The sequence below is a fragment of the Clytia hemisphaerica genome, unplaced genomic scaffold (genome assembly GCF_902728285.1).
Source record: "Clytia hemisphaerica strain Z4C2 unplaced genomic scaffold, Clytia hemisphaerica genome assembly, whole genome shotgun sequence".
In the NCBI taxonomy this organism is placed as follows: domain Eukaryota; kingdom Metazoa; phylum Cnidaria; class Hydrozoa; order Leptothecata; family Clytiidae; genus Clytia; species Clytia hemisphaerica.
The window spans coordinates 468266-529751 of record NW_027103336.1 but is presented as its reverse complement, the minus strand read 5'-3'; the positions used below and the strand labels follow the sequence as shown (position 1 = coordinate 529751).

At 35.0% G+C, this 61486-nt stretch overlaps 4 protein-coding genes across 6 annotated transcripts; 3 read left to right on the top strand and 1 right to left on the bottom strand.

Moving 5' to 3' along the window:
* Nucleotides 1-14487: 14487 nt before the first annotated feature.
* LOC136817894 (uncharacterized) lies at nt 14488-22477 on the top strand. The gene is made up of 12 exons (XM_067074230.1): nt 14488-14587; nt 15080-15172; nt 15357-15437; nt 15924-15992; nt 16853-16978; nt 17942-18007; nt 18407-18479; nt 18749-18830; nt 19269-19359; nt 19846-19940; nt 20470-20699; nt 21358-22477. Exons 1-12 carry the CDS (start codon nt 14498-14500, stop codon nt 21510-21512), a joined length of 1251 nt encoding a protein of 416 aa, XP_066930331.1. The 5' UTR covers nt 14488-14497; the 3' UTR covers nt 21513-22477.
* Nucleotides 22478-24863: 2386 nt separating this feature from the next.
* On the top strand, nt 24864-46692 carry LOC136817905 (uncharacterized). Of its 3 annotated transcripts, none has more exons than XM_067074250.1 (12): nt 24864-24999; nt 36719-36858; nt 38334-38426; nt 39125-39205; nt 40020-40088; nt 41418-41543; nt 42111-42176; nt 42591-42669; nt 43436-43602; nt 44310-44404; nt 45654-45883; nt 46206-46692. In XM_067074250.1, the coding sequence occupies exons 2-12, from the start codon at nt 36763-36765 to the stop codon at nt 46349-46351; spliced, it is 1248 nt and encodes a 415-aa protein (XP_066930351.1). In that variant the 5' UTR covers nt 24864-24999; nt 36719-36762; the 3' UTR covers nt 46352-46692. The 3 variants fall into 3 exon arrangements, with proteins under 3 accessions (XP_066930351.1, XP_066930343.1, XP_066930359.1); XM_067074242.1 differs by lacking the exon at nt 24864-24999 and adding an exon at nt 26703-26806; XM_067074258.1 differs by lacking the exon at nt 24864-24999 and adding an exon at nt 30917-31558.
* A 1681-nt stretch (nt 46693-48373) lies between these two features.
* Nucleotides 48374-49093, bottom strand: LOC136818145 (uncharacterized). Its single transcript, XM_067074506.1, has one exon. It carries the CDS (start codon nt 49091-49093, stop codon nt 48374-48376), a length of 720 nt encoding a protein of 239 aa, XP_066930607.1.
* An 8264-nt stretch (nt 49094-57357) lies between these two features.
* On the top strand, nt 57358-57816 carry LOC136818135 (riboflavin kinase-like). The gene has a single exon (XM_067074496.1). It carries the CDS (start codon nt 57358-57360, stop codon nt 57814-57816), a length of 459 nt encoding a protein of 152 aa, XP_066930597.1.
* Nucleotides 57817-61486: the final 3670 nt, after the last annotated feature.

Sequence of the window (61486 nt, the reverse complement as noted above, 5' to 3'; positions counted from 1 at the left end):
TTTTAACTATCTGCGCAGATAGTTAAACTTATAGAGTTTTATTGATATTTTGACCTTTTCCGCATCGATTTGTTTTATCAATAAATTATTGATGTTTTAACCTCTTCTTCATCGAGTTGTTTTATCAAAAAATTGTCGATATTTTGACTTTTTCCACATCGACTTGTTTTATCGATAATTTATTGATGTTTTAACCTCTTCTTCATCGAGTTGTTTTATCGATAAATTATCGATATTTTAACCTTTTCCTCATCGACTTGTTTTATCGATAAATTATCGATATTTTAACTTTTTCCGCATCGACTTGTTTTATTGATAATTTTTCGATATTTTAACCTTTTCCTCATCGACTTGTTTTATCGATAAATTATCGATATTTTAACTTTTTCCGCATCGACTTGTTTTATCAATAAATTGACAATATTTTAACCTTTTCCTCATCGACTTGTTTTATCGACAAATTATCAAAATTTTAACCTTCTCCCCATCGACTTGTTTTATCGATAAATTATCGATATTTTAACCTTTTCCTCATCGACTTGTTTTATCGATAAATTATTGATATTTTAACTTTTTCCGCATCGACTTGTTTTATTGATAATTTTTCGATATTTTAACCTTTTTCCTCATCGACTTGTTTTATCGATAAATTATTGATATTTTAACCTTCTCCCCATCGACTTGTTTTATCAATAAATTGACAATATTTTAACCTTTTCCTCATCGACTTGTTTTATCGACAAATTATCGATATTTTAACCTTCTCCCCATCGACTTGTTTTATCGATAAATTATTGATTAAAAATCGCTCCTTTTCAATGTGCCAGGTCGGTCCAAAACATATCTCTAGAGCAATTAGAAGATTTTGTGCATCCTCTAGGGTAGAGCTGATAAGTGCTATGTCGTCAGCAAAGTCTGTATCTGTTAAATGAACGGCAGGATTACGTGGACCAAGCCTACGTTGAAGAAGAAAACCGCAGCTAGATATTTTATCAACAGAAACGCGCATAAGGTAATCGACAACTAGAATAAAGAGAAATGGTGCAAGGGTATCACCCTGGAGAATACCAGCTAAAATAGAAATAGTTGAAGTCTCACCATCAGGCGTTTGTACTGAAGACTTTGTATTAGTGTACAGAAGTTTTATGGCATCAATGATCTTTTGAGGGATGCCGTAAAGAGAGAGAATATCAAACATTAAGTCGCGATCAACCGAATCAAAGGCTTTCTTGAAATCAACAAAAATCAAAATTGCTTCAAGATTGAAGTTTCTAGCTTCCTCTAAGATTCGTCGAAGAGCAAGAACTTGGCTCAAAGTAGAACGACCACTTCGAAAACCGTTTTGATTTTTACGAAGAATGGGTTCAACATGAAGCCGTATTCTATTTAGAAGAAGCTTATTATAGATTTTTGCTGCGATTGGGAGTAGAGAGATACCACGATAGTTTGTGGCAAGACTAAGGTCTCCCTTTTTTGGTACTGGAACGATGGTCGATTTTAACCAGTGTGTTGTACAAACTTTGTCTTCAAACGCGAGGTTGCAAAGCTTTAAAAGGATATCATGAAAATTTCTGTCCTTCCAGATAATAGGTGGTATGTTATCTGGACCGAGGGCCTTGCATGATTTTGTTGTGGAAAGAACCTTTGTCAACTCATCCATGGAAAAAGAAAAAGTAGATATATCTAGAGGGGGAGAAATTTGCTCTCGTGGAAGAAAGTTATTTGTTGCTAACACCGGTTTTTTACCTAAAAGATTTTTGAAATGCTGTAACCAATTATCTAAGCGTTTTTTATCCGAGCCACCTTTCAGCTGGATGGACGGTTTTGAGTTCTTGCCACTTAGTTTTTGTACTACTTTCCAAGCATCGCGATGAGAATTTTTGGAAAATTGCTCAGACATGTTCTTCAGCTGAGTATCAATAAAAGAAACTTGAGCCTCTAGGTAGGTCTCGTCAAGTTTAATCTTGGCAGAGTTAAGTTGCTCCTTGCGTCTCCGCGTTGGTGCTGCATTATACAAAGAGGAAGCTCTTGTTAGATTTTCTCTTGCTTTCTTGACTAAGGGACATTCTCTTGGGTCTGATTTAGCTCGTTTTTGTTTTCTTGGAAGTTGCTCTAGGGCAACTTTTTCTGTGGAATCTTTAAGACAAGAATACGCTAGCTCAACATTATCTTTGGTCAATTCTTCGTTGAAAAGAGTAGAGAAACGGTTAAAGACCTCAATTCCAAACATGCTACAGACTTCAGGATTTGTAGAGGCTCTTTTCCAATCTATTTGTTTTAAAGGATTAGGTTTTGAAGGTTTGGAAGAGCGAAGACTAAGTTTGACCTTAGAAGATACGATGCGATGATCAGTACTCACAGTAGCAAAGGAAGAATATGCTCTTGAGTCCTGTATGCTATTACGCCATTTTTTCCGGAAAATGATATAGTCGATCTGTGCTTTATCGCCGTTTGGATATTTGAAGGTCCAGAGATGATTAGCACATTTCATGAAGGAGTTATTTGAGGAAAAAAGGTCAAATTCTTGTAGAAGATCTAAAAGGCGTTCACCGTTACGATTTGTAGCCTTGTCAAATGAAAAAGGAACATCAGGGTAGGCAAGTTTGGCATTAAAATCACCGGCTATGGAGAGAAAATTATGCCTTGGAATATGGCTAAGCAAGTTTTTAAGTGACGAATAAAACTCCTCGACATCTTCCTCGGGAGCACTATTGTGGGGGCTATAGGCACACACTACTGTTAAAACTGGGTTGCTGGAAAATTCAGCAATCACGATTCTAGGTGTAATTTTTTCAATTCTTATTAAGTTGCTGGCTGCTCTAGATGAAAGAAGAAAACCAATCCCTCCAACAGAAGCGTTAACCGTGTTTTTTGTTGCAGATGAGGTGATAAGTTGGGAGGAAGAAATAGAATCGTAAATTAAATCATCGTCAGGGTGAAATATTCGACGTTCTTGAAGAGCAATGATGTCTATAGAGTTATTAGACATGGAGAGTACAAGTTCATTAAGTTGTGTTGGTCCGTTTAGTGTGCGAACGTTAAAAGTACTGATTTTTAAGAAGTTAGAACATCTTAAAAGTTTTGATTTTGATTTTGATTGATCAGGTTCCATCTTATCTGGAGAGACCCTCCCATTGGGGTTTAAGATCTCACCTTCATTGAATCCCAAGGTGGAATCAAAGAGAGAAGAATGATCGAGAAAAGCAGGGGCTTGACCGGTAATCAAAGGCTTATCCCTGCTAGGGACTACCAATTGATCCCGGACCCTGGAGCTGTATGAGAAATCCATTGTCTTTTCAAATTGCTAATATAGTATGTGTTGCGCAACGACTACATACCCATTTTCCCATAGGTGGGGCAGTTCTCAACTAACTTGTGACTCTCACTTGTTCTTGAGNCCCCCCGGGGGGATGCGTAGAAAGCGTGAAACGATCAAGACTTGCTTGGAGGTTAACTCTCTAAATGATATAGACCTTCGATTCACAATACGCGGGTACACGAGGTAGACTCTTTGATGGCATAATTTCGCGAGGCGCCTGAAAGAAAAAATAAAATAAGTTAATAATTATCCTTCGCTACCTTCGACCATCCTTACGCGTCCAACGTAACCAGTCGGGTGTTTAAGATGAAAACTACAATTATTGCTCTTTTCGGAAATTATTGCCGAAAACGGCAATTTTTTTAACGATGAAATGCTGAATCAGCAGAAAAATAAAAAAGTAACTAAATGAAAATTGCCGTTTTCGGCAATTATTGCCGTTTTTGCACATAGAAGTTGATTTTATTATTTAACACGTGGTATTTGACACCCTCGCGATAAGTAGGTCCACTACTACTGTGCCTCGTTTAATTTTGTTTTCAACTGGTTTTTGTTGGAAATACAGATAGCAATGATAGCAAAATCGAGTTATATGTAAACAAATTTACAACGGGGGTTTTTCTGGCTGTGTTTCGGCATCGATGCAGGATCTTTTAACTTATTATTTTAGAACTTTTTCATGTTATTGAGCAACGAAAAATTGAAAAAATCACTTTTAAAAATCCGAAAGACGCAAAAGACCTTTTTCTCGATGCAATTTTACTATTTTCAAACACCTCTGACATCTTTGCCCTTAAAAAAGGACAACACGTTTTGCTGATTCAGCATTTCATCGTTAAAAAAATTGCCGTTTTCGGCAATAATTTCTGAAAAGAGCAATAATTGCAGTTTTTATCTTTAAAACACCCGACTGGTAACGTAACGTTGAGGAAATGTAAAGGTAAAGGATGTAACCATTGATTTGATTTTAATGAGAGAATTGGCAATTCTCAATGGTTTGGCATAAGAGTCATCTGCAGATATTGTAAGTAAATATTGGAACCTGTTGGATGATGAAAACGATCTTGACTTGCACCTTGAGTGAGGCTGTCTGGCTATGTTTATTTTGATTTTTTTTTCTCGTTTTACAGTTAGCTATGTAAACCATGTAAAAAGATATCCTTCATCTCAAGATTTAACCTACCGTAACTTGGCCTAATGCCGACATCCCTCTTCTAATTTCGACACCCTTTTTATCGGCTGAAATTGATAGAATGATCAAACAGTATAGACAGTGTAGACCTAAAAGCTCTAAGGGGCGACGTCCATATTCAAAGTCGCCACGCGTAACGGGAAAAGACTGTTAGTGGGTAGGTATATCGGAATGTTGAGAGTTAGCTGTGGCATTGATGACCAAAATGAAACTCCACTAAAAATTCCAAGGAAAAAATCAAAGATCGCTTATCGTAGCGCTCACTTCTTCGCTTTTTCCTTTAGCATGCTATCCAAAATCCTTTCCCTGAGCAATTTAGGGGTGGTTTCAGAGTATAACATTCTTGCCTTGGGAGTTTTAAAAACAAAGGCCGTTTAAAAATTGTAATGGAATTCGGCCGTTGTAAACCTCTGAAAATGGCGACCTTTGTAGCGGGCCGTTTGTTTTGATTTTAGCGGGAATGAAAGCTTCGGTAAAATTTTGATCAAATCATGAAGACCGTTAAGGTGGTGGGTAGGTATGTTTTGAAAGTAACGGTCTTTTCCCGTTACGCGTGGCAAGATTGAATATGGACGTCGCCCCTAAAACAGCATCTAATAACATGAAAACCAGAATATGATATGATTCTTCAATGGGAATCAAAACTATAAAATCAATTTGTTAGATCTAACAAAATTAATAACCGCACTCTCATCATTGACAATAAAACAAACGATTTTCTGTCAAGACCAAGAGCCTTGTGAACATTCCAACAGCTTCCATCGAAATGATCTATCACAGCTCAGTCTAGCATTTTTAGCGCGGTCCAAGGATTGAGCCGAAAACGCTCTGCGAACTCCTGCGCGGGTGAAAAACTTCAATCTGTCAATCATTTTCTCAAGCGAAGAGTATGCGAAGCGATTCTAGCTTTACGATAGTGCCGCGGTCATCAATGGATAGTATTCAATTATCATTATCCCTTTATTTTCATTCCTAGAACTTTTGCAAAGAAAAGGAAAAATAGAAAAGTTATATTTTTTACTGCTCTATTCACATACTGAATTTGAAAGAACGACCCTCGACATGGCCCGAGAATTCTCAGGCCTCTTCGGGCCATGTTCGGGCCGAGAGACCCTATCAATTCTTTTGGCCCGAACATGACCTGAGTCATTCGGGCCATGTTCGGGCCATGTTAAATGTTAAATTGATTCAGCATGTCTAGTCAAACAAAATAGTACAAAATAAGATTTGTCTGTTTTATTTATATCGCTCAAAAAAACTTTACGAGCTTCCCGTGGACACGCTTCAGTTTAAAACCAGGACCAGTTTACTAGCAAATATTTCCACCCTAAGTGCTAAGTATATTTATAACTATGTTTCCATACCAAATAAGACATTTAATATTTATATGAATTTACAACATTCATATATTTAATATAATTAAGAGAAACTAAGTTTTTCTCAAAGAAAATGTTAAAAAAATTCAGTCCTGAAATTACACGCCTGTTTAAATCATGTTTTCAAAAATTGGCCCGAGTGTGGCCCGTGCGTGGCCCGCGTGTGGCCCGAACACGGCCCGAATTCTCGTGCCAGCTCAGGCCATACTCGGGCTTTACTCGAATTACAATAAAAGTTTTGGCCCGAGAATTCTCGGGCCATGTCGAGGGTTGTTTGAAAGATCTTCTATGTGGCGTTTTTTTGCAAACTTCAAAAAACTGAATTTTGTCCCGCCGGACTTTGCCTTTAGTGCTTGAGTGCAGCATAGGGCAGCTAGGGAAACCATCCAGGATCCTGCCATTCTATAAGCCAGCAAAAACTAAATGCCATTTGTAAACTTAAGTTTCTTACCATTTCCATCAAAAACAACCAAAAACATTGCTACTTCCCAAAGCTGGAGACCAAAACAAATTATCTTCCAAGATTATGGCGCTCTTTTGGATCTATTGTTATGGCCATCTAAAATGGTGGAAAGAGTTGCGGAAAGACAGGGGCGCCCGCTAGCTTCGAGGGTAGTAACGCCAAAACGCCCAATATGATCTTCCAACAAAAAGCGAGTTAGTTACCGCGCGAGTTACGTCATACACTCCACCGCAGCGCACAACGAACGGTGTTTTAGTGAATATCAATAATTATAAGAATATCTTATGTGCTTAAATTCAGTAAACTTTGAGTGCTTCATTGAATATTAAGAAGATAAGAAGATAAAAAATAAAAAAATGCGCTGGATAATTTTCATTGTAACAGTTTGGTCAATCATTTCTAAAAGTTTGAAAAAAATTTTCTGACGCAAAAAAAAACTTCAGCCAATTAAAAGCACAGTGTGCTTATATTTACTATGTTTGCTACATCGTCTAGGCTAAAAAAAGTGCAAAAAGACACGAACGTCATTTTTTAATGAGTGTTGTTATGATTTTTTAGATCGCGGTCGCGTACAGGAACTCGCCAAATGTTCCTAACTGTAGGGTACAAAGTTCAAACATGCGTTTCCTTGTACCCTACAGTTAGGAAAACCATCCAGGATCCTGCCATCCATAAGCCAGCAAAAACTAAATGCTACTTGTAAACTTAAGTTTCTTACTATTTTCCATCAAAAACAACCAAAAACAATGCTACTTCCCAAAGCTGGAGACCAAAACAAATTATCTTCCAAGATTATGGCGCCCTTTTGGATCTATTGTTATGGCCATCTAAAATGGTGGAAAGAGTTGCGGACAGACAGGGGCGCCCGCTAGTTTTGAGGGTGGTAACGCCAAAACGCCCAATATGATCTTCAAACAAAAGGCGAGTTAGTTACCGCGTGAGTTACGTCATACACTCCACCGCAGCGCACAACCAATGGTGTTTTAGTAAATATCAATAATTATAAGAACATCTTATGTGCTTAAATTCAGTAAACTTTGAGTGCTTCATTGAAGATTAAGAAGATAAGAAGATAAAAAATGCGCTGGATAAATTTCATTGTAACAGTTTGGTCAATCATTGCTGAAAGTTTGAAAAAGTTTTTCCAACACAAAAAAAAATTTCAGCCAATTAAAAGCACAGTGTGTTTATATTTACTATGTTTGCTACATCGTCTGAGGCTAAAAAAAGTGTGAAAAGACACGAACGTAATTTTTTAATGAGTGTAGTTATGATTTTTTAGATCACGGTCGCGTACAGGAACTCGCCAAATGTTCCTAACTGCACGCAAGCACTTAAGCCAAAGTCCCGTTGTGTTGCGGGACAAAAATCAGTTTTTTGAAGTTTACATAGAAGATCTTTCTACTTCAGTATATACCGTGAGTGGTCCTAAAAATCCGACAGCCCTGCCTAATTCCGACACCCCAAATAACTGTTATGAAAAACTTCTATGTTTACAAACATTCCCTCTCCAAGTTGATGATAAACTATTGCGAGAACTCTCGAAACAAAACATCCAACAAGATTAATGTCCAGATGTGATTAAAATAATGTGAGTTGTAAAAATAATTATTAGTAGTTAAATAATTACCTTTTATTAAATATGCTGATGAAGTCACGAAAGATGACGAAAATTTCTACTTAAGCAGTCGCTTCATTTTTTTGTTCCTTTTATTCTGAATATGTCATCTGTTGTTTGTGTTTAAAACGTTAACAAATGTTATATGATTTAATGGTTTCAATCAATGTATCAAATATCTCAGTTTAGTTGACACTTTGGTATCTTTGTTGTGTCACAGCAAAAGGTTTGTTTTTATTTTAGTTTGTATCTTTCAAAGACCCCATCGGAATTAGGCAGGGCTGTCGGATTTAAGACCACTCATGGTATGTGAATAAAGCAGTAAAAAATACAAGTTTTCTAAGGGTGTCAGAATTGGAATTAGACGAGGGATGTCAACATTAGACCAACCTACGGAAACTGAAAGGCTTTGCCCTCTTGATTTTCTGTTTTCCGCTTCAATTTGCAGCTCAGCTAATCATGGCGCCTTCTCGCTCGAAACCGATTTGTTTGTTCGATTTTTACTTGATGACTTTCCGGATTTATTGGGGATGACTTTATTGATCAGTCCATCACAAACTGCCATATAAACAAAACTCAACATTCTCACAAAAGTTGTATTTTTGATTTCCCAAACATTCGTCTAAAGGGTTCACTTCCACAATAATTTATGTAATTGCAATTTCGGTCAGTCCACAGTCAGCTTCAACATATATACGTGCTTTTATTTACGTGACCGAAGTGCCTAGTAAAACAATCTGGGGGTAAGTGGCGAAGGAACACAGCAGATTATTAAAATATCTTTTGGCATTGACAATCAAATAATATAATATATTATATTATATTTCCCTAATTCAAAAATCAAAAATTCATTTTTCATTCGCAAAAAATAAAAATAAGAAAATGTGTCCCTGCAAGCGATTTAGAGCACATTCAAGATCGGCCAGGATCGGCCAAGTAATTCTACCGCCCTAATCGGCCTAGATTGGCCAGGTCCGGTTCGGATTGGCCAAGTCCTGTCTAAATCGGCCAGTAGCGGCCAGGTCCGGTTTTGTCAAGTTACAAACCTGATAAAACAAAAACAATGATTTTCGGCCAATGTAAGACCAGTCTAGGCCAACATGGATCGGTCCAGGCCAATACGAACCGGTCCAGAACGTTTTACAAAAGCCAAAATACTAATTATAAGCAAAATTGTTTTCAAACAGTCGCCGTTTTCGTTGTAAATGACATACTCCCCTGTATTTCATAACCTTGACTCACTTGCTCTTATAAATCCATTTAGAAAAGATTGTTAGAAATCCTACTTAGAATAGAATTGCACTGTGTCCCTTTGTTAGTTTATTTATAATAGACATTCCTGTATCATTTACATATCTCCCCTGTTAAAACTTGCATGTCAATATTTTTTTCATGTTTCATACTCAGCTAGTAAAGTAATAGCAAAACTAAAAGGAATACCAATTGGCAATTGCTTCAACCTTTTACTAATGACAGCACAATCTCTGAAAAAGAAACTGTTACTTGTCTTTTCCTTTACTGATAGTGATATTCCAATAATACAGTAATCTTGATACTTTATAATCTTATCTATTAGCTAATAAAAAATTATTCTTGTGATGGTTTTCATTCTAGTGAAAACATAAAAATGAAAATACTTCTTCCTTTTTGCTTCTTTTGTAGTTCTTTTCCTTTTTCTTTTGTTTTGATTTTAAAGTCAGAGACTTTTCAAAACATTCGGAAAACTTTCTTTATAATTTGATTGAACAATTTTCAAAACATTCAAACGTTCTCTGGAGTTCATTCGAACACTTCACAAAAAGATTCAAAAGTTTTTAGGCACTCGATATTGTAAACAAAAAATACAGTCATACGAAAAAGATTGCTTGCTTGTTTTCAGACCGGACTTGGCCGACTTTGGCCAATTTGGACCGGTCTAGATTGGCCTTTGTTTAGAGAAAAGATTTAGAAACATGGCTCAGCTAAGATCGACCTAGATTGGGCAAGATCGGTCAACATCGGCTAAATTCGGCCAGGAGCAGTCCAAACCGGTCTATATCAGCAAAAAGTTTGGTTTTTTAACTAAGGATGGGCCTATGTATATCTGTCATCTTTTTTCTTTAAAGAATCTACAAGCCATCAACGTCGATAAATTCAACACATTCAACACTCATCAGAAACTTTTAAAATTATTTGCCATTATGACTTTCTTGAAGCCGTTCCAAAATTAACCAATAGAGTTATGTATCGGAATTCCTATGGGAGTTCTTTTACAAGTTTTGTAAAATAGCTAAGTCAGCAAAAAAACTTTTCCTGGGGTTTGAGGAAAAAAACAGAACTGCCATCATTTGTTTTTTATTTAACCATACATAATATATTTAAATTTACGCTTAAAATAAATAAGTAAATAATATTAAATATACTATTTGTATATTTCTGAAAATAAACACTTACAAATTGAGTTTATCATTATAACACCCCGTATTTGGATCATTCTATAGTGGGTACAAAATAAGGCAAGCACCGTCCTCGGCTATGATTGCTGCCTCATATCTAATCGTTTGCGCGAGAGCATGAGCTAATCATTTTTTTCTCGCACACTAAAGTGGAACTCAACTCAACTGGAAAAATAAACGAACGAAAATCTGAGGAAATTGGTTCTTGTACCCCATCAAGCTGCCTCATCCATGCAAGCACAAATAAAAGCGACCATTTACAATGCAAGAAATGCAAACGTCAAGTTCATTTGGCTTGCTCTGAGCTTCCTCCTTATCAAATCCAGCTTTATCTTCAATATAAATCTAGAAGCTATCAATGCATGAGCTGTGTGATCATAACACCAGAATTGAAGAAGAAATTGAACTTAAAGTCTGTTGGAGATTTACAAAAAGATATCAATGCATGTGAGAACATAATAAAAGCACAACGGGAGTATGTACTCTTTCAAATTTGAAGGCTGAGGTGTCAACTAACAATGTGAAAGCAGTCGCAGAAATTGAAAACACCTTCAATAAAAGAATTGACATGCTGGAAGGCGAAATAAATAAAGTCGCAAACAAGAAATCTTCGTCTGTGAATGAAATTGCTTGTGAAAAATCAAGTTATTCAGAAATAACGAAGAAGAAAATAAGGATAAAAAATCGATTGAAGCGCCTTCATGTAATCTCATGATACATCACTTATATGAAACTACGGAAGATACGAAAGAGATAGTGGATAAGAAAGGTATCAACTACATAGAATAACATGTATATAATTTCAAAACTGAGGAGAAATCAAGGTAAAAAAATCAGAAAGAATCGGTACCCTAGCACTTGAAAACAAAGAGAAAGAACATTACCGTCCATTGAAACTTACATTTCAAAGTGAGGAAGATAAAGAAAAGTTGCTAAAGGGGATGTGTAATTCAAGACGCCGTTACGAATTTAAAGCAACAGACGATCTGTCAAAAAACGAACGAAACCTCGTTAAGGAATGGTGCCAAAAGGCAAAAGAAATATGAAGAAGAACGATGACAGCTTCCAGTGGAAAGGCCGTGGAAGCCCAAGAACTCGACTTTATATAAAAAAAGTACTTGTACAATAAGAATAATCACAACCAGTTCCAGAGGCCTTTGTTACATTATAAAGATAAACTGTAAATTTAAATAAAATTGTTTCATAGAGGTCAATAGACCTGCAAAATATACTTCTATAAATAAGAAGGAAAACAATAGTGATCAATATTCTTTGAAGAAAAAACGTCAGAAAAAAACCCATCGACTAAAAGATGTATTTTGTGGTTGAGAATCGATCTTATGAAAAAATTTTGGCAATGCGTTTTTTTCAGAACCCTGAAAAACTCTAATTTCGATCAATCCTTACGCTAAAGAGGTAAGGCAAAAATTGCTAAAAAGCTGGTAAAATCGTAATCCTACCGGGTGTCCCAGAAAAAAGTTCCGCTCTTTGAAGTGAATTTTCTCCAGTTCTATGAATTTCCAAACAATCAATCCTTTTGCATTGGAAAGAGGAAGGATAAAATTAAATTTTGAGGGGTCATTTGTCAAATTTAGTCAACTGGATCAAAAGTTAAGCCAAAATGAATAAAAAATTCTTTTTTTTGTAATTGCTCAAAAACGTTGAAAAGCGACCTATTAAATTGTTATAGAAGCATAATTGCATGATGGATCATGATTTTCATTGTTGAAGCAATAAAAACCTAATGGAAGTATCTTTTTATGAAAAACAAAGTAAGATTTTAAAACAAAGAAATTTATCTGAAAAACTGAAAAATTTGATAATTCCAACCGATATTTGACTTCAATAGCTACACTGATAAAATCAGCCCTACTTTTGACTTTAGGGGTCCTTAAGCCAAACATTTGAAGCTGAATTCCATAGAAAATAATTTGAAATGACCCAAATGAAATTTTTTAGTCCTTTAGAGAATTATTTCAAGTATTTTTTGTTTTCATGTCCACTTTAAACTCTTTATTCCTGCAAAAAAGTAATAACTAGGTTATAAAATTTGATAGGTCGATTTTCAACGTTTTTGAGCCTTTTCAAAATGTGAAATTTTTATTCATTTCAGCATAATTTTTTATCTAGTTGACCAAATTTGATAAATGACCCCTCAAAATTCAAGTTTATTTTTCCTCTTTCCAATGCAAAAGGATTGATCTTTTAAAAATTCATAGAACTCAATAAAATTCACTTCAAAGAGCGGAACTTTTTTCTGGGACACCCGGTAAAATATCAAAGTTCCAGCCTCACTGTCTCGATCTGGCTGGAATTTTAATTTCCTTTTTGCTGCTGCCTTTTGCTGACCGAATGTATGACATAACGATACGAATAGGTGAGTACAACCTACAAGATGACATGCTACTTTAAATTAGTATTTTACTGTTATACTGCTAACGCAGTAGCGAGGAATATATATGCGGACCATATATTTCAGGGACGCTAAAACAAATGTACAAAAATAGAGGTTAGAAAACTTGCCAATAAATAGTTACAAGAAACTAAAAATATCCTAAGTTAGACCCAAAAGAGACGAAAAGCTGGCAAACAGAAAAGATGCAAACCCCCAAACTAAACCTAAACGAACCACTGGAAGACAACAAGCAGACGCGCACAAAACATTGAGAAATATAAAATACATTACACGAAGGAGAACCATTATACATACTCCTGCGTAGAGTGGAGGCCTACTTCCACTCAATGCAGAAACATTTACCTCTATTTGACTTCAATCGATACTTCAATTTAAATTTGATGAATATTATGAAATTTTGAGACACTGAAATGGGTGAAAAATACTAAAAAATATACTAAAAAGTTGCGATTATTCACATATTAACCGTAGATTTGTCTAACCTCAACATGCGTCTTGTTATCTCGACATGGCTGTGCGCTGGTCTTTAAAACAAAAAATCAAACATAAACTAATATATAGGTGCCGTAGTATAGTGGTAGTCGACCTTGGCTTCTGTGCAGGCGGCCAGGGTTCGATTCCCACTCACGGCAGTTCACTTGGCAAGTGAACGTTCCTTCGCCCGGGTCAACCCATGCCATGTGAGGGGAATTGGGTAGTCAGTTCAAGGTGCTGACGGGGCGCTCATTAGTAAGCGTCTATAGTTGCGAGAATAGGCCTCTAAAGCCTCCTGCAACTCAACCAAATAGAAAATAGAAAATATACCAAAGTAACCAATCATATCAATCAGTAAATTGTACTCTTGTTGATATATGTGAAGTGTTGAAAAGAAAACTTTAACGATGTAGTCATCACTAAAAAACTTTGTCAATAAGGAACTTCAAAAGTTGACTTTTAAGGTCTCTTGACCTTACCTTCTTCAATGTTCCTTAGAAACTTTCTCCAGCTTCGCCAGCTTGGCAAAACCTGTTTTCAATTCCCAAGGGACCATATAATGAGAAAAGGAAATAAGAACAAAATATAATATACAACTCGAGGAACTCGAAAACTTCGGATTCAAAACACGCAGATGTCCACATAAACAAAAGAACCGAACTAATCTCCACGTGCCGTCATATGAGCTAATTCTTTTTAAAAAACTTTAAAGACGTCCCTCCGGACACATTTGATGTCCTTCGTGACAATTCATAGTTTTATGATTTTATCACTTTTTTATGAATTTTTAATCAGCATTTTACCAACTTTGTAACATATGTTTTCACACAGCTTTTTAATTTTTTAGTTACATCTGATGATTGCTTAGAGCATGAAACTCCGAGTTATGGATTTTTAAATTTTTTGGTTTTGAAATATATTTTTGATTAAAGAAGCTCTACTCCTGGTTGGTTTTATCGAGCACTCTTTGAATATGATTTCACCTTATTTGATTGATTAATATACAACTTGAAAACATTGAAACAAAAATGGTCATTTCACCACCAGGCTACTTTTGATTTGAACTACTGCAACCAAACTCACAAGTGAATAAATCTACTATACTAGACTATAAATCATTTTTCTCAAAGTGAAGAGTATAAAGAGAAATTATACTGTATTATTAATTTATGAATTTTTCACAATGCTAGAATTATTAAAAAATATGGCTTTAAATAGAGGACAAATAATTGTGTTTGGAATGACATGGGTTATCTATGCATCGTCATATCTGCTGCGTAAACCTTTAGGAGTGGTAAGTATTTTCTTTTGCTTCAGATCTTATAATGATAACTTCTTTATATAAAAAGACTTAATTGAAAACTTAATGAATTATGAATATCTTTTTTTCATAGAGTAATATCATACCGTGGCAAATTTAAAAATAGACTGAAACTCAATCCTAAATTCAATCCCATCACCCTTTGCGTTTAATACGCTTGCAAGTAAATTACACTCAATTGCAAAGAAAAAGTAATAACTTTCACAACTTTTGAATCAAGACGAGAAGGATTGTGGGATTGAATTTTGGTCAAATGAGAGCAGATGAGAGAAGTAATAATCATGACTATGTTTGCATAACGAAGTGCTATCAAGCAAGTGGTAGAAAGTGACTAATTTTTAAATGATCTCATCATTTCCTATTCTTAATATCTTCTCAATGTTGGAAAATTGAAGCTGAAAATATGAGATATTTTTTTATATTGATTTTATTTATAATAATTTTATTATTATTTTTCCATTTTAGATCAAAACAGACCTGGAAGCATATTATGGGCTAACTCCAACTGAATTAGGATGGCTGGATACTGCATTTTTATTACCCTATGCTTTTGTAGCTGTAAGTTCAGTGATTTAATTTGTTTTTCATATTTTATCTTTCTAGTATTACTGGCCACTTAGAAATGATAACTTATAATCTTTGAGAAAAATAAATATTTGTGTTGGATAAATTTAAAAATGTTATTATTAAACGTTTTCTTCCACCCTGCTTGGTTGACTAATTCTTTTTTATTTCATTTCAGATAATGTTTGGTAATTTAGGTGATAAATATGGCAATCGTAATATTTTAGTTGTCAGTTTGTTAGCAATGTCATTCTCCATGGTGAGTACATAAAGAAGATTCTCTTCAATTTACTTTCCTTTCCTCTCACTCAACCACTGAAAATAATTTGTGAATTTTATTCAAAAACATCTTTAAGCAGGAGTTTTTTTATAGTTTTTTAAAAAATTCCAAGAAAACTCAAAAGATCTCACATCGACCACAGACAAAATATGTTTTTGTACAGGCTTTTTTTTTGATTTTTTGAATATTTTATCAGCCATTTTTTAAATATCAGGTTAATGGTTCTTATTTGAATTACAGTCTTGTTCTATGTTGCTGAGTACCAACTAACGACTAAGACGAGTTCTTATTGAGATTCAGAGGAGTTTATCAGTTTGAAGACTGTTGAAGGATTTATATTACACATTAGAAAATGTTTTTCTAAAGCAAATGACTGCTAATTGGCATAATGACATTATGATGGATACATTACTCGCCCTTTACGTATGGTATGGCTATATATAGTTTCTTTAATAATATTTTTAGGGAAGTTTTGGATTTTGGGATTCACCCAAAGTGTTTGCGGTTTTACTTTTCATAAATGGAGGTGCTCAGGTAAGAGATGAAATTTCTTTTCCTTTAAATTGATTCAAATGATTCGTCATGTTTGGGGCAGTGTATGATGCAATGATATACCACTATTTGTTGTACCCTTGATCCCTTGGAATTTTTTATATGCTCAGGCATCACAGAATCTGGTTAAAATGGTGAAGAACTTTTAGGGGCATGAAAAAGCAATACATCTGTTGATGAAGCCCAAAATCCACTTTCCCAATACAAAATGTATGACAACAACTATGTGCAGTTAAATTGCCAGCTTTTTGTTTTTATTAAGTTGTGCATCACTACAATGTCTTCTTAAGTATTTCTCCCAGTCAAACAATGTAAAAGTGATATTTTTTATCTCTGGGGCTTTAGTAGACCTAAATGGTATCATATATGTTAGGCTTTGTGTTTATTATAAATCAAATAGAGTAGAGTTTTAACTCTTAGTTTTAACGCTAGACTTAAGACTTAGGACCTTAGCATCTGAGGATCCAAAAGTTCAAAAATGGTCCAGTAAGGCTCAGAATATAGCCTGGAAGTCTGCCAACCCCTCCCAAATTGAAATATTCGATTAAGTGAAAGAGATAGCCCAAAATCTTTTTCGCCTGAACTTTAAATCTCGAAAAACGTCAAAATAACCGGAATTCTCAATATATTTCTTGAAAGATTGTAGGTGCAAAATGGGGTGGTGTCAACCTGCAAGTAGTTAAATGCACTTAGCACTTCGGGGTACTAACTGCTAAGGGGTGGCGGGTGTGCTCTCAAATTTTTGAATTTGCATTTAGTCATCATGATGTCTAGTACCAACTGCATGACCCCCCCCTGTTTCCCAGGTTGATTGTGGTCACATAAATCTCTTGTTTGTTTAGGCGCAACTTTATTGCAATATAGCACGGTTTTTGACATCCTGGTTTGATTCATCACAGAAGACTACCATGTTCGGCATGTGGGGCACGGCACCCTTTGCTGGTGGCATCATTGGAACAGCGGTAGCAGTAAGTAATTTATTGTTTTGTAACCTGGGAATATTCTTAACTTTTGGAGCTAGAATAACGTTCTCATTTTACATTGACCAGTGGGAAGTCGTTTTTTAAAGTGCAGTCGGTCTTGATTACCTATGACCATGAAATGATGTATTAATGTATAACCTGGGAATTTTCTTAACTTCTCAGTACTTTAGGCGTACAAACTTTCGCAAGCAGAAACTTTCGCGAGGATGAAATTCGCGAAATTCACAACATTTACTTTCGCGAATTTAACGGAAAAACATTTTTCGCGAGCATAAACTTTTGCAAATCAAGACGTAAAATTGAGAATTTTCACATGAAAAAATGGCTTAGATTGACGAATACCTCTTGGATTGGCTTGCAATATTTGTCCTTTGACTTATTAGTCTTTTAGCAGGCTATAAAATGCCATAAAAGTTACATTTTATTCAAAGTTTGAAGTTTTACAGATGTTCTATTTTGTCAAGAATTTTTAAAGACATTTACTTTCGCGAAAATGGCCAAAATTCGCGAAAATCGCCTGGTAGCTGGTATGGAATCGGATAATATCTCTGTGTTTTTCAAAACATTTTGGGGCAGGCCTTGATTTTTTTTAAATGGTAAGATTTGAATAAAATTTGGTGACACATTGGAGCCAGTGTAAAATATGAAGTTATGCAAAATGATAATGGAATAATAGTACTATTTTTGTTTTTGACTGGGTACAAGTTGTCCTAACAAGAAATAATCAATTAGAAAAATTTCGTTATACTGATTGATGTTTTGTGTGGCTTTTGTGTGTACATAATATTTGTAATTGCAATGACTTCAAAATCATTTTGCCTTTATTCTTACAAAATTTCATTCACTGCTATATGATGATTATCAATAGCAGTCAATAAAGATTTGTATCTTATTTAAAACAGCCTTAGTGAGTGAATTTCAGTCTATGCAATTTTGTTATATATTTAGGTTGAATTACAAAGACGATTTTCAGGTGATCTGAAAATGATGTTCCTCGTCCCCTGTGTATGGATTGTGAGTGAATAATTTCAATAATTTATGACATCACTCTCTCTAACTTCAAATTCTTCAAATATGTTTTGTTTTCATTCCAAGTAAGGAAAGAATTTTCGCTCTCTACTTGATTTATTCACCCAACAACAACTTAAACTACAGAACTTAGAACTATGTACAGAGCTATGAAGTTAGAAATTATAGCTGTTAATTCTTTTATTCTAGTAGATATCTTAGTAATTATGATGATGTCTATCTTATTGTTTGATGCCTTGAATATCTCGTATTAAATTCGAAGAAAACCTTAAAAAACCGAAGCCCTAATTTTCCTTACATATTTTACATGTTTTTTAAGGATAAAATGTGCATAGAGAACAGAATATGAGTTTAAATCTATCAATTGACCATATTGTTTTTTAGTTCTTTTTGGCCATCGCAACTCATTTCTTTTTGAAATTTCCTCATGAATGTGGAATGGAATCACCGGATCCAGGTATGAATATGTCTTTGTTTTGCTACCGGGTGTGCCACAAATAAGTTACCCTCTTTGATTTGATATTGTAGGCAGTAGAAAAGAGATTTTTCAAAGATTGTTTCAGAATCACACATAGGAAAGCCTAACTTAAAATTTGGTGTATTACTTTTTAATTTTACTTCATTGGTTCAAAAGTTATGTTCAAAAACCTTAAAATGTCAATTTTAAAAAATGTCAAAAAAGGCGAAAAACAAGAGTAAAAAACCCTTTTGATTCTTTTTACACAGAAAAACAACAATTGAAGGAGGATGAGCCTACAGCTGTACAACCAAAGAAAGCTTTGAATTTCATCGAAACCTGGAAGATCAAGTAAACCTCAATCTCTTATTTTATTTATATGTCCATTAGTTGACGCTATTAATTCGATTTTCAAGAGCAATTGGATTTTAATCAACTAAGGGAGCGTATCGAATGTCGTTTATGAGAGTTTCTTGTTGACGATGATTTTCAATATTATAGGATAATAGAGCGTATCGAATAGTATAACATCGAATTAAGGATTGTCAAGTGTACTTCCGTGTCAATCATAATTCCTAATTGTAGGAGTAGTGTCTAAATGTTTTTTTTTTTTTACATTATTGTAAAGTACATAAGAATAAGAATAACGCTTTAAGGTTAATTATTTAAAGGACAATTCAATTTTTCTTTCGATTGCCTGTGACACGTTTATCTTGATTATCAAAAAATTTGATCTCGTTCGATTTTCCTCTCCATTATCATTTATAAACCATCATCTTTTTCATTCAGGATGGTACCCGAATTATGTTGGAGTATGTTTGGTGCAAAATTAGTTCGATATTGTTTGTACATGTGGCTACCAATGTACCTGGCTAAAGCGGTGAGCATATACAGGAATAAAGTGTATTCAATCAAGTTATTTAAGTTTTGCGTCATGAAAATATTCTCATAATATAGAGAAGAAGTTTGACTCCACGCTGACAAAATCAACAAAAGAATTCCTCAATACGTTAAAATGATGTCTTTTAAATTCGCTTTAAACCCTACTATAGTTTATATAAAGCACTCAGCCTAATTTCTCGCAAGATTAACTTTCGAATTGAATCAATCCCGAACGAAAGGTTGTCGTTTAAAGGTTGTCGCTTTAAAAGGCTGTCACTATTCATGATTATGCACCACTGGAGAGTCTTCTGAGATATTTCAAAATTTTCCACCCAATACAATAGAAAAAGTGACGTATTGGTTGGAACAAAAACAGAAAAGTTGCATAATTTCGTGAAGTCATTGCAGTGGTGCGTGCATATCATGAATAAAGGTTGTAGCCGATAAGTATCTTAAAACTGAAACTTCGTGTTGTTTTTTTCAGTTGAAATATGACAAAGGTTATGCTGGTATGTTTAGTACGACGTTTGAAATTGGAGGTGTATTTGGATCATTTTGTAATGGATTTTATATCAATAGGTACGTTAAAAAAGGTTTATTCTTCTCCTCTTACAGCGATAAAGATTGCTTAGAGCGATATTGTATTACAGTTGACTTTAAGCACAACATCAAGTTTCACGATTTCATGAGCCTGTTTAATGCTAAATTTTAATTGACTTTTTTTCAATTCCCTCTTTTGCCCTAATTCTGCTGTATTAGACTCCTTTTCGAAAATATCCACCGAGGATATTCCAACTCCCTTGCTTATTAAGTTTTTGAGATTTTGTCCAATACCCCCAACCCCCCCCACTTATTGCAAATCCCCCGGCTATTAGGTACCTGAGAGTAACTGACTTAATTGACTTAGCAGCATAGATCTATCCACCCCTTGTGACTCTCCTGACAAACTCTGCCCATTTCAGATGGTCTTTTGTGATGTGTTCTGTAGTGAGGGGTGGTAATATTGTGTCAGCTTTGATTTGATCAGATTTGATCCATGGTAAACTCGACCCAATCAAACCTTATTTTGGTGTTTAGCGTGTATCATATTCTTTCTTTCTCTCAACAGATTAATGGGAGGTCGAAGCTATCTTGGTGTTTTCGTCGCATTCGCTACAAGCGGTCTATCACTCTATCTCTTCGAACTCACAAGCACTTGGTCTGTTTTCTTTAATTTCATCTTCCTTTTCATGGCTGGTGCTGCAAATTGCGGACCAGATCTTGTCGTTTCTGGTTCCCTAGCAACAGAGGTTGCCAAGGCAGCAAACGCAGAATCAGCCGTTGCTGGGCTTGTAAATGGTACGTACAGTTCTAACTTGTTTGATGTTAACTTCCATTTTGATAGACTAACATTTTTTAGAAGAATATGTCGAAGTAGGAATTTAAATGCAAGTTAATAAAAGTTTCTCGTTTTAATTACAGTCGTCTCACACTAATTCGAACCTTTATTTTTCGAATCTGTAATTCGAACTAAAATATTTGTTCCCTCAGCCTGAAAATTAGTTAAATTACTTTCGCTGTAATTCGATACTTCTCTAGTTAGTAGAAAATCTTTGGTCTCATGAAGATCGAACTAGAGAGAGTCATTTGTACTTCAAAATTAGAAAGCGTAGAAAGCGAAACATTTTTTTAAACTAAATGTAATCAAAGAACCTTAAGCTCTTTTTTAGACGGCTGACTTTTTGCCCTGCCTATTACAATTGTTTGAGTAGGCAAACAGTGGGCGCAAAGTTGGATTTAAAATTTCTGCTTGAAGAGGGTTGAAAGAAGAGATTGCATTGACGTCAAAAGAGGGCAATGTATTTACTTTAAACAGCCAACTTTATGTCCACTTTAATTAACAATTAGAATAGGCAGGGTGAAAAGTGGGCCGTCTGAACTAGACCTTAAGGTTTGTACCGACCTTTTGGATCAGATCCACAATATATTCATTTTTTTCTTTTTTTTTCTTTTCTAGGTTTTGGTAGCCTGGGGACTATAATAGAAGGACCTTTCATCGCATTTGTAATGACTCAATTTGGATGGAGTGGTGCATTCTATTCAATGGTGTTTTTATCACTTGGCGCCTCTCTGGCGGTCGGGAAAGCAGCCTTGGCAGAATATCGAAAATGATCTTTAACTTTAATATGTACAATTTCTATGAATACTCGTTAAGTTTAGAAATAAAAGGGATAATCAGATGGTTTGAGATGTTTGGCCTGCAGAAACCTTCTTTTGTTGTAAAAGTAAAAGGGATAATCAGATGGTTTGAGATGTTTGGCCTGCAGAAACCTTCTTTCGTTGTAAAAGGGATAATCAGATGGTTTGAGATGTTTGGCCTGCAGAAACCTTCTTTAGTTGTAAAAGGGATAATCAGATGGTTTGAGATGTTTGGCCTGCAGAAACCTTCTTTCGTTGTAAAAGGGATAATCAGATGGTTTGAGATACTTGGCCTGCAGAAACCTTCTTTGGTTGTAAAAGGGATAATCAGATGGTTTGAGATGTTTGGCCTGCAGAAACCTTCTTTGGTTGTAAAAGGGATAATCAGATGGTTTGAGATGTTTGGCCTGCAGAAACCTTCTTTGGTTGTAAAAGGGATAATCAGATGGTTTGAGATGTTTGGCCTGCAGAAACCTTCTTTGGTTGTAAAAGGGATAATCAGATGGTTGAGATGTTTGGCCTGCAGAAACCTTCTTTGGTTGTAAAAGGGATAATCAGATGGTTTGAGATGTTTGGCCTGCAGAAACCTTCTTTGGTTGTAAAAGGGATAATCAGATGGTTGAGATGTTTGGCCTGCAGAAACCTTCTTTGGTTGTAAAAGGGATAATCAGATGGTTTGAGATGTTTGGCCTGCAGAAAGAAACCTTCTTTAGTTGTAAAAGGGATAATCAGATGGTTTGAGATGTTTGGCCTGCAGAAACCTTCTTTGGTTGTAAAAGGAATAATCAGATGGTTTGAGATGTTTGGCCTGCAGAAACCTTCTTTTGTTGTAAAAGTAAAAGGGATAATCAGATGGTTTGAGATGTTTGGCCTGCAGAAACCTTCTTTCGTTGTAAAAGGGATAATCAGATGGTTTGAGATGTTTGGCCTGCAGAAACCTTCTTTGGTTGTTGTAAAAGGGATAATCAGATGGTTTGAGATGTTTGGCCTGCAGAAACCTTCTTTCGTTGTAAAAGGGATAATCAGATGGTTTTTGAGATACTTTGGCCTGCAGAAACCTTCTTTGGTTGTAAAAGGGATAATCAGATGGTTTGAGATACTTGGCCTGCAGAAACCTTCTTTGGTTGTAAAAGGGATAATCAGATGGTTTGAGATGTTTGGCCTGCAGAAACCTTCTTTGGTTGTAAAAGGGATAATCAGATGGTTTGAGATGTTTGGCCTGCAGAAACCTTCTTTGGTTGTAAAAGGGATAATCAGATGGTTTGAGATGTTTGGCCTGCAGAAACCTTCTTTGGTTGTAAAAGGAATAATCAGATGGTTTGAGATGTTTGGCCTGCAGAAACCTTCTTTAGTTGTAAAAGGGATAATCAGATGGTTTGAGATGTTTGGCCTGCAGAAACCTTCTTTGGTTGTAAAAGGAATAATCAGATGGTTTGAGATGTTTGGCCTGCAGAAACCTTCTTTGGTTGTAAAAGGAATAATCAGATGGTTTGAGATGTTTGGCCTGCAGAAACCTTCTTTCGTTGTAAAAGTTTCTGACATTGATTGGACCATTCCATTTTTCTATACATGTAGGGAGTGGACGAACGTTTCCCGGGGATAATCCGAGAAGAGGTTCCAGGGGGGTCTAGACGAGTGTGTTTTCATTTTTCCAGGGGGTAAAAAGGTATTCTAAAATTTCCAGTGGTAAAAATATTGTTTGCGTTCGTCCACCCTCACTTTAAGGCGTGAAAAGAATTCTTCCATGGGTTTGGCCACACTTCAACGGATGTTTTATGGAATAGCTCAATTTATTCAAAAACTTATAAATCGACTTTGGAAAGCAGGTAAAGGCAAACTTGTTTTGCTCATGACAATAGAAAGAATCCACATGCCAAATATCAAGCCATATTATTATCTCTTTAAATTTGAGATTATTGACTGTAATTATTGCCGAATTCTTTAAAATTTTCAACTTTCAAATTTGTAAAAAAGTGGAAACATTAGTTTTAGTAAAAACCATACATTACTTTTAATTCACACAAAAAATACTTTCATAATTTGTATAAGAGTTGCAAAAATATACTGAAGTTTCTCTCATTTTTGATACGACCTTTGAAATTGGTGATGTCAGCCAGTCAGCCATTCACAAATTTAATTGGTTTGAAAACTCGGAGGGACAACCCTGAATTTGTTAGGGATTTTATACATAGGTTTCGTAAAGTTTCCCTTTTTTCCAGGCACAATGGTCTTTTTCTCTGTACACAATATTTTATGAGAACATCCAAAATTTTTTTGAAGCCTGCGGATGTTCTTAACTTATGTATTTAGTTTTAAGCCTAAAAATGTTCTTACCTTCATCATTTTTTGAGCAATTTTGTCCATTTTCCTAAGAAATCAGGTGTTTTACTGTCTGCAAAGCCTTAAAATGTTCTTAACTTGTTCTTAACATTCTGGCCATTAAAGCCTTATGTTCTTATATATTGTGTTCTTATAAAAAAACGTGTAGGCTTCCTCCAGCTTCTTCAATTTTTGTTTATTTATTGTTGCATATACATGCACGCACTTAGAAGTATTATAGTAAAAAGTAGAGTATATATATTTTTCTTATGAGTTTTTTTTGGAGAAAGATTCTTTGTACCTAGCTGGTTTGATGTCACGTTTTGTATTACGATAGTTTATAATACGATATTATCATAATATTATCATATTATATGTCTATAGAAATAACTATTATTTGTATTAGCGATAATCTTAAAAACTCATCTTTGGGTCTTTCGACTTATTTGACATACCTACAAGATATGACTCAAAGACTGGACACGAACAGATGAGATTTAAGATAGTCGCTAAGCCATGTTAGTATGTTTTATAATAATAATATTTGAATAGTTCTTTATATATGAGATAATCATAATTTTCAACTTAGTATTGTAAGATATCGATTCTATTTGACCAGTGTTATGTGATGTTATGTTCGTTTGTCATCCATCTAGAGTCACGAAATTTGCTTCAAGCTTTTTTATGCGAACCAGGGGGAGGTCAAGCTACTATTATGTTCTTATTAATGTCCTTGAGGTTCTGGGCTCAGAGGCTCCATGCAAGATTCCTTTCGATATAACTTCATTAACTGATAGTTTCAAATAAGATCGCTCTTTTCTTTTTTAAGTATGAAATTTAAGGTCTTAGGTATTTGGAGGCTTTAAATTCAATGATCTTATGTCTGAAGGGAGCAGAAAGGGATGCATCAAAGTTGGTTCTAAAATTACTAACCAATATGTTATTATAGGTTTTACAAATCTAACATCTATTTTCATTATTTATTTTCAGCTCAAATAATGAAAAATATAAAAAAATATGATCTTCCACTCACAATGATGGATGTGATTTATTACCTCGACAACAATGGTCGTACGTTAATCACCAAAAGAATTACGATGCATTGTGGTTAATATCATGGAATATCTTTCTCTGATGAAAGGTACGTTCTTTTTTGAAAAAAAACAGTAAATTTTTTATGAGGCTTGGCTGTTTTTATTTTTTAGGTATTTAGAGCCTCAAAGTGTTCTTATCTGAAGTAAATTGGCTCTTTTTTGTAAGAACAATGATTAGCAAAACTCCTAAGGATGTTTGAATTTGGAGGAACGCGAGAGTCGAATTTTAAGCTTTTTTTGAGTCTGGATGAGCTTATTTTTAGACAATTTTGAATCTAAGATAATTTTATTTCGGGTTACAAACATTAACCCTCAAGTCGAACAATGAGCTCTAATTTAAAAATAAGAATTAAAAGAATTACTGCAATTATGAACGTTTGATTTGAATCCAGATAATTTTGAGCAAATACAGCTAATCTCACCAATTCTCGGGCTGATCATGTTCTTACAATGTTCTTATTATTTTCAAAAATTTTAGAATAAATGTTCTCAAAATTTATTTTTCTTCAAAAAAAGAATAAATGTTCTTATAAACCGTGTTCTCGTAATAAAACATGTATAGGAACAATCATAGATTCAGCCTCCTTCTTTATGGCTCAAATAAGCCTGGCATTGCCTACACACTCTTTATTGAATCTAAGAATGCCATTTCCAGACCATTTTTATCTGTAAATTGCCAATTATCTTCAAGTAATGCTCAAAATTTTTTAGGAAATTTTTTTGCTGAAATTGGATTCTAACCTTGGAAAATGTTAAGAATATTTTAAGATTTCCACAAAAAGCTAAGATATCCATGAAAAAACACCATTCTTATAAAAAAGCGTGTAATCTCTGGTAATCTCCGAGCAGATCTTGGAGTTCTGCTCAGGTTTCATTAGACTAGCAAGCGTCTGTCACAGGAACGCGGGAACAGTGCTTATAATAATGAGTTCTTATTAAAAGATAGAACGAAATACAACGACGTGGTTTACTAGTCTAAGGTTTCATTAAATTTCTGCAGAACGCGGTGCATACTGATGGAATAGATGAAAAGATTAAAATCGATCGTATTGGACCAAACGATGGATTATAGAAAGGAATTCCTGCTTCACAACAAGATGTGTTTCCTTGGTTATTTAACACATATATTTGAACACTTTTTAGTTCTCTCTAACTCGTAACTGCCCTTCTATTTTGGAAGAATTATTTTTAAATTGGATGTGCAATAACCAGTGAATCAATCTGCGCAACATTAATTCCAAAAAATCTTTAGTTTTGGATTTCAATTTCAAGTTCAGCTTTACAGTAGCCTATGAAAGTTTGAAATTTGCAAATTCTTACTTTATAAGAATATTTATGATGAAATTGCCCAAAAAATAAGAATATGGTAAGAATGCCACCATCATGGAGTTTGGCATCTGAACCTAACAATGCCTTTTTTAGATCATTTTACCATTAAATTGCGAGTTTTAAGCTAAAAATGTCCTTAATGTGTTCTTATTTTTTGTTCGTATTTTTTGCTATTTTCTAAGAAACTGGATGTTGTAGAGCCTCAAAATGTTCTTAACTTTAAGTTGTTAATATTATATCATCACGATTGGAGTGTTCATGGGCAAATTTTTATGATGTTTTTTTGTCAATGTATTTAAAAAGCTGTGCATGTAAAATCACCAATTTAACCAATACACACATTGTTGCAATGTTTGAAAATAATTATTTGATAAATGGTCGATGTGATGTTAAATTTTATTCTTCTATTTTCTTTTTATAGGTTTCAATTATATTTGCAACATGTGAGAATTGAAACTTGGGTGTGATATAACAAATATTTTTGGAGAATCGGTTGAGCGGCTAAAATATCAATGATCGAATAAGGTAGAGATTTTATTATTGTTGTGTTATTTTAACGTTTGCTTAAATTTTCGTAGAACATTTCAAGCCTTCGGATTTTGCTAGATTTTAGCCTAAAAATGCTCTTTATTTCACTATTTCGTGAGTATTTTTGAGCAATTTCCTAAGAAATGGCGTGTTTTAGAGTCTATTAAGCCTTTTATGTTCTTAACTTGTTCTTAATATTTTGGCCATCGAAACCTTATGTTCTTACATAGTTTGTTCTTTATGATAAAAAATGCGTATAGTTACAACAAGAATTTATTATAGACACTGGATAACCAACGAGCTATATTTTCATTGATTTCTCATGTTCTAGCCTTGTCCGCAGTAATGACATTATTGTTCACTCTCCTTCCTTCATTAAACGATTTTTCGTAACATTTTAATAATTTTTTTCATCTAAACACAGTCATTTCAATTCCCAAATGAAAATTGAGTTTTCCTTGGAGAGGCGAACGCATCAAAATAATTGCTAATTACGTGTCGTTATGACGTTTCAGTTGCAAGAAAGATACGAAAACATGCTATGTATGAAAAATTGAATGTTGACACCAGAAAGTTTCAAAATTTAACCTCAATAAAACCACCGATCCACCACGAGCCTTCAAAATATTTTTATACCACGGTGAAGCCAAGACACCTAAGTCTGATATATGTCGATCTTAGCTCTTCTCAGCAAGATGTTAGAAAGATATTGCCAACTTAAAATTATGTGTCATTTTAGGCCCTTTGTTTGATTTTTCTTGTCTGTATGATGTTTTTGTCACAACACATTTAATACATGTATCCGTTAAGTATTTTAGCATTTATTTCCAAATTTGTGGCGAGTAAATGTACAAAAAGATAAAGATAGAGGACTTTTTAGAAATGAGATTATTAATCATTTTTCAAAATCAGAGAACTTCGAGCCGCCATGACAATTGTCCTTTGCGGACAAAGCTAGATCCTCTATTGTTTTCTTAAACAAAAGAAAGACAATGCTTCGCTCTCCGCCGTTTTATACGTTGTTTATCCAGTGTCTATAGTAAATTCATGGTTACAAGTTACACTTTAAAGGTTTTGTTTTTAACTAAGAGTGATATCGTTTGCTTACTCATCAATTTTAATTCTCAAGCTTTTTCACATTGGATTAACAAAGATGAGGAAAAGAGGAGGAAAAGAAAAACATTTTTTGCTTATATCAGCATAATATAACAATAGGGAGACACTGTCCAGATATGAAATATTTGTCTGATATGAAACGGGAACACTTATTTATAAACAAAACCTCTAATGATTATAGAAAAAGTCTAAAATTTTAAGTTTTTTGACGAAAATTAACGAAAAGTAGGAACTTCAAAAATTAAAATTGACGTCGAAAATCAAATGTTTAGAGCCCGTGCACACGGCCTCAAAATATTGGAAAAAGTCGTAAAGCTGCAATTCCGATTATGTATCCATGCAATTTCTTCTGTCATTAATTACGTCACTTTTAGAACAGCTGGTTAGAGAAGAGAGAAAAAGTTACATAATTTCGTCGCGGTGCAATAGCATTTTCAGGTTCTTTTACCAAAAAAAAGGTGGTGATATTTTTAGCATATTCTTAAACTTTTGGCCAATCTTAACATGAATTATTCTCAGAGTACATTCTTATATAGAAAGAAGCGTGTAATCTTCGGGGACAAGCTGGAGTTTTTACAAGCTCTTATTTGATTTGGTTGGTCGTTGAGATGTAATAAAAGAATCTTATTACTTTTTCTAAAGAACGCGTCATCTCTATCACTTTAAATGACCAATTAGTGAAGTATCTTGTAAAAACTCCAAGGCATCTCAATCTTCGAACTGATTCGAGAATCCTCTTACATGTTGTAGGCCAGTCTGGAAATGGTGCACATTACGCCGAATATATTCTGAGTGAGGCAGTAATTACTTGGCGTATTGTCGTAGGAGTAGATAAGGAGTAAGGAGCACCACCATTCTAACGCCGGATTTCATTACACCAGGTTTAAGCGCATCCACTTCGCTCTCCGCCTCTCTCTGGACCGTCATTTAACGACGTAGAGTGTAAATAGAATATAAAGCTTATTTTGAGCAATTTTAGGAAGATCATCCCTGGACCCGTTCGGGGGGCTTACACCGCCCCCTGCATTTTCTTGCTTTTCCGTTTTTTGGCGACGTTTTTGGCGTAGACGTCAGTTGAAACAAATAACAATTCGGTGTGGGCTTTGCATCGTTTCCACGCTGGGTTGTAGGGCTTTGAAGATACTTGTTTGGTTTGTTTTGGTTACAGCGTGAAGAAGCTGTGCGCTGAAAAATAACCAAAATAACCAATTGAGTTTAAAGCCCGAAGGGCTAGAGTAGAATCTCTAACCTTTCCCAGGCAAGAATAAGTGAAGCCACTTATTTCCCTTCCAGAACACGCCTAGAACGCGTCGCAATCATGACGACAGATTGTATCTAGTGGTTCTTTTGTTTTTGAGGACTGCATTTTTTTTTTTAATTTAGGGATAGATTTTACTTTTAATCCAGCGTTTGCGTTTGCGTACTAGTTACTTGCAGGTTAAAATAGTAGTACAAATCTTTCGTCGGTTTAGTTGCCATATCAGCTATTTTGTAATAGAGGCCGAAAATGTTTTGATGCAAGAGGATATCAAGATCGTGATTTAGAATCTGTTGCGTAGCCACAACGAGAAGAAATGGTACAATTTATTCATAGTCATTATAAAAATACTGGCCTGGAAGGCTTTTGTCTCTTTTTATTGTTAAAAGATGGAGCTTACGTACCGAAATCGATTTATTTTGCAAACTTTTTCATCATGTGATTAGAAAATAGACCAATCCCAAGAGGAGATTTTGGTAACGTGATCAAAAAGTATGCAAATCTCAACTTGTCTTTTGTTTGTAACAAAAGAAAAATGAACAAAACGCTAAAACAATACATTGCTAGACCGGGGTTTTTTATAATGACTATGATTTATTTTTGATAAATCCAAGGCAATGACGTTGTAATCAACACAATGAATGTAAAAGAAGGGAGGTCTCAGCCATGAAACTATTCCGGTAAAAAGTATTTTAAGTAGAGTCATGTAACAAACAGGTGAATTAAGAACAGGAATAGTGGTATTTTTAATCTTAATTGATTTACACAGGAAATGCTACATTGCTCTTAAGATGTTTAATCACAGTATTCAATATCTCTTATTCGATCTTCAAGGGACAAGGAATTTTCTTCGAATTATAGAGAGCATTTTGTAACAGCGAATTGTAACACTTTCATGTTAAGAGGACCAATCTTTTAGTTCGAATTACAGAAAGATTCGAATAATAGAGGTTCGAGCTAGAGAGAGTTGACTGTTGCTTCAAGATCATATTCAAGGCTGAAACATAGACTCTCTTTGTAACCTTTTAAGAAGGTTGGGGATGGAAAAATTCGTATATTTGGAGCATATGATTCTATAAATAAGAACTTATCGAGTCTAAAATTGACGAGATACAATAAAGAGTTCCAGTCTTTATCACTAAGCCTTTGACAATTTACTGAAGACACGAGGTCAGCGCCGCAAATTTTTTTCCGTCAGTGGACACAGACCTGATTTAGCGGCCGTAGACCTGAATTAACGGTCAAAGACCTGAATTAATGGTCAAAGACCTGATTTAACGGCCGGAGACCTGATTTAGCAAGTCAGGCCAATTACGTGATAGATAAGTTAAGATCAGTTAAACTAGCTTGAACCACTCGGTAAGGCATCAGTTGCGATGGTCCAGTGGTTAGTGCAGTGGTATCGAAGACGAAAGAGGGGCAGTTCGAGACTAGTCACTGTCATTAATTTTCATTATTTTTAGTTTAAAATCGTGTAACTTAATTTGTTTTCAATACTATTTTCCATTGAAACATCATATAAAAAACTTGATTGAATTTATAAAAAAGATTTATAACAAATTTCCACAATTCATTTTTTCCAAGTCTTCGGTCGTTAAAAAAAGCTATTCGACCGCTGCATCAAGTCTTTGGTTTTTAATTTAGGTCTTCGGCCGCTAAATCAGGTCTGCGTCCGCTGACGGAAAAAGAAATCTGCGTCAGCGCCTATTCCCATAAGACATGTCAAAGCAAGCAAAGAAAAATAATTGTCAACACATGCGAGAACAATGATGACGAAAGGAAACTGTTTATTGCCATGCGTCGTCATTCAAGACTGCACTTCACCAATATCATCAAAATATTCTAAATTAGGGTGCACTGTGATTCATGTTTTGAAAAAGCTTTCATAATCTCTTCTTCTGAAAAAGCAAATTGAATAAAATAGCAAGAAGGAATCGACATTCGCGAAACACGGGAAAGAGAACAAAAGAAAAAACCTTCCAAAAGCAACAACAATCCGCAAAGGAATACCTTAACGACTTTTTAACGGCCATGTTTACGGGGTACACGGAGCCCTTATAAAAAGGCTTTGCGTACGAGATTGTTGAAGTTTTAAAACGAATCAAACAAGAGAGAGGGTCACCTCCTCTTTAGTACTTAACTTTGAATCATGATACATCTGAGATGTGCTATTTTTACGGGATGAGCTGGAGTTTTTATAAGATACTTCACTAATTGGTCATTTGAAGTGATATAGATGACGCGTTCTTTAGAAAAAGTAAGAAAATTGTTTTATTACTGGTTAACGACCAACCAAATCAAATAAGAGCTTGTAAAAACTCCAGCTTGTCCCATTTTTACACTGCTGGCAACTTTTATCTCTTCTGTTAAAACAGGTATAAAAATTATTTTTTCTTGCTCCTGCTTTTTGAGAAACTGTAGACAAAGGTGGGGCATTCGGCAAGGCGTGAAAGTTTCAACTCATACTTACATTATATTCCTTTACACACTAGGTAATTAAACATTCCCCGTGAAAGCAGTCGACTAGTCCACTAAGTTGTTTTCTAGACATTTTCTAAAGCTTAGATTTTCAAACAGATACCAGAATCGAAAACAAGATGGCGGACTAGTCAGCTAACCCTAGACACACTTCCTTTAACGGGAATGTCAATCCAGTCTAGTAGTTTGAGGTCAGTGGTTCATCTCCAGCCAGATAAGCGAGGACTTGAAAAAATGGTTGTCTCTTCACGCGTGGAAGTATGTCTAGTCCTAAAGTCCACTAGTCCGTCAATTGTTTTCTAGTTTACCTTAATTTCTCAAACAGGTTTCAGTGATACCAGAATCGAAAACTAAGATGGTGGACTAGTCAGCTAACCCTAGACACACTTCCTTTAACGGGAAGGCCGATCCAGTCTAGTAGTTAGAGGTCAGTGGTTCATCTCCAGCCAGATAAGCGTCGGTAGGCCAACAAATTCCATCCCCCAACCATTGGAGCTATTGTTTAGATATTTTCACCATGAGAACTGACATATCCTTTCTACGTGCACGGTTTTGTTGTAAAAACATCCACATTTTTGAAGGCTTAGGTTGTTCCCAACTTTTTGAGTTTTAAGACTACAATGTTCTTAACAGGTTCTCATTTTCCCCAATTTTGTGAGTATTTTTGTCCATTTTCCTAAGAAATCGGTTGTTTTAGAGTCCCCAGAGCCTCAAAATGTTCTTAACTTGTTCTTAACATGTTGGCCATCGAAGCCTTATGGTTTTATACACAATCCCAGATAAAAGGTTGTAGACATTTCAAAAATACATGAATAATTTCAAAATAAGCTCTGAAAACCCATTTTCACCAGTGCCAATGTTGTTGGTCAGCCCCAGCTGAGCATTCATTTTTATTGGATTTGGAGAGTTGCGTTTAATCAATTATAAACAACTTTTCAGAGCTCTCTGGTGCTCCCACCACCCACCACCTGTGGGGATGAAGTTCACCCATTTTCTTTGGAAGTCAAGAGCTAAAGCCATCTGAAACATTGAGTTTTAAGCCCAAAGGGCTAAAGGCGAGACTCCTGGATGGGAAATGAAACCACTTATTTACCATCCAGAATGCTCGCGCGTAGATTTTACACAAACGCCGGATTAAAACTAAAATCTATCGCTAGATCTCAAAAATTGTAGTCCTCCAAAACAAAGGAACCGCTAGATACAATCCGTCGTCATGATTACGGCGCGTTCTTTGGGGGTTTTGGATGGGAAATAAGTAGCTTTAATTTCTCTTGCATGAGAAGGGTTTGAATCTCAATGATCTGAAATATGTCATTTTTGTCGCCATTTTTAACGAAAGTTCTGTGACAGGTGAGTGCTTTAAAAATTTCAAGCGAGGTACTACGGTTAACAAGGTTGCTTTCAGCCTTAATTCTTTTTATCAGAAAAATCTTTTTTTATATTAAATACAATTTGAAATTAATTGTCATAATTAAGTACATGGTATTTTCCGATTTTGAAGGTCCGGAACCTACCTACACTGAGATGCTTAATAAATGGTCCCGCTTGTTAATTTTTCGATTTCTCTCAGGACCCTATAAGGACCCCTGCAATTAAAGTGACGATTTAGAATGATTCATTTCAAAATTCCGAGTTAAAAGAGTTATAACTCGGTATTACGTTTTTGGGTTTCATTATTACATTTCTCAACAAAAATTAACATTTCAGCTAATTTCAAAGTGCTAGGAAGCCAAATAAACAAACTAGTCTTTAGAAAGCATCTTAAATACAATCCTTTGTTCAGAACAACTCGGAACAACTCGGTTTAACTCTTAATTTCAATCATTTTGCGTCATAATCAGTATCACTACTCTTTTCAAGAGAATGAAAGACCATTTTGCAATGCATTCATACTATGCAACCACTTAAGATAATTTATTTCGAATTTAAAAGTTGAAAGAATTATAACTCGGCATAACTCTTTAATGAGCTTCATGATGACGCCGATTTTAGTTACTGAGAAGTGAAATAAACAACACAGTCAATCAAAAAATATAAAAACGTATCTGTTTAGGTACAACTCGGAACAACTCAGACTAACTCTTCATTGTAAATTCGGCTTATTTGTGACTTTTTCAGTATAATAGTCAAATACTGTGATCAATAGATCATATAAAAATTAAGTAAAGTGCTTTTTAAAAAGCTTTTTAAGTATCCTTGACAAAGGTCAATCACAAAGAAGACGAATCCGGAAAAAATATTGAAGAAAAATGTTCGATTATTTTCTGTAATTACAAAAGTGCGCAAGGGTGTAATTACAAAACTCCGCAGCTCGAAATTACAAAACTGCGCAGAAATAACAAAAGAGCGCAAAGAAATTACAAAACTGCGCAAAAATTACAAAACTGCACATAACACCATTCTAATAAAAAGAAAAAGCGTGTACTCAACACATGTTACTTCATTTGTCGTTGCATCAATTAAATTGCTAGAATGATGAAAATGTCATCCAACTACATGCGGAAATGATAAGTGGTGGATAATTAAATCTTCCGTAAATCTTTTGTATGAGGTATTCAGCCTTGATGAGAAATGAATGGTTAATTATGTAAGATATTCTATACAAATAAACATTTTGATTGAACAAATTTTTTTCTCGTATTTGTTGGGTTGTATTGGTTGGTTGGAATCTAATGGCGTGTATGTTCAATTCAAAACTTATTTATTCGCTTGCATATCATTAAAAATTTACATATTTAAGTTTGTATAAATTAGGGGAGGGGATGCAGGCCAGGAGTCCATCCAATAGACGTTTCCGTCTAATCATATGGAATGGCTACCTGGACGCAGATTTTTTTTCTGTGGGGTTGATATAACTATTAGAGTAACAATATTTCAAAATTCCAAATAACAAAGTAAAAAAAAAAAAAAAAGCGTGTGTGTGATGCTAGGTTCAAGGCTTTCACTCGATTTATTTCTAATGAAATTGCACATAGTGCGGAAAGGGGTCTGATCCCCCTTCTTAAATGATCCCCTCTCTTCTTGGCATCTCCCAACCTTTAAAAATGATCCCCTCCCTTCTTGGCACCCCCCAACCTTTAAAAATGCCTATCCCCAAGGATTTTAGACAAAAATAGCTAACAAATATATGTGAAATATCTTTACAGAGAGAAAGCGAAATAGTAAACTTCTTTCTTCTTTTTGACTCAGACTACTCTAACAGAAAACTTCCTTTCATGAAGACCAAATTTCATAACAGTGATTGAAAATAATCTACAATATATATGTAAGCCCCCCTTCTTAAACTATCCCCCTTCCTTGCTATCTCCCCCCTTTTTCATGAAAATTTCTGACCCCCACCCTTCTTCATTTTTTTCAGAAGGTGTCACCCCCTCCCCTTAAGAAAGGGGGGGTCCGAACTATGTTGGACTTTTGCCAATGTTGCACTTTCTGTTTATCAACATTAGTAAGAGGTTTTGGCGAAAATTTGATTTGGCTAATGGCTGATAAAACATTTAAACAAGAACACTTCTTCAAAGTTCTACGTGCTCTAGAACATGCATTTTTACTTCTTACGTAAAACAGCGAAAGTCATTTGATTGAAAAGTGGATAATCGAAATGCATACAAAATACCTTTTTTGAATGGTAACAAAAACATTTCATGCCAATTTGAAATTTTGGATTTAAAAAAAAAAATGGTCAGAAATTTTTCATATTCTTCAAAGAGTGATGCGCGCTGGAAAGGTTAAGAACATTTATAGGCTTCAAACCGAAAACTTAAGAACATCGGAAGGCTTCAAAAGGATGTTAATGTTCTTATATAAAACGTCTATACAAAATTGGAACATTGATCTGCTTTCCTCATGTGAGAAGGCTCCAATCAAAATTGAATGATGGCTGAAGCCCCGGGGGGGGTACTAGGGCAAGATGGGTTACGGGGATGCTCCGCTGGTCAGGGTACCTTTTTTGACCTCCACGAGTCCCAGGTAGGGTCGCAAAAACACCAAAATAGAAAAATCAGTCCCCCGTAGGGTGCCTATTTTTGGAAAATTTGGGGAAAAAGTAGAAAATTTGAGAAAATTTTGGAATTTCAGTCCCATTCAGGGTCACTTTTTTCGCAAATTTCGAGTCCCACGTAGGGTCCATTTTTCGAACGTCAGCGGAGAACGTCCCGTCGGTCGACAAGGGTAGTACCCCCCCCCCCCGGGCTGAAGCAGATTAGCTCAATAAATGATTATTTGGCTCTCAAATTCTTTCGTATTACCAAAAGCATTATTAAATTTTCTCAACCAAGAAATATTTCAATGTCGATAATCCATAGGCGTAGCGAGATACCCTGCAAAATTTATGGATGAGAGCGGTTTTTACGACACTGTAATTATTGTCTTTGTTTTATCAAAAGATAATGAATATGTCATAAAAGTCTTAGTTTAGGTATAAACTTTTTCCTTTTTTATGATTTTTGTTGGCGAAAAGGTTTAGAACATCCCAGACTTTGCAAAAATTGCAAGAAAGTGAATTGGCGAATCAGAAACTTCTCTATTGTTTATTAACCGTATTAATTATTCGTAAAATGTCCCTTTAAAAATGGCGCCTTTTGCATAAACAAAGATGGCAGTTCGACAAAAAACCGCGATAAAAAAGCTCAATTTCAAGCGTTTTAGAGCTGTTTTCTTCCTAAAAATATAGCCCTACAGCAATGTTTTTAATCTGAAAGTTTATATCGCTACTTTGGCCGCAATCTTTACTGGAATATGCTAAGAATACCACCATAATTTTATACCTACTACTACTTAGAATATTTTATGATGATTTTTCCCAACAAGTTAAAAATATCCATGATGGAATGGAAAAAAGCATCATTAAAAAAAAGAAGCGTGTAGCATCTCGAAAGCATTTCTATGAGATTAGATCCTCAATGCATTGTATATTTTTCTTTTGAAAAACTCTGCGGTTATATTGAGCATCACGATCAATAAAAGAATTCTAAAGTTTAGAAAAATACAAATTAAAATTTCAGAAATTTGTTACACAGCTTGTATTCAATAATTTTTTTCTATAATATTTCTGTCAACAGTTTACGTGAAGTGACAAAACAGACGACGAAAATTACTTTGCGTCATGTTACCTTGCTCAAGCAAACGTCAAATTCTTACGTACGTTTTAACGTGGACCATTTACGCGTCTGCGTACTTGCTACGAAAGCCTCTTGGTGTGGTAAGTGTTTTATTATTTTATTTTACTTTTTACTTTTTTTCAAATTTAGATCAATGAAAAAGCTAGTCACCTAGGGACACAATTCGGAAGCTACTTGAGGAGGCCCCCCAGCGGACCTTCAATTCACGCAATCACGCAATGTTTTTTCGCAATTCACGCAATTTTTGTTCACGCAAAGCTTTCTAATTCACGCATTCACGCAATTTCTCTTTAATTTTCACGCATTCACGCAAGTGAAAAAGCCCATTCACGCATTCACGCAAACCGCTGGCGGCCCCTTGAGGCCTCTTCTTTTAATAACCATCTGTTTGAAGGTAGTAAACGCTTTCTCCCTGGATTGTTCCACATACCCTTAATCATTCTCTTTAATTACTGAGCACTAAGCAGAAAGGTACCCAGTTCCATTTTGGCTTGGAATTGAAAGAAATCTTTTCGAAAAAGTAGGAGCAGAAGCAAGGGCCGAGAAAATTGGTTCGAGTTAAGCAGACATTTGAGCTATAGAGGGTCGAGTTAAAGAGGATAATGTATTAAGTCAGCTTGGATAAAATGAAGAGTTGAATGTTATTTAATTTGGATGGACAACCTTCTGTAGTTGATTGATGCGAATTCCTTACGGGTTAAAAAGTTTCTTGAGCCTAATTGGACGGGGTGAAATATCATTGTAATTTCCAAGTTTAATAGTAAAGACTTTCAGGGTACTACCTTGACCTGAGTTTTTTTTGCCGGTTTTCCAGTTAGGGGTTCTATTTGACACATGACACTAACTAATTGATTGTAAGGTTTTTTGATATTCTACGGAGCACTACAAATGGTTGGCAAACGATATCATACTCCAGGATGCAAGTGAAATTTTTCAATCCGCGGACGTAGACGGGGGTTCGGTTATTATCAGTTAGGGTTAGGGTTGGAGCTCGAGAGTCACAATATAAGGCTGAAGGCCTTCATAGGGGCATTCGTACCCTGTGACTTAACTTTGGATTCCTTAGGGATCCTTGTAGGGGCACCGGTAGGATTGGGAGCTTTCTTAATTAAGGTCTGTAAATTACACGCTATAAGTATTTGTGAATGACAGCTTTCTGTCGTGTTTCGTTGGCGCAAGCTGTTAGGCATTGGGTATGTAGACCAAGGTTGCTTGCATTTGGTGGTTCGAGCCGGTGTCGGTGACCTGTTTCACCGGTACGGGCAAATTTCAGAAAAATACTTAGAAAATAGTTAAAAACACTTGAGAAAGATAAAAAATCAGGATAGAAGATAGGAAAGTAGAAAATAGGGGGGAAATAAGAGACGATGCATCCTGGAGTATGATATCGTTTGCCAACCACTACAAATACTGCACCTATGAGAGAATACACTTGTTTGAGATTATCTGATTGTAGATCTTTACGTCGGTATTAGTCATACCCATTCTTTTGTATTCTATAGTTTAGCTTTCAGATAAAATGGAGTCATAATTATTTTATAATCATTTTTTACAGATAAAGACAGACCTTATCTCCATTTACAATTTATCACCACAAGTTTTGGGTTGGTTGGATTCGTGCTACCTTCTTCCCTATGCATTCTTCTCTGTAAGTAACTATTAATTTGATTTCTTCATTCGACATTTGACATTTGCATAATATTAATAGTAGGGGGTAAACCCATGCGGATTGTGTCCTACATGTTACGGTTTGGCCCTTACTATAAATACTCTCGGGTACCTAAAAAGCATCCCCTAGTTTATTTCTCGAAAAGTTTCCACCCAGGACATTCTTATTCCAACCCCCTTCCTCCCGCTTATCAATTTTTGGGAAAATATTTTTGAAAGTACCCTCTTTCACCCTAATTCTGCTGTATTAGCCTTCTTTTCAAAGATTTTCCACCTAGGATATTTTTATTCCAACCCCCGGTTTATCATGTTTTGAGAATCTTTCCACCCACCCCGCTTATTCCAAACCCCCGGCTATTAGATACCCCAGAGTAGTTGCTGACCATTATCTAATTTTCAATACCAAGCCTGTTTATAATTGAAACTAAAACACAGGCTGACATCATCATCCTTAAAAAATGGCTAAGTTTCTATTAGCTCCTTCTAAAAGCGAATCTTGCCTGGCTGGCTGGCTGGCTGGCTTGCTGGCTTGCTCAGAATCATCCCGTTTTAATCAAAATCTTTTGTTATTCCCAGCACTAGCTACAAAACTTTCAGAACTCCCCTGCCCGTAGGTGTTCTCGGACTAAAAGGTTAAGAAGCTCATTGTTTTTGATTTTCTTTCTTCGTACTTTTTAGATAATTTATGGTAACCTTGGTGACAAATATGGGAATCGAAAAATCTTGACGTGTTGTTTAATATGTATGGGTCTATCGATGGTAATGTTAATTTTCTCGAAAATGCTTAAACCCAGTCCGTTAGCTTGCTTTTCTTATATTCTGATAGCGCTCATTAAAGGTACTACACCCATCAGTAATATCAAAAGTGGTGCATGGATGTGGCTCTGGGTACTCTTGTCTCCCGAATAGACGTCCCCCCCCGCTTATTGTTAAGAGAAAAAAATCCATCCTCCCGCTCTTATTAAGACCCCTGATCCCCCCCTGCTAATTAAATTTGAATATTTCAATATTTTATTACAGAGTAGATAGACCTTAAACTTGTTAAAATTTTCCTTTTTGTTAGTATTGGTTCTTATTCTACGTGTTTATTTGTTAAATATCCTTTTTAGTTGTTAAAATTGATATCAGTTTAAAAAGATTTTGTCTTCAAATTACCCCCCCCCCCTCTAATCCCTCTAATTCCATTTCCCCCGCTTATTAGAATTTAGAAAATTTTCCTAACCCCCTGCTTATTCGGACCCCCAGTCTATTCGGGAGACAAGAGTACGAGATTGCAGAAATACAGCTTTTTTTAACACTAACATATTCTTCATGTGACTAAGCACTGATCGTGTTTTCTTAATATATTTTTGTTTTTTAATTTGAACCCTTTTTCGTCAGTCTTTGGTGATTTTGCTATCTATTTCACTAAAGTAATCAACTTTCACTCTTTAGTGATGAAAAGCTCAGCCGGTACGCTTCAATTTAGCAAATAGGTGGAAAAATCGGATACTTAGAATAGCTATTTTGCTCAATTACTTTAAAGAGCTTGCTTTCTTATCAACTTAAATTGGATTTGTTTATTTATTCGTAGATCAGTTTTGGGTACTGGTCTTCGCCCATGGCTTTTGGTATCCTATTGTTCATCAATGGTAGTGCGCAGGTACTGAATTATTTTGAATCTAAGTCGGTGTTTTTTGTACCTGAATGACTTTTCAGAGATCTTTTTCGCGTTATCTTCTTTAGTGTTAGGAATTTTGGACCTTATTTTCATAAATGACGTATTTTTCCACGAGGATTCCAATGATATAGGTTTCGGAGTAATTTGGGATGAAATATTCCAGAAAATCAAGATTTTCTGATTTTAACTATAGCAATTTTTTAAAACGGTTTTATCATCTAAACCCTATGGACACCTAAATTGTTGATACCATAATTTTCCAAATTTAAATTTAAGGAGTAGAAAAGAATGAAAAATTCCACAATTTTCGATTTTGGGTGACATAAAAAGTGGAATATTTCATCCTATGTCACTCTTTCGGTGAATATATTGCTATTTTCTGAAAGAGATGCTCTTTACTATTACACTCATGTAATTTTTATCCTCAAAATAATATCCATTAGTTTTTAAAACATTCTTTTGGACAACCCGTATTTTATCATCATCCTTTTCTACTCCTTCATCATTGTGCTTACATTTTCTAATAATTTATACGGTACACACCTTTTTTGAGAGTATAATTTCAAGACAGAATCTTTCATAGATAAGGAGTAATTAACTGTGAAATTTTTCATCCATCCGCACATAAGAAAGCTCTTATCCTATAGATTACTTCCTAATTTCGTCCTTAGATTGTAGCTGTTCAACTCGTCCAATTAAAGCCGGACTAAAGAAATCGGAATATTTCAACCCTATCTCTTTTTCTCAAAATAAATTGAAATACTCGTGTAAAAGTTTTCATTAAGAAAGGTTGTCAGGAGATGCCCCAAAAAGACAATTTGGTATATTCTAAAAAAACACCGACCTAAATATTCCACGCACGTATTAAATGACAGCGTATTTTAGTTACACCAGAATTACATTTTGATATTACCAGTCACGCACTGATCCACTATAGCCAAAAAAAACGTTTTGATTCACAATAGAAGAGATAATTGGCCCTTTTTCAAACTAGTCTTATCGGTATTATTTACGCGGAATGAGAGCCAATAGGGTCAATTTAAAGAGCAAAATTGTTACCATGTTTTACTCAGCTCAGTTGTTCAATACGTTTATATAAAGAATAAAGCAAGCCCAGCTCTGTCACACAGCGTTGTTTCAACGTTCATTAATGTTAACAACGTCCATATAACGTTAAATGAACGTTGAAACAACGTTGTGTGTCAGCAGGAAGGGTTAAAAATACGCTGAGAACGAAGTTTAAAAAAGGGTTTAAAATTTAAAAATAAAAAAATTTAAAAACTTATCACTAGTATTTCCTTTCTTCACTAGGCAAACTTATGGTCAAATTGTGTCAAAAGTTTATCTGATTGGTACGAACCAGAGAAAAGGGCCACCATATTTGGCATTTGGGGAACATGTATTTTTGCCGGTGGAATTATGGGTACCACCTTAGCGGTAAGAAACATATGGATATTAGATGATTTAAGTATTTCTTACTAGCCATACCACTGTACCGATATATGATCCTCCGGTCTGGATTACAAATCTCAATTGAACCCTTTTCCATATTATATAACTACGTACTTGAAACCCTTCTTTTATTTAAACGATTAGACAATGCTCTGAAAATTGTGAAAAGGTGGGCTGGAAGAATTTTTTTCAGAGAATTCTTTTATATTTCTACTAATTTTTGCAGCCTAGAACCGGAATGCCCGCAATCTAAATCAAGCAATTTTTTAAAGTTAATACTTTAAAATGACTCGAATTTTTTTCTCATAAGACAAAATGCTATTGTATAGCTCAATTTTGGTAGTGGGAAAGCGACTCTTAAGTTGGGAGCTACATCAAATTTTGAAAAGAGGAGATAATTTGGACTAGGAAGGGAGGGGGTAGCGATTCCCTTCAGAACTGTGGATAAACATTTTACCGGGGATTCTATAGGGAATTTAACTAATTCTAACTGAAAGAGACTAGCAAAATCAAGTTATTTGCATTTTGAGTCTATTATTTATTTTCGTACAGGTACAACTACAAAAAGCATTCCCTGGAGAGATCAAAATGGTTTTTGTTGTTCCATCTATTTGGGTGGTGAGTATTGTTCTTCTCACACTTCTCAACTACTCTTCGTATGGAACCATCTCTCCATCTCAAAACAATATATCTTATTCCACTTTCAAATTGATTCTCTTTTTTGCTTTGGCTAACCAAATTTTCCTAGTTGAATTTACTCGTAAAGGTGAAATAGTGCAGTCTGACAGTGAGTCACGCTTGTCAAACAAAGCTTATGAAACAATGGACAATATTAACTTACTTATTATATGCGACCGCAGTCGAGTACACCTTCACAACATCCTGACACCTCTTCCTATCATTCATCATTATTGGCAGATCTTCTAGCCGGACATTTGTTTCTCTGACAAAGCTTATGAAACAATGTAAAATATTAAGATCAGCCAAATATTTTAGTAATTTATTCTTGTGATATGTCTTTTTTCTGGACAGATTATACTTGCAGTGGTCGTCTATATCTTCTTACGTTCACCAACGGAAGTACGCGTCCCTGTTGTGCAAACTGATAAAGGTTCGTTTGATTTCCCCTTGTCCATGAATTTGTAAGAATTCGGTCGGCTATCCAATGATGCGTGTCTAGATAGAAGAGAAAATACCATGACTGGGAAGTCAAAAAACAGTCTAGTGAACCATCGGATCCGTAGCATCTACCGTGACCTTTTATGAAGATTTAAAGTTACATCCGATAGGGTTGTCTGATTTTCACCACTTTGCAGGATGTAGGTTTCAGAAAAAATTTGCATCTGTCGTATACGGAATTTCTTTCTTCAGGGTACAAACAAATTCAGTCTAAATCTCATCGAAATGGGTTGATTTTTTGAAACTCCATTACCATAGGGATGTCTTCGTTAGCCCTAATCTCCAAGCAGGTTCTGATTACTCTGCATTTGCACGTATTTACTCACACACCAAAGACCATGGCTCCGTAAGAGAAACTGCCCATGTGGGCGCACCGCTTTGATCTTTTTTATCTAGGTTTGGAATGAATACTAAATGAGCTTTTGAGCGTTGTGATTGGCTAAAACGAAACAATTACATTGTAATCAAGCGCCGATTAAAAATAGAAACATTAGAACTAAGTCGCTTTCGCTTTCGTTTTCAAGCAAAAAGCAGCGCGGTTTTGATTGTTTTGGATGAATAACCAGGTCGTTTCTTTAAAGCAGAGCGTGAGGTGCGCAGAATGGATGATCTGTTATGAGATAAGGTCGGCCCATGGTTTGTGGTGCTGACGTGGCAACCGTTTCTCTTAATCGATAATTTTTGTATTGCACTTTCAGAATCACTCTTACCTGTGGCAGAGCAGACGCTACCTACTCAAAGAAATCTCAATATTCTTGAAACATGGAGGTTAAGAATGGTTCCAGAGCTATGTTGGACCATGTTTGGCATGAAATTGGTGCGATATTGTTTGTATATGTGGCTACCTATGTACCTTAACCAGAATGTAAGTAACCTGTGCAACGTCACAATAACGTCCATTTAACGTCCCTAACATCCATCTCACGTCAGATGAACGTTGTAACAACGTTGTTTCCAAGCTGGGAAATGGATTTTTCTCAAATTTTGCTTGTACTACAAAAATCTGATTCGCAAACAACTTTTCTTCTTACAAGAAACTGTTCCGTTGGAGGATGAATAGCAGACTTGCAATACAATCACTTTGGGCTTTTTATTGAAATTGTTAGTTCCGAAAAGTGTGGAATACTATTTCTTCAATACATTATTTGAATTTTCAAAGACTGATCGATCTGCTAAGGGATTTCATTAGAACAATCTTTTATAAGAACAATTTTATAAGAACAGCGAGGTTCAAAACTGCCAAAAAATCAAAACAGTTTAAAAGAAATGATAGACCTCTTCAAATATATTTGTTCTTATAAAAGAGCGTATCCAGCAGAATCTTGGCTAGTTCAGATTTTTAATCGCTAATAATATAGTTCCTTTTATAAAAACTTCAAAAACTTTTCCAGTTTTAAGATTAAAAAATGGTCTTAAAATGTTTTCAATTTCACCATGTTGTGATAATTTTCATGTAATTTCCTATAAGAAATAAGATGTTTTAGATTCCGCAAAGCCTTAAAATGTTCTAATATAATTAGTTCTTATATAAAAGACGGTTATATCTTGTTTATTATGACGATTATGTTTCAGCTGAATTATTCAAAAGCAGAAGCAGGAATGTTCAGTACATTGTATGAGATTGGTGGTGTAGTGGGATCTGCATCCATTGGTCTCTTCATTGATAAGTGAGTTTCCTATTTTTTCCATTTTACTTTGTTTTTAGCACAAGTTTTATGAACCCTGGCAGCTCGTCTCAATCCTTACCAGTCAAAATTATTTAATCAGAGTTTATAAATGGCTAAGTTAGGGTTTCGAATAAAGGTTGTTGGGTATAACAAAGAATCACGGGAAACTCTTAACACTTAATCTTAAAAAGATTACTCTTGTCTCCCGAATAGACGGGGGGTCCGAATAAGCAGTGGGGTAGGAAAATTTTCTAAATTCTAATAAGCGGGGGGCTGTGATGGAATAAGAGGGGGGGGGGGTAATTTGAAGACATCATTTTTTTTAACTGATATCAATTTCAACAACAAAAAAACTTTAACAAATGAACACGTAAAATAAAAACCAATACTGACAAAGGACAATTTTAACAAGTTTAAGATCTATCTACACTGTAATAAAATATTGAATTATTCGAATTTAATTAGCGGAGGGGGGTGTCTTAATGAGAGCGGGGGTTGACTTACACAGTTTCTTAAACAAAAGAAAGAACAGCTTTTTTGAGAAATTCTTTTGTTGATTCTTAAGGCTTGGGGGAAGTTTTTTTGCGTTGGTGCAATGCAACATGCTCCATCCCACCAACACAAGAAAAAAAGTGTGTGTCTCATGGTTTCTTTTTTTGTTTCATGGGACAAAAGATATGCCCTCCGATGTATCGGAATGGGTCCTACCCACGGTGGAGTAGGAATCACAGCGCAAGCAGACATTGCAACCCTGCAGATGCGAGCTGCCGAGCCATGGTGTATACTACGACACTCGAACTACACGGGAGAACGGATGTCCTCGCAAGTGTAGAACCTCCTGAGTGTCACGGCACACCACAATGTCTGAAATATCTACCCATACTCTTGTATCAGAGAGTTATGGTACCCAATTCCCCTCACATGGCATGGGTTGACCCGGGCGAAGGAACATTCACTTGCCAAGTGAATCGTAGCGCCACAGTGGGTATCGAACTCGAGCCTCCTGGACAGAAGTCACCAAATATCCAAAAGACACGCTGATTTTGTCCCAGGGACAAAAGTGAGAGAAAGCCTTTATCAAGAGATGCACAAACTCGAAAAACAATGTTGTTTTAGTTAAAAGTCATCTGTAAGAAATAATTTGGATCCCCCCCGCTCCTTCGCCCTCCTTTGCTGCTCCACCCTCTCAAATATTGTTACTGTAATACCGTATTATAAATCATCATTACATATTCCTTTTTTTAACTAGGGTCATGCGAGGAAATACATATATGGGTGTATTCGTATTACTGACTCTCTCCACATCCGCCCTTTGTTTGTTTCAACTTACAAGTCAGTGTGGAATGGTTATGAATGCTATATTTTTATTTCTGGCGGGAGCCGGAAGTTCCGGTCCGGATGCAGTCATTTCTGGATCACTGGCAGTAGAAATTGGTACACGGGAAAATGCGCAATCAGCAGTTTCAGGATTAATAAATGGTAAGTAGTAACTTTTTCTTTACCCCAGTAAAGTGATTTTGGCTAAGATAGAACAATCACATCAAAATTAAGCGTCGATCAAAAAACATTGCTTTCGTTTTCAAGCAAAAGGCCATATACATTCATGGTGCAATATATTCTACGAAGACAAGCAAGTTTTTGCCAGTAGTGGCAAATTTAACCTAGAGAAAAACCGTTCAAAAATTGCGCGTCTGTGAGAAGGGGGTGTAGATATGAATAGTAGTTAATAATTGCCTTAAATTTTATATAATTTTGTTGTGTGTTTTATTTGATTTTTCTCCATTTCTATTTTTCCCTTTAGGATTTGGAAGTCTTGGTGCTATACTTGAAGGCCCTTTCATTGCAATGGTCTTAACATATTTTGGATGGAGTGGGACTTTTTATGTCATGGTTCTGTTGACTTTCTTAAGCGCAATCTCCATTGCAAGACCGGCATTCCAAAAATGATAGCATTTTGACTGATTTGGTTTAAAAAAAGAATATATTTATTTATTTATTTACTTTATTTGTTTTAAAGGTACGTTAGAAATTATGTAGAAGCATTATCCAATATAGAGCTAGAAAATGATAAATTAAAAAAATTGCAAAGATTGTTTTAAACGTTCAGGAGGTTTGAACCCTTTTAACACCCCCTGGAACAATAAGGCTAGAAACACCAAAAAATGAGAATACCTTATCGGGGAAAACTTCGTCGGGGAAAAGTGACGAAATTTCGGCCAAGTGACGAATATTTTTCCCCGACGAGAATTTTCCCCGACGAAAATTTTCCCCGACGAAGTTTTCCCCGATAAGGTACTTAATTTTAGAACAAAATCTGAACCTGGAACAGCTAAATTTTGATTTAAGCAAATTCAGGGTGTGTAGTACAAAGGATAATATTCCTAAATCATCACAATTTCGCACGTACGTGTTTTTTTTTCATAAGCATAACGCTTTTAAGCATATGAAGGCTCAGATTTACAAATTTCCTTAGCATAACATAAGCCTATACTATATATAAGCCTGTAATATTTTGCAAGTCGTCAATTTTTTCTGTTCCAAAAGTTTTGGAAGTGGTCAAATAAAAACAGACATTCCACGACTAGCCACATTCCACTGCTTCCAAAATTGGAACTCTTTTTGAATGGAATGATTACTAAATTTCCGATATTTCACAAAAGATTAGCTTAGGTGAATTATAAGCATCATATTCCTTTTTGACCCCCTCCCCCCCCCCCCAAAAAAAAAAATTCTCACTGGGTCAAAGGGGTACTGCATTGCATAACGTTCCAAGAATAATGTTTTTAATTTTGAATGGAAATGACGTAGGTTACGTATCTTGGTTTCTGTGAGATTAAATGCTGTGAATTTCTCTTAAAATACTCACGTCAAGAAATGATCACATAGATACTAGAGATAAGTTTATTGCATAGAGTTAAAGCCCAAAGGACTAGAGAAGAATCTTAAACCTCTTTCCAAAAGAGGAAAGTAGTAAAGCCTTGTAATTCGCACCGCGCGTAATTTGGAATGACAGATTGAACCTACAATCATGGACGAAAATTCTGAGTAAAAAGTAGAATATAACCTTCAAGGCCCACTCCCCACCCCCAATGGCAATGTTGAAAGGACATTGGAAAAGTTGGTCATTCATACTAAACATTATCACATGGGGGGGGGGGTGGTTGAGGGGGGACCATTAAACATTGAAGTCCATGATTATAGTAATTACTTTGTTTGTGAATGGTACATTTCTTTTTTTAAATCTGAAGAGAGATTTTCCTTTCAATCTGGCGTTTCTTTTAAATCCACGCGGGTCACGTGTTTAGACAAGAAATAAGTGGTTTCATTTATCACCTATATAGCCTTCATACTCATCATCTAGCGAAAAAGTTTCTTATATAGGGTGGTCTGTGAATCACACTACTTTCTAGCCCCTTTGGTGCTTTAAATTTTACTACCTGCGCGTGGCAATCTTTTCGGTTATTTTCTTGTAAAAGGTTTTCTTAGATAGGATGTTTTTGATGTAATTTTTTGTCATAAACCTTCACTGTTGTAAAGAGCATTTTATAAAACCAAAAGACACTTTGTAAAAATACTAGCAACAAATTTCCATTTTTTTATTAAAAAGCTGTAGCTAGCGGTAAACCGCAAGTAACCTTTTTCTTTCATTTTTCTTTCATAAAATGAAAACTGTAGCCAATAGATATTAATTATGATAGCATTTCAAAAATTTTAGAAATATTTGATAGCAGGTAGCATAAAGCGACCTATTAAGAATTGCCATGTTTTGTTTGAAAATCTAACTAGAATCCGAAGTATAGGCAAATACTGTAGTGTGCCGCTTCTCTTTTAAAGACACACCTCCATCTCACGTGACCATTTTTTTGGAAGTCAGCAAGAAGAGCTCGAAAAAGTTGTCATTTAGGAATATTGTTGATAATATATGCGTTGAATGAAAATCATTTTATAATTTAATTGTTATAAATAAGTCTACTCGTCTTTGTTTTTCTTTTCTTTCTGCTGATCGGCTGAAGTACCGGCAACCGATTTCTTCGTTGTTCGCTCAAAAACACTTTCTAACAAAGATGCAAAAGCTTCCCTTTCTTCATCATTTTTCCCATTTAAAATTTCTTCAACCATTTCTCGGATTTCATTTGAATCTTCTTTTTTCTTCTTTGCCCCCGCTAAATTTTCCCCGCCAGCGCTCGCTATCTTCTTTTCCACCTTCTTTTCAACAGCAACTGATTTTTCAGCCGTTTTTTTGGATTCAATTTTGTCTTCGATCGATTTTTTCTCCGTCTTGGTCGATTTAGCTTCTTCCACTTTAGTATCAGCGCTGATTTCGCTACTCTTCTTTTGCATGCATTCTCGTTTTCGAGTGTTACAAAGTTCCTTCGTTTCGTCTCTTTTCTTTTCCTCGATAACTTCTTTTTTCTCTTTCCGATCTGTATGCAATGCTCTCTTTTCTTCTTGAATAATTTCACGTTTGCTGTTCTCGCGGCCGCTCATATCTTTTTTTTCTTCTCGTCTTGCTTCCTCGTCAATCGCGCGGACGACTAGATCAACCAAATCGCGTAACGAATCATTATCCATGACAACGGTATCCATGATAACGGTAGCCTTCTCTTCTCTAGAGGCTGTTTCACGCTTATCAACGGTGTTCTCTTTCACACCTGATACATCATCTCTCTTTTCTTTTGCTTCACGCATATCGTTTGATAATAGATCATGTTTTTCTTCTTTATCATCTCGGCTTTCTCGTTTTGAGTTCTCTCTCTTTTCAGCCGCGTCCAAGATCTTCTCTAAGCCTTTAATTTCGTTTGAAAGAGATTTGTCTTCTTCAATTTCCTTCTTTGCGGTCTCCTTGTCAGATAAGTGTTAGTAAAAACGTACCCAGAGATGCCTTCCATTTTGTATAATTTAGGTACACCTTCACGGAGAGTGTTGGCGAATCCTGGTGAGGTCTGAATACGGACTTTGACAGCTTCCATAGGAGCGAGTGCAATATCAGCAAAGAACTCAGCACTGGCAGAAGCAGCCAAGTACAAGGATGTACGGTACAAGTAGCAGTTCTCTTCACCCATCATATGTTTCCATAAAGGATCTTGAAGACTTCGTAGAAGCCGAATTTGCATAAACCTTGCATGGAGTAACCGATTAATGTTGGAGCCCATCCTTTGGCGAGACCACGGACTCCTTCTTCAGCAATGGTGAGACGACCACCTTGGAAGATACCAGTGTATTTTGCAGGGTCGACCTCAAAGCATCTCAATGAGTTTAACAAAATTCAAGTTTTAAGTCAAGTTAACAGTTTAAAACACCCCTGTCTCAGTGCCCCGGTTGAACCTTGAAAGATGATCGAGGGAAGGTCAGGAGTGAGGTGAAATTATTCTGGAGCAAGGGGGACTTTCAAGGGAAACAACTGTTTCTGGTTAAATGGCTTTTTTTCATTTCAACCTTGTTTATTAATAGGAAAAGTATGCCACGTCGCTATTTTCGTTGAAGACATTTCGAGGCTCGAAAATATTTTCTCGGAACCTGATGGATTTGGGGGAATTGGCGCTGAAAAAAACAGGAAATTCTTCTAAAAGTCGTTCAAAAATACACGCTTTTTTTATAAGGATACACTTTATAAGACTGTCAATGATTAAAATGGTCAAAAAATTAAGAATAATGCTAAGAATATTACCATCATGGAATTTTGCTACTCAAGCTAAGAATGCCATTTTTGGAGCATTTTCAATTATAAAATGTCAATTACCCCCAAGTAAGGCTCACTTTTTTCACAAAAATGCCATTTTATGCTTGAGACGTATGTACTAACTGTTAAATCTAGTCTGAATTAGGATCCTAACCTAAGAATGCTGTAAGAATATTTTAGGATGATTTTCCCAAAAAAAGTTAAGAATATCCATGATGAAATGGATTTACACTATTCTTATAAAAACAGTGCCGTAGGAAGCATTTTCATATTGGGGGGGGGGCTGAAGTTTAGTGACACTGCGAGGGCCAACCATGGTTTAGCCCGAAGGGGAAAATTTTGAAAATTGAGCTCTAGATTGCTTAAAAATACACTCAAAACAGGCACATAAAAGACAATTATGACAAATTAAAAAAGAAAAACTTTGCATTTTGCAAAATAACCATTTTTGAAAAAATTATTGGGGGGCATAGCCCCCCCCTTGCCCCCCAGTTGCTACGGCACTGAAAAAAAGCGTGTATTAGAGCACAAAAGTTTATTTACATCTTTCCTTTCTGGAAAAGAGACATAAAATCTACCTTATCGGCTAAAACTTAGTCGGCCTTAATTATTAGTCGGCCCTAATTTTAGTCACCTCGTAAAAATTTAGTCACTAAGGGCCGACTAATAACTAAGTTTTGGCCATTTCTAAATTTTTAGTGGGCCTTGATTTTAGTGGGCCCAAATATTTAGTCGGCCCTAATTTTAGTCACCAAGCCAAAATTTAGTCACTTAGGGCTGACTAAGTTTTGGCCGATAAGGTAAGTATTTTTGTTGTTGTTTAGGGCTGAGCAGCGTTGGAGCACAGACCGTACAAAGAATCTGACAGCTGTCCGCTCAATGGAAGCTTTTCATTATGTTAGCTACATACCGTACAAAGGACGCCTTTTCGAAATGGACGGCTTGAAGGCACACCCTATAGATCATGGTGAGAGTTTTTGTAATAGACCTAATTCAGACGGTCGGCTTTTTTCCGTCTTCTGTATCTTCGTTCTATAAGAGAGATAAAGATTTCTTTCCTTTAAAGGTTTTGTTTTTAAATAAGAGTAATATCGTTTGCTTACTCATCAATTTTGATTTACAAGCTTTTTCACTTTGGATTGACAAGAATGTGGAGCAAGATTGGTCAGAAAAAGGAAAAGAAGAACATTTTTTGCTTATATCACCATGATATAACAATAGGCAGACACTGTCCCATTATGAAATATGTGTCTGATATGAAACGAGAACACAAAGTTTTCACAGACTTGTGAGCACCAGGCTACTAAGAATGACTAGAAAAGGAAAGTCCAGCCAGTTGAAGACTCTTTATCTCTTTCAATGTTCCGCCCTTTTCAATTCTGCTTCAACTTGTTTGAATATAAATTCTTTTAATGATGTACACGCTTTTTTTATAAGAATAGTGTACTTTGGATAAGGGTCAAGTATTCTTAAGAAAGTGCCAAAATTGAGGGTGAAATATTATTAACATATTCTTACTTTTTTAGACTTGACTTTTTTACAAACATGAGAAATGATCAATTTCAGAGTTTTGGACTTTTGTTCACACATTTGTCATTTGGGTTAAAATTACATTCCTTCTTCAAAGGTTCAATTTATCTCTAACAAAGGAAGCAGTTTTTTCTGTTAACCAAATACAAAATGACTGTATTCTTATCAAATTCTGTGAAATTCATCCTAGAGGGTATTCTCAGGGTATTCTTAGGATTTGGCCGATTTTCACCCTGATATTCTTATAGAAGATATTCTTATAAAAAAGCGTGTATTTTTCTTTCAAGCTCAAAGCGTTCAAAGGTTCTTCATTTTTATAATAAAATGTTACAATATGTCTTAGATTATTAGTCGTCCCTAATTTTAGTCACCTCGTCAAAATTTAGTCACTAAGTGCCGACTGATAATTAAGACCGACAAAAAATTTGGGTCATTTCTAAATTTACAAGCAGATGGAAAATAGGAGAAAGCTGGAAATACTGGAAAATAAGAAAAGCTTAGACTTTTAATTTGGCCCAAATTTTTAATCGGCCCTGATTTTAGTCACCAATCCAAAACTTAGTAACTTAGGGCCAACTAAGTTTTGGCTGATAAGGTAGTTCTTTATGCATACAATTGTTAATACGGTATACTCTTTTTTTATATAAGCATACGGGAAAATCAGGTCGAGGCTCAATATGTATGCTTAGCAAAATTTCATTTTAATTTATGCGTATTAATATGCTTTTAAACTTCGATTTGTTGAGTTTCTTTGGGTTCAAGAGAATTTTGTATATTCAAGTCGGAACATTGATTCGGCTCAAAGAATGGAAAGTTTTCTTTGAAATTTTTCGCCGCAGCAAAAAATCTTTGTGGTCTAAGAAAGCGCAAACAGCTTTAAAAGCAGCCCTAAAAAAAGATCAGCGTTATAGAAAAGCTGCACAATTTTTTTTGCATTTCAGCTTGGAGGTATGCTTAGCATTATGCTTATTTTTTTGCCGAATTTGAGCATAAGTATGCTTATAAAAACGTTATGCTTTAAAAAAAATAAGTGTGTATTTTAACCCTGCGTACGTAGTGAGGACTAGAGGGAAACAAATAAAAATCACAAATTTCTAATGTAAACAAATTGACGACAGTTCCATTTCTATTTCTATTTGGTTGAGTCGCAGGAGTTTTAGAGGCCCATTTTCGCAACAATTGACGCTTTCAATTAGCGTCCCGTCAGCACCTTGAACTGACTACCCAATTCCCCTCACATGGCATGGGTTGACCCGGACGAAGGTTCATTCACTTGCCAAGTGAACCGTTGCGAGTGGGAATCGAACCTCAGTCGCCTTTGCAGCAACCAAGGTAAATTACCACTATACCACAGCGCCTATCAAAATCAAAGCGTATCAAAATCATGAAAATGATAGTACAAAAACGTTTTGAAATGTCCACTTGATTTCAAGAAAACAACATAATCACCATCATCAGATTAGAGGGAAACAAATAAAAAGTCACAAATATATAATGTAAACAAATTGACGACAGTTCAAAGCGTATCAAAATCATGAAAATGATGATAGTAAAAAAAAATTTTGAAATGTCCACTTGATTCTAAGATTACGTTTTAATTTCTTTCGTTCACACAATCTTTGGGTTTTTTTTAGGTTTGATTTTTTATAGGGGATTTGTATTGTGTATAAAACTCCCGTCAGAGAGTATATATATCAAAATCAATTTCGGGGATGTGCGCATTTCCTTAGTTCGTACAAATTTGTGTTTCCCATACGTGTTCGTGATTTCCCTATTCTAAAATTAGCGACCGTAGCATGAAGGTAGAGCATGCAGCTACGGTGCGCAAGGTTGTGGGTTCGATCCCCAGCCGGGTCATACCAAAGATTCCCAAAATGGTACTTGATGCCTCTCTGCTTGATGCCCAGCAACTAAAGAGACGAATCAAGGGTAAGTGAAAAATCCAGGGAAAGGAGTGGCATCCTCCCCTACCTTCGTGTAGACAGCTATACAAAAAGGAGCCTTCGGGTCGCCCTCGACTGCGGTCGCAAACTTACTTTTTTTATAGTGAATCCTGTCTTGGATATGGCCTGTTCCATTCATCGAAAGGACTATCTCTCTCACCTCCCCAATGACTTAAGGTCTGAAAGTTTTCTCGGGTCATCCAATGGGGGGTCGGTAGTAAAATCTCCGACATATATGAGCAGTAAAAGGATTTTTACGAATTTTTACATATCACCACCCAGACTCTTGGAAGAAGTATTTTACTACCCTGGTAGTAAAAGTTTTTGGGACAATTTGTCAGCATGGAGACCACCAATTTTTTGGTTGGTTTTCGGACTGGTTTTACAAAAAAAGCTAAAAAATGATTATTTCTGTGACACATTTTTCACTTAGTGCAAAAATTAATGTTTTGCCCTTAGAATTAAAGTCTTTTTTATATTGACAAAAAATTTCAAGAATTTTTTGTTTGCAACAAACAACTTTCCAACAGAAAATATTTTCAAACTATAAAAATTTTCAGATTTTTTCAGAAAAGTCATCCAAAAAATCAAAAGAATTACAAAAATAGCTAAAATTTGCTAATTTTACCAGTTTTAACTACCCAGGTAGTAATTTTTTTTCAACATTTAACACATAGATACCACCCATTTTAGTATTTAACTACCCTGAGTAGTAAATTTTTTTTTCGATTTTTCGTCACACCACCACCTTAGTAAACGTCATTATGTCTGAGATTTTACTACCGACCCCCCTCCCCCCTGATCCAATATTAATCATGGAAACGAAAATGAAGGAGCTTTTTGAATTTCCACCTTTAATGCTAAGAAAACGTATTCATAAGTTTGATCAAGTGACTGTACATGTTTCTTTTATAATAACATACAATATTTTTAAAGCCTTCGGATATTCTTAAAAATTTTAAGTTTGAAGCCTAAAAGTGTTCTTAAAATGTTCTTAATTTCACCGTTTTGTTCGAATTATTGTGCAATTTCTAAGAAATTGGGCGTTTTAGAATCCATAAAACCTTAAAATGTTCTCAACTTGTTTTTAATTATTTTGGTTATCGAAGACTACTGTTCTTATACCGGGTGCGCCACAAAAAGGTTTCTCTCTTTGAAACTAATTTTCTCGAAATCTAAAAATTTTAAAAGAACCATACCTATTTCATTGGAAAGAAGAAAGATAGCCTTACATTTTGATGGGTCATTTATTAAATTCGATTAATTAGAACAAAAGTTATGTCCAATTGAATAAAAATGTTACTTTCAGAAAGTGCTCGAAAACGTTAAAAATCGACCTATCAAATTTTTACTTTATTTGACAATCGCAATAGCCTTTACATGATTAAAGGGACATAACAGTACTTGCGAAATTTGTAAACAAACTGTATGCAGCGGCTACAAAATCAAAACAAATGTCACATGTCAAAATAAAAAAATTAAACCAAATATGGCTAATTTTAATTGTTCAATTGTTTGACAAGTTTGTTTTGGACACGTGATTTTAATTGTCCTCTTTAATGACACGTGGTTCGCGCAATGTTTACATTTTACTACTGTAATGTCCCTTTAAGAGCATTTTTCATTAGCTAAACACATGAATTTTGAAACTGAAGGGTCGAAAGGGTTCAAAATCTTCATCAAAATTAATTTGATTTAGTTTTACCGAAATTTTACTCAGACTTTTGTTCCTAGACTGGATTAAAGTCTATGTAAGGCAGAATCTACCTCGAAACCCATATTTGATGTATTTTTATGAATTCTACTAGATTTTTTGACCTTTTTCGACGAATTTTCTTCCTTTCATTGAAATTCGACCTTCCTTTAAATAATAAAAGGTCATTTAGACAGCTAATTATCATTTTTAATGACTGAAACAAAAATACTGATATATCATGTAATTATGCTTCTGAATAATTTGATAGGTCGATTTTTAACGTTTTTGAGCACTTTCCAAAAGTAACTTTTTTATTCAATTAAGCATAACTTTTGATCTAATGAATCGAATTCAATAAATGACCCATCAAAATTTAAGTTTATTTTTCTTCTTTCCAATAAAATAGGAATGGTTCTTTTAAAATTTTTAGATTTCGACAAAATTACTTTTAAAGAGAGAAACTTTTTTGTGGCGCACCCCGGTATAGTTTTTTGTTCGTTAATATATAAACGTGTATGTTGATGTTCTTTGCTTATCAATGCGTTTGGTTTTAACTATTTTGGTTCCACTTGTTAACTCAAGGACGTCGTCGCCTTCCACTCAACTCTTCTAAGAACCCAGATCGAATGGAATATTTCCAAATGCAAACATGTTATTTTGTAATGTCGGTCTGTAAATAACGTGTTTAATTTGCCAACTGAGTGGTCGTTTCTTTCTATCTTTCTTTCTATCAAACTTGCATTTTTTCATTGTTTGTTTCTTGAAGCATCTGGTTACTCTAGAAACGAATTTTTAAAATTAATAATGTTATTTTTACACACATAGACAAAAGAGACGACGTAAAAGCTTTGCTGTCATTACTGTTGATAAAGAGATTTTTCCGCTCGACTAATTTGTATTGTATTATTACACCAGGCCTACAAAAGGAATATAAGGTCTTATCCAATGTAACAGACGCCTCAACTGTTCTCAGATCATAATAAAATCGAGCACAACTTTTTGCCATGAATTGCATATCGGATGGAAATAAGTCCTTTTGTGGATTATTCATGCTCTAGGATAGACGATGCTATCGTCCGTATAATATTTTATCATGATATAACAGAGTTTGTATATTATAAAACGTAATATGTTGCGTTGCCCTGGCCTCATTGATTTTTGCGAAAAACTCCCGTAGATTTATTGCCGAGCTTGAGAGAGAAAACCAAAACAAAAAAACATCGAAGGAAGGAAAGGGGAAGCAGTTGCAAGCACATGACAAGAGTTAACTTTATCCATGGTTGTTTTCTTGGAGCACAAGGTTCTGGTTTTGTGAACAAGAATATTCTTGAAGGCTGGAGAGCTGTTGCTTTTTTTGGTTCGAAGGGATTGTTTTCCTCAAGGCTCACAAACAAATTCTAACTTTGATTTTTTGGAAATTCTTAAAGAAAGAGGATATACACGTTTTTTTTTAAGAAACTAGTTTTACCAAAGCAGCCTCGATTTTTCTTTTAAGAAATCGGCCTTTTGAGCTTTAAATGTTTCTTCCATGTTTCTAAACTTTTCAACATAATCAGCCTATTTTTCATGTAAAGAAAAAAAACATTCGTTTTGTTTGGAAGGTTCTTTAAAGAAACGTTTAAAAAATTTTTATTTTCTCATTCTCAGCCTCAGCATGTTTCTTAGATGTTTCGGGCATTCTGAGCCTCATGTTTCTTAAAAGTGTGTTTCTTAAAAAAACAACCTTGAAATTAAACAGTAAAAAGCTTTTTCAGGGCGCACTCGTTATTTTATCTTGATAATTTTAATAGTGGGTTTATAATGTTTTGATAATGTGGGTAGTTGTGCGCCTAACTGATAAATGCACAATGGTGCAATTTTTGCACAGGTGAGTACCAAGCTTTAAAGTATAATAAACATGGCAGACTTTTCATAAAACAATATTTTATGTTGAATTTTGGAGTAAAGAGTTTTGTTTATTGATTTGGTTCAATAATTTTCCATGGGGAATGTATCTTTAATGTGTTATTAGTTTGCTTTGCATGAAAAATATTACAAATTAGACTAAATCCTTTCAAATTTATAGCTAAAAAAACAAAAAAACTTTCACCACCAGCAAATAGCAATGTCTAATGATAACAGATTGAATGAGGTTCTCAAAGAAACGCCCTACGTCGCAAATGGAGAAGTAATTAAAGGGTTTGGACGAGGAAGTAAGGAGCTTGGAATTCCAACTGCAAATTTTCCAGAAACTGTCGTTGATAACTTGCCAGAATACATTACCACTGGTATTTACTATGGCTGGGCAAACATCGATCAGGGGCAAGCCTTTAAAATGGTTGTTAGTATCGGCTGGAATCCTTACTATAACAATGAGAAGAAATCCATTGAAACACATATCATTCATAAATTTGCTGATGATTTTTATGGGTCAAATCTGAAAATAGTGATTGTCGGTTTTATACGTCCAGAGAAGAATTTTGATTCACTTGAGTCTTTAATTGAAGCTATCGAATCAGACATTGCACATGCAAATTCAAAATTGGACAGTGGCAATTTGGACTCTTTCAAATCCTATTTATAACCCAGACCCATCATTATTAAGGATCTAGAAATTAGAATTTTAATTGTTAAAAGAAAATAATTCTGATGTTTTTGTGAGGAATATTATTTTTGTTATTGACAATGTCAATAACTTTTCCACTTTTTTTAGATTAAATTAGAATGAACTATATACCGTGGCTTGTTTCTGCCACAAAATCGCGCTGATATTTATCATGATAGTTAACAGGGTGAGAAAAAATCAAATTTTATTAAATATTTTTTGAAAAAAGCAAGATAAAAATAACCTTGTTAAAAGTCGTGTTACGATATGTAAATTTTCTTGTTGCACTTAAAAAATAATACGGTAGAATAAAATTTTTTAGAAAATCACCCAATTAAACTTGAGCGTTTCGGGCAAATAATTTGACATTTTGGACAAAAGAAAATCACCCAGTTAGACTTAAGCGTTTCTGGCAAATAACTTGACATTTTGGACAGGATGAAATCAACCAGTTAAGTTTGAGCGTTTCGGGCAATTAACTTGACAATTTGAACAGGAAAAATCACCCAATTATAGGTTTGAGCGTTTCGGGAAAATAACTTGACATTTTGAAGATAATTCTGGATAGCTTAACTTAAATTGTCGGGAAAACAATGTTTAAATATTTGCCTGAAGACCTATAAGCTTAACACTTGTCAGAAAAAGATGTTTAAATATTTGCCTGAAGAACATGAGCTTAACTTGTCGGAAAACAAATGTTTAGATATAATATTGACCCGTTTTGCTAAATGAGAACCTGATCAAATAATTGACATTTTTTTGGCGTCATTTTTTTCTGAAAATGTGTCATCGCGAATGTCACGATAATAACTTGCCAGTTATCATGATAAACTAATTTGACCAGATAAAAATTCGGATTTAACATGTCCGACATGTAGCTCTGTTAACAATAGAATTTTGTAGCCTACTTATTTACATTACATTTCATTTTCAATTTTCACTACAACGCGATTAAAGGCAGAAACAAGCCACCGTAACTATATATTATTTACTGCACTGCACACTTGGTATTAACATTTCAATACACTACACATAGATCTTTTAGATGATAATGATGATCTACCAACCATACACACTTTCCTTCGCAATATTTAATTATTGAAAATTTAAATAATTTTGATTATTTTAAAGAATGATACTGTAGCAGCTCTAATTATTTGCAATTTTGCTCTCTATTTGAGCGATATGTTTTTCCAGTGAAATGGAATGGAAAAGAGCTACGAAATATCCATGTTTATAGTTTATAATTATATTCACAATGTATGTTTGGAAAAAAATATCTTTGTAATATCAATCAGCACTGCACATGCACTATTTTTTAGGTTTTTTCGTAAGTGCAATATTTTAATTATGTTAAAATGTTGAAAAGCTTATATTGATAAAAAATCAAGTAAGTCGCAACTAACAAAATTTCTTAAGATCTATAACAAAAAATTCCATGTGTAGTAATTACCTGAACTTAGAATGCTATACATTCATATTTAATATCAGACTTGCAATACAATCACTTTGGGCTTTTTATAGAAATTGTTCGTTCCGAAAAGTGTGGAATACTATTTCTTGAATACATTATTTGAATTTTCAAAGACTGTTCGATCTGCTAAGGGATTTCATTAGAAAAATCTTTTATAAGAACAATTTTATAAGAACAGCGAGGTTCAAAACTGCCAAAAAATCAAAACAGTTTAAAAGAAATGATAAGCCTCTTCAGATATAATTGTTCTTATAAAAGAGCGTATCCAGCAGAATCTTGGATCGTTCAGATTTTTAATCGCTAATAATATAATTCCTTTTATAAAAACTTCAAAAACTTTTCCAGTTTTAAGATTAAAAAATGGTCTTAAAATGTTTTCAATTTCACCATGTTGTGATAATTTTCATGTAATTTCCTATAAGAAATCGGATGTTTTACATTCCGCAAAGCCTTAAAATGTTCTAATATAATTAGTTCTTATATAAAAGACGGTTATATTGTCGTAAACCTAGACGACCCTCCCCCTGAAAATCCATATTTCCTTGGTTTTATTCCTAGATAAGTCTCCCCATGCCAATAAACCCAAAGTTATGTAATACTCAAAATCAAAATTGATGATGTAGCTTTATTAAGAAATAATTGCTGTCATCATTTTCACGTATAAGATTACTATAGTCACCATTCCCCTATATCTTTATGTAGCCTTTTGTATTAGAGTCAAATTATAGAACAATAATCGTTATTATCATCATTATTCATTGAATCGTATAAATACGCTTTATATCGTTTATTAACTTACTTACTTACTCACTTAGTTTTGGGTATTACTTTTGCATCTTAAACATGTAAGTGTTTATCTATATTTTATTAGGGATCACCCTTAGGGTGGTCCCGATCCTTTCTGGAAGTATACTTAAGTTCAGAATATTATTCGTATTTAGCACTCAGAATTTCTCAATTTCCTGTTTGAACGTTTGAACTTTTATTTCTAACTAGTTCTGTGCAATTCATAGTGTTCGATTGAATCTCCCTTTTCTGCGTCCCTTAGTTACTCTGTTTGGAAATCCTAGTTGATCAAGAAATCCTTCAATTTGTTTAAGGAAAGTAAGTTCAACTGGGTCGACTCGGACTGACAAGTTATATTATTTACATAACTTGGAGTAGTATGTCCTTAAGACAGTGCTCATTTCCTACAGTTCGTTCGTAATTCCGATCATCTAAGACATAAGAAAGCGGAGTGGACCTTCAACATGGAGGTTCTACCGAGATTTTGTCTGTTGCGGTTCACGCTGCTTTAGATGTTCCCTTCCGTCCTTCCCTTCCCTTATGAATTATTATTTATTACTTATTTATTTCTGATTATTATGATTTACTTATCACCCAGTTTCCGTCCCAAATTCCGTCCCAATTCCGTCCCGTCCCGACATGTTTCAATTTATTCTTTATTTCATTAGTTATATTATTTTTTTGATTGCTTAGTGTTTCCGCTTCCTGTTTGGTAACTCTCACTTATCTTGTCATAAGTGATTGAGAAGTCATATTCAGTGTCCTTGTTAAAGTTGACGGCTGATAGTGATATGTGTCCTGTCCTTATATCCTGTCTGATTAATTATTTTTATTAAACGAACACATTCTCACTTATTCCTTACACCTTCGTTATATCATTTATTAACATCTAACCCCAAACTCCTCCCAGTAGTATTAAAAACCCATTAAGATTATCACAACATTCTTGCGAATTATCGTTATAAGTTGTTGAAAGATTATAGAATGATATGTGACGTCCTCCCGAAGAAGATTACCAAAATGGATTAAAAATATGATTTGAGCTTCTAAAATAAATCCGGATAAAGTGCATAAACGAAAATGTTTGTTAAAAAAGTGTCAGATGTATGTACTGAGTGCGTAACCACTCAGCGATGATTCTTTTCCAGTGCGTAACCACTGATGATTAATGAGGCCTTTAAGTCCACGAAGTATGCAGTTAGAGTTTGACATCTGAGGGAAAGTGTCACTCCTTTGAATTTTAAGTGTCTTAAGCCGTCCTAAGAAGCGCTATATTAAGTTATTCCCGTGGCAAGATAGAGTAAAAGAGTGCGTAACCACTCGTAGAAAACTGTCGGTAAGACAGTAGGAAACTGTTAGAGTAAACAGTTGAAATGTTTCCCTCCTTCC

What these genes read in the sequence shown, in the direction of transcription:
- LOC136817905 (XM_067074250.1), top strand. Translation starts at nt 36,763, where the DNA reads ATGTTACCTTGCTCAAGCAAACGTCAAATTCTTACGTACGTTTTAACG. An exon ending in TCATCAATGGTAGTGCGCAG is followed by an intron (nt 40,089 to 41,417) that starts GTACTGAATTAT and finishes TTTCTTCACTAG; the next exon opens with GCAAACTTATGGTCAAATTG. An exon ending in TTATGGGTACCACCTTAGCG is followed by an intron (nt 41,544 to 42,110) that starts GTAAGAAACATA and finishes ATTTTCGTACAG; the next exon opens with GTACAACTACAAAAAGCATT.
- LOC136817894 (XM_067074230.1), top strand. Translation starts at nt 14,498, where the DNA reads ATGGCTTTAAATAGAGGACAAATAATTGTGTTTGGAATGACATGGGTT. An exon ending in CAATGTACCTGGCTAAAGCG is followed by an intron (nt 19,360 to 19,845) that starts GTGAGCATATAC and finishes TGTTTTTTTCAG; the next exon opens with TTGAAATATGACAAAGGTTA. An exon ending in CGTTGCTGGGCTTGTAAATG is followed by an intron (nt 20,700 to 21,357) that starts GTACGTACAGTT and finishes TTTCTTTTCTAG; the next exon opens with GTTTTGGTAGCCTGGGGACT.
- LOC136818135 (XM_067074496.1), top strand. Translation starts at nt 57,358, where the DNA reads ATGTCTAATGATAACAGATTGAATGAGGTTCTCAAAGAAACGCCCTAC.
- LOC136818145 (XM_067074506.1), bottom strand. Translation starts at nt 49,093, where the DNA reads ATGCGTGAAGCAAAAGAAAAGAGAGATGATGTATCAGGTGTGAAAGAG.